Raw genomic sequence first — 72,089 nt, 5'->3', positions numbered from 1 at the left:
TTAATTGGCGTAAAATTTCTTTCTTTCTCTCTCTTTTTTTTTTTTAAAGATTTATTTATTTCAGAGAGAAATAAATGCAGTAGGGAGGGGTAGAGGGTAGAGGAGGAGGGAGAGAGAAACCCAAGCAGACTCCGTGCTCAGCATTGAGCTACTTGGGGTCGGGGGGGGCTCACCCCATGACCCTGAGATCAGAACTGAGCTGAAACCAAGAGTTGGATATTTAACTGACTGCTCTTCCCATAGGTACCTACCCATTAATCTAATCTACCCATTAGATTTTTGTAACTGGGCATGAGCTATCCTTCCTACCTTTCACGTTCCAGTTGTCTTTAGCAAATTCCTTGGTTAGTCATGGTTCCTTGCCAAGTGGGGTGGGTAAGTCAGTTCTATCAGGTCCTCGTGATTTAAACAATAACCTCCCTGCTTTCATTATTTAGCGCACAAGTTATTGCTCAGCGGTTGTCATAATACTTCTCAAAATACGCCGAGTTCAACGAATGGAATGCCCTTGCTCTCGCAAGACTCCTTCCTCTCCCATCCACTTACATACGTGAATGAATGTTCTCACTTCTTATACTGATAAAAATAAAACTGGGAAATAATTGATGATAACCTTTTCTCATTCTAGAACTAAACAATATTCATCCAGATACATGAATTAATTTTTAAAATCATATTGTTTATTTCTAAGACAAGTTTAATTTTTCTTTAGTACATGTTTATCAAAATTTATAATACATTTATATAATTTTGATTATTTTATTAGCTCCACACTAAAAAATGACTGTAATGATAACCCAATCTAAATAATGATTTTAACATTTAGGGCCTTAAGGTAATAAGAAATAAAATGAATCGTAAAACTTTTATCTACATGCATAAATTTGTTGCAGAAAATACAACAGAGCAATCAATATAAGACTTTAAAGCATAAAAATACGTTAGAATAAAAATTTGTAGGGTAAGTGGAATGGAAATACAAGTTCAAGGAGAAAAAGTAAAGAAATAAAATGTCTTGCTTTAAATATTACAGAAGAGCTTCTATAGGAAAGAGAAGCTTGTTCATGTGTTTTTAAAATAAGGATACTGAGGGGGCACCTGGATGGCTCAGTCATTAGGCGGTTGCTTTCAGCTCAAGCATGATCCCAGGGTCCTGGGATCAAGACCAGCATTGGGCTCCCAGCTCAGCAGGAAGCCTGCTTTTCCCTCTCCCACTCCCTCTGTTTGTATTCTCTCTCTTGCTGTCTCTTTTTCTGTTAAATAAAATAAGGAGACTGAGGAGACTCCTGAGTCGTTCAGTATGTTAAGCATCTGACCCTTGATTTCACCTCAGTTCACTACCTCAGGGTTGCAAGATGGAGCCTTGCTTTGGGCTCCATGCTGTGCATAGAGCCTGCTTAAGATTTTCTCTCCCTAGGGGCGCCTGGGTGGCTGAGTGGGTTAAGCATCTGCTTTCAGCTCAGGACATGATCTAAGGGTCCTGGGATTGAGCCCCGCATTGGGCTCTCTGCTCAGCAGGGAGCCTGCTCCCCCCAACCCTGCCTGCCTCTCTGCCTACTTGTGATCTGTCAAATAAATAGATAAAATCTTAAAAAAAAAGAAAAAGAAAAAGATTTTTCTCTCTCTTCCTTTCCTTCTCCCTTCCTTCTCTTCCTAAAAAAATAAAAACAAAATAAGGATAGTGGGCATCAAATCATTGTAGTATTTAGATTCCATTGGAGAGATTTAGAACATCGATATATCACTTTTAATTATAATTAATAATTACTACACACTCCAAATTCTACCCTTTGCTATTATGTAAATCTATTAATGAAAAATTTTAGATGTCAGCTTCCAAGTGTTCAATGGGTACAGATTTGTAAAGAAGTTTGCTTGGGTGTATCTAAGCAAAAAATAACAATAATATTGGCGAACACTTTCTGAGCCATTATTATTTACCAGACACTAGACTAAGCTTTCTCCTTTAATAGTCTGGTGGCAACTGTATGAAATAAGTATAATTATTCTCATTTTATAGAAGAGGAAACTAAGGCAAGAGAGGTATTGTGTCTTCTGTATTGTGCTTTAAAATAGTAGAACATACCGTGTGCTATAAATATGTGTGTTACTTTAGGCTGCACCCTTGTGACCATCATGTCCTAATCAGGAATATACACGCCAGGGGTGGTTTGCTGGCATTTAATCAAAAGGCCCCACTCCAGAGGGGGCTACTATAAGCTTCTCAGCTATTTTTATCTCTCACCAGCACTTGAAGTTTTTTCATTAGCATAATGGACGATAGCATGAGTTTCCATTAGTAAATTTAACAGTTTGCTCAACATGTATGGATAACTAAAATAAAGAATCCACTCGCGTGAGTGGCCAGCAAGAACCTTAACCCTCATCAACGACCCCTACAGCTGATTAAGTCCTGCCCCCACCTACTGATTCCAGGGAGGTCCTGGGTGCCTGACTCCCATCAAAAAAGGTTCACAGAATCCTGCCTCTAGACCAGAGCTCCATTGGTCTCAGATGCAACTCAGATCCCTCCCTTAGGAGGGATCAAGAGCTGGGATTCCATCAAGCTTGCTGAGCAGGGAGTGTATGTGATGCACCCCGACTTGCTAGAGAACGCCTACATGGAGCAACAAGTCAGCTCGAGACCTCTTTTCCTGGCAACTCAGCAGTGACGTTGCAGTGGTTCATGTCACATGGTCCCTGCCACCCCAAATATCGAAGAGGATCCCACATCTACCAAGAGTAGTTTGTGCTTTGCCCACCTGGGTTTGGTATATTGATGTGAAAAGGTGAAGTGATGCTCGTGCACCTCATAATGTCAAACTAGGATTGGAAGCTGGGGTTGCCAGCCCCTAAAACCCGTCCTGCTCACAAGGCTGCTCTGGGGCCTCCTGAGGCATTCACTCCACGGGAGGCAAGAATGAGAGTCGCGGGGGGGTAATAGGGAGTCCGGGAGTTAGCTGGGTGATCATCTTCAAATGCCTCCTTGTAGGCAAGTGTGAGGTCCTGCTGGGGTGCCCTTCAGAAAGAACGGGTGTTTAAGAAGTGTTCATTGATCACCATTAAATTGGGAATCCTTTTCTCCACTTCTGCCAGAAGTGGGCCCCAATCTCTGCAGCCACGTTGACAACCACACAGACCTGTGGGAAATGTGGGTCTGGAGGGTGGACCTGTGGGTGCCGCGATCCTGAGTCAAGCGTAGATGGTTGCTATGACTTAGTCTTCTTACCATTCTTCATTCCCTCACTGGAGTCCCAGCCCTGACGTGAAGAAACCTAACCGGGGTGCAGAGGAGCATGATCTTGCTAGTCACACAAACACGAAATGGTTGTGGGGTTTTCATCTCTGAACCCCAAATGCCAAGTGTTAACTTTTCTTTCCCCATTGGGTACCATGACATCCTGGGCAAAGCTGGCTTTCTGGTTTTCTGAAGTTACTAAAAAGCCCAGGCAACTAATACCTCCCCATCTTACATTTGAGGTCAAGCTCTTCCCTTCCAAATAACTCACCAGGCTGTGACGCCAGGGATTGGTGTGGGGAGACAGGTGGCCTGTGCTTGCTCCTGCTCCCCCACAGACATCCCTGATGGGAGATCCACATTCTTACTCACTTCATCGGATCCCTTAGCTCCCGCCTCAGGGCAGCCCAGCCCCTGACAACTCTGCACAGAGAGTCTCTTGCTTCTCAGGTCCCTCTTCCCTGGTGGGCAGCTCTCTGGACCCCCTGGGAACTGTCACATCCTCCTCTAACCACCCCCCACCCCCACCATCCCTCTCTAATTCTCTTTTGCCCTTCTTGGGTAGGCAGAGGGCAGTTCAACACGTCCAGTGCCAAAGTCGATGTCTAATCAAGGACCTCCGACAGTATGGGCTGAATAATGGCTGCCGAGATGTCCACGTCCTATTTCATGGAACCTGTGAATCTGTTACTGTACATGGTGAAAGAGACTTGGCAGATGTTAAATTAAGGATCTTGAGGTAAAGCTTATCCTGGATGATTCAGGTAAACCAATGTAATCACACTGGTTCTAATGAGAAAGTCAAAGTTAGGAAAAGGCCTTCTGAAGATGGAACCAGGGTGGACCAGGGTAGAAGAAATGTAGCCCTGCCTATGCCTTGACCTAACTCAGTGAGATTGGCTCAGACCTCCAGAGCCATACAAGAATATCCTTGTGTTGTTTTAATCTACTAAATATATAGTAATTAATTAGAGAAATATGAAAGAACTAATACAATGACCATCCTCCTTTCCTGAAGGATCCACGTCTTTATGAGAGACCCCTTTGGGATAGCCACAACCACTCCCACACACAAACTGAGGGTTCCAACAGCTTGGAACACTTGGCTTTCTCCACCATGCCCCCTCTCCTAATTCCTGCCAACTGTCCGTGGCCAATGTGGATGGAGAGGAGCAGTGTGGTGATGGCTAGGGTCAGCCAGTGACTGACCCTAATTTTTACTGGTTCCTTGGCATCTTTCTGTGCAGAATGTGGGGAATATAAGGTTCCTATGTCTTCAGCTTCAGCCCTGGCCACCAGTCAAAGACAAGACATCACTAAGACAAAGAAAAGTCCTGCACCGTACCTTGTTACTTTGGGGGTCTGCTCCTGAGGAAGTGGGAGGCCATAGCATTCTTCTCTGAGAAATCTGGTGTTCTAGGGGACTAGATCCCATTCCCCTCATTCTTGTATCCTGGTATCTTTTGTAGGAATTTAGAACCCTTGTTTATGAGAAAATATTGAAAGGTCGGTTACAGTGTAACATGCTAAGCCATTCCTTTGTGCTCAGATTCTAAAGGATCAACAATAAAGCCTGGTTTCCTTTCATGCTTCTGGTACCTTGCTTCACCTCACATCCAGCCCACAGCAATTAAATCCAGAAATTAAAATCCAGATCACTCAAAGCTATGCAGTGCTTGAGCTCAGTGAGTTTCATCCTGCCACTAAAGAGCTTTGCTAGGTCTTCTCCTTCACCCTTGCCCCCTTCTGACTGGTCTATCACTTAGGGTGAAATCAGACTACAGGTAATAATAAAATTGCCAAACAGTAGCCTCTCTCCGTTGAGGTACATCCACCACTCTGGTCTGAATGTCTCTTCTCAAATTCATATGTTGAATTCCTAGTGCCCAGTATGACAGTATGAGGTGATAGAGTCTTTAGGGTGCACTGGTGGAGCCCTCATGAATGGGATTAGTGCCCATATAAAAGAAGCTAAGAGACTTCCATTCCATTCCATTCTACCATGTGGGGATACAAGGAGAAGCCTGTGATCTGGAAGGGGCCCTCCCCTGCCCATGCCAGCACCCTGATCTCGGTGCTGAAGATGGAGCACCGATCTTCGCCTCCTGAACTGTGAGAAATAAATGTCTGCGTTTATCAGCTACTTGGTCTGTGATACCCTGTGGTCGCAGCCTGAACGAACCATGACATCCACATAATGGAAAATTACATCTCTGATAAATGGAATAAGGACGCTAAATGATGAAATGGAAACATCTCTGGAACATAATGTTAGGTGAGAAGCCAGCCGTACATAGTGTTGCCATTTGTGTAGGAAAGTGGAAATGCACATTTTTTGCTAATATTTGCCTTAAAAACTCTGAAAGACTCCCAAAGCAGCGTTTATAGTTGCCTGTCAAAGAAGAGGGGAGGATGAGGACAGTATGGTTACGGACAGGGTGAGGATGAGACTTCTCAATGTGTAATCTTAGATTATTTATATTTTGAACCTGATGAACATGCTATCAATTTTTCTTTTCTTTTAAAACATTTGGTTATTAGGGTGTTCTATTTGGAGGATCTATGTGAAGGGAATATGGGAATTTTTTGTACTATTTTTTGCAACTTTTTTTGTAAGTAAAATTATTTCAAAAGGAAGAGTTTTAAAATCTTAGAGATAGTGCTATAAGAGTAACAAAAAGACCTAAAAACGAACTTGAATAGGATCCATGCAGTTGCCAACAGAGGAAACAGTCTGAAAGAGAAGGGTATGGGGGGTGCGGTGGATAGGATGGGGTGGTAGAAAGTCAAGTGATGAGAGCGAACCAAGGAAGGGCTAATTAAGAAGAAAAGCTGGCACTCTACACTCCTTCCCAAGGGTTGCATTGCCATCTTCCTGGATGTTTACAAAGACTCCACTCCTACAGGTGAATGAGTGGTTCCTGACAGCCGCCCAGGACAACCTCCCTTCAAGCTTCGCTTTCCTGCTAGATGCTTTTCCTCTCTCTCTCTGCCCCAAAACTGGGTGTAGGGGCACTGGCTGAGAAGCAAAGGCTGGAGTGTTTGCGGCAGGATTTGATTTGGACCTTTTGGCTGGAAGCTCATCATATAGACTGCAGCAGCTGGCAGGATTCACATACTTCCCACGCAGGAAGGTCACGCAGATTAAATCCTCTCCCAAAAACAAAGGCGTCTACTGCAGGACATGTGTTTACCAACCCGGGTTCCTGGACACCAGAGGCCTGGGAGTCTGGCTACAGCAGTGCCTGGGAGAAGCCTCTCAGGGAAGCTTATTGAGGGAAGCCTGAGCACAGCTCCCCCAAGGTAGGGCTGATCCCAACATTCCCACAACTTCGGCGTGCACAGGTCCCACCCTAAGAGAGTCTAAGGGAGTCCCCAGAAGTGTGACTGTGAACACAGTGCCAGCATCCAGACAGAAGAAACCAAAAGTACAAAACGTGTTCCCTGTCCTGACACCCTGTATTCCTCTTTCTTTAGCTCTCACACTCAAAGTGATCACCTTGTTTTAGTTTGGGGTTGTTTTTTCCAAAGTAAACTTATTAAGGTTATATTTCTTTTCTTCTTTAATGATGGAGTGGCAAAGGTGGAAATCATAGGCAGGATCTTTAGAGACTATGTAAGTTCTATACCAAGTAGTAATCATTCACATTTGTAATATAATGCTATTTTGCACCACTGTTAAACACTAAGTGCTCTGCATAGTTAAGCTTATTTAATCATAACAACCATTTAAAATGCTTTTCTCCCCAAAGCAGAGGTAAAAGATGAGGTTTAAAGTATTTAAATCATTGACCAATGCCACTCAGTCACGTATGTCATCAAATCTAAGATGCCACTATTCTTTAAGTACTGATAAGAAAGAAAAAGAATGCTACCAATTAAACTATGACGTGCCATCGATTACAAGACACTTCCTGAGTCAGAGAGGTTGTGTGGAGGAGGACAGGATTCCAGATTCTGCATGCAGGAGTGAGTGGTTAGAGTCATTATTGAATTGCTTCCTCAGAACAATCCTGAAGAAAGCAGAGATAATTATCTCCATTTTCAGGTGAAGAAATAGGTTCAGAGTAGGAAAGCAACTTACCCAAAGTCACACAGCTTATAACTCAAGGAGAACGGCTCACTCCTACTTTAGGATTTCCTTTGCTATATCACACAGCTTCCATATACCCCCAAGAAATGCCCTATTAGTTAATTATCAATGGAATTTTCTGAACAAGGGTAGAGGATGTGCAGGAGAAGATCTCTTATGTTTACAACCCTGGCCACATTATCTTGCCAACTGCTTTGGTTGTGAGTGAAATGCTGCCCTTTATTCAATTTAATTCAAGCAACAATTATCGAGCACACACCATGTGCCAGTGGTCACTCTGCCAGGCAGGAGATTGGGGCTGCTTTAGGTTGCAAGCCTGACTATGAAAACTTTCAAACATAGAGAAACACTGAAAGAATCATACAGTGAACTCTCATATACCCTCCATCTACGTTGCACAATTTTTACCCTTTCACCATATTTGCTCTTTCTAATGTAGATTTTGTAAACTAAGTGAGCTAGTGAGTGTAAGTTGCACCCAGCATGATACCTCACCTTAAATATTTCAACATGCATCTTCTAAGGGCAAAGATGTTTTTCTACATAACCGTAGTACCCTCATACTTGTGATGGTGAGTTTTATGTGTCAGCTTGGCTAGGCTACAGTCCCCAGGTAATTTTATCAGATGTGGACCAGGGTGTCGCTGTGAAGATAATTTATAGCTATGACTAAAATCCATAGTCAGTTGAGATCCTTGCTAATCTGGTAGGCTCAGTTCAGTCAGTTGAAAGGCCTCAGGAACAGAGCTAGGGCTTTCTTGAAAGAAGGCTTTCCATCTGCAGATAGCTTCTCCCCACACCCAAGGGTTCCAGCCTACCCCTCCCAATGGCCTGCGGTACAGATTCTAGACTTGTGTTTGTCTGTCCGGGCTACTCAAACAAAAAGACCATAAAATGGGTGGCTTAGACAAAAGACATTTATTTCTCACCATTCCCAAAGCTGGGAATTCTGGGATCAAAGCCCCAGTGGATTTGGTGAGTTGTGAGAGCCCACTTTCTGGTTCATAGATAGCCACCATCTTGCTGCATCCTGGCATGGCAGAGAAACAAGGGGCCTTCTCTGGATACTCTGCTCCCATTCACAAGAGTGTTACCATCATGACCTCATCACCTCCCAAAGGCCTCACCTCCAAATACCATCACCTTAGGGGGTTCAACATACAAATCTTGAAGGAGACAAACACTTGGTCTAGAGCATTTGCCTCACTGGCCCCTCACCATCACATAAGCCAATTCCGTGCAACAAATGTCTTCAGACGTGTCCCTAGTCTTCTGTCTCTCTGGTCAACCCTGACTAATAAACTACCCAAGAAAATTAACATTATGCCATAGCTGTAACCTTTGTTAATTATTCTTAACCAGAGGTCACAGGTTGTGGTTCAAGGGTCAGGGAAGAGCTTGAAATGCTAGGCAGCATTTGTAATGTTCATACATTTTGGGAACTTCTCTGGGGAAAGTCTTCCATTAAACTCCTTTAAAAGAGCATCAGTCCCTAAATGACTACAAGCCACTGCATTAAACACATCTTTCTAGATTTATAAATCCGGCAACAGAGACAACAGAAGGAATGGAAGCGGGCTGGCTTTACATGAGGCTGGAGTAAGTCCCTGAGAGAGAAGTTGGATTGTGGTGGCAAGCAGCCAGCAACCCTGTGGTGCTTCTCAAGTTTCATTCTCTTTAGTTCACCATGGCCCAAGGTATTTACAGTGTGTTTCAAACTCTTTAAAAACAAAGGGAATCCCTATAAGGTTCACCGTTAGTGGGGACACGCACAGAGCATCGGAGACCCAGCTATCCTCAGGCAGGCAGATCTGAAGACCAAGAGGTACAGTGAGGTTTTGCATTTAATTTTGATCACCTCATTTTTAAAATAAATATTTGGCACAAAAAGCTGAATAGTAAGCTAGTCCTTTGGCCAACATTCCTTCTTCTTCCGACAACAAAGTAAAAGATAGCAAACATGTCAGTTATCAAGGGGGAGCAAGGGGGGACAGCTGTTGACTGACTGAGTGGGAGGGTGCCAGTGAATGTCAGTCCAGATTACGCAGAACAGACGAAAACCTTTTCAAAGTGTTTTCAACAAAAGTAGCATATTCGCAAGGAAGAATGTGTCCCCCCTGCTTTTAGTTTTCCATCCCTGTAAGAAATCAGTTTCTCACGTACAGGCATTCCTGCTATTTACCAAGTCTAACTTGCCAGCGGCCATATTACCTTCTTGTCACATACCAGGTAGCCACTGCCCATGACAAGGCAGAAAAAGCATAAAACAGAATCACCTGGAAAGGTGCTTCTTTCTGAGCAGGGAGGAGGTAAGTGTCTCAGCCTCTGCTGGCTCTTTCACCCACAAGCTAAATGGGCCCAGGTCCTGGGCCAACCCATATCTGAGTAGGACATGGCCAGGAGCTCCAGGTACACTGTCCTGTGGGGCCTGGAGTTGGTCACAGGGCTGTCAGGCGGATGTCCGATATTGCTGGAAAGTGCCCTGGGCCAGGGTATAAATACCAGCTGTTTCCTTGCCCCAGGAGCTGGCCAGTTCATAGCCCCAGTTTTTTTCCTTTTGTTTCTGTACTCATAATTGAGTTCCCACCTGGACTGCAATCTTCTTCTAAACACCTAAGTTAACTCCACATAAAGGGAGAGAAGGATGCTTGCTCCGAGAAGGAAACTCCATTCCAGAATTTGACATGCATTTCTATCAATCTTCACTATTGCAGCTGGAGAGGAATTAGTGTTTCCTGGATTCTCTGATCAAAGTCTGAATGAGGCTGATGGAGAACACGTTAAGACTGTCAGAAAAGACAAGACTGTCAGAAGGGGGCGCCTGGGTGGCTCAGTGGGTTAAAGCCTCTGCCTTCTGCTCAGGTCATGGTCCCAGAGTCCTGAAATGGAACCCCACACCGGGTTCTCTGCTCAGCGGGGAGCCTGCTTCCAACTCTCGCTCTCTGCCTGCCTCTCTGCCTATTTGTGATTTCAGTCTGTCAAATAAATAAATAAAAATCTTAAAAAAAAAAAAACCTGTCAGAAGGAATTCAATTATTATTCAGGGTCAAGATGCCTTAGGGCTACCCCTTCCTGCTTGCCACTGAGTAAGCCAAGACAGTTGAAACTTGACAATTAAAAATTCTAAAAAGTAGTAAATAAGAGAAATGTAAAAGATAGTTAAAAATCTTTAAAAAAAAAACTACAATAAAACAGAGGGGGAAAACTGAAGTAAAACAATGAGAGAAAGAGACAAAATAAATATAAGCTAAGGAAATGTCAGAGTGAGCTAAAAGAATTTCCTATAAAATAAAAAATGTATAAGGGAGGCGATGTAAATTTTTTCCTCCATCATCCTAGTTTCTCTGGCTAGACCCTTAAAATAAGTCTGACAAAAGACCGATTAACAAGAGAAAAAGAGAAGTGTATGAATGTGCCTCGTACATACACAGGGGAGTACTCAGCATTGAATAACTCAAAACAGTGATTAGAAATTGAGCTTATGTAACATCTTATAAAAACAAAGAAAAATAAATTTTTAAGGAGGTAAGAAGACAGAGGAAAAGTTTGAGTTTCTAGGGTGGCACATGCAGGAAGGTAAGGGTATAGGAGAGCAAATGGAAGATAAGGCTGCTTAGTAAGGTTGCTATGTAGGTTCGTCTGGTGTGGTTTCTAGGCAAATGGTGCAGGGCAGAGAGCTTTTCTTGTATCTGTTTCTTCTCAATTGCCTTCAGCTCAAAATAATTCTTATGCATATTTTTGGGTGGCATATTCTCGTATCCTTAAAAAGCAAGCCATGACTATTAAGACACAAATAGAATAAAAAGTCTCAAATACATAAAAGATTAACACCATAAAACAAACGGTAACCTGCATAAAATTGGGCCTCCATATCCCAGCCTTACAGCAGAATAGCATGGAGTTGCATCCGGGAGAAAACCAGGTTTACTTCAAGGTGGAATGAGAGAAAAGTGGAAGTCACGGCCATAGGTCTTGTGAAGATGCAAGGAAAGAGGAGTTCTAGTGCACGGGACAGCAGGATCGGTATCGGAAAGCCCTCTTTTGATGCATCTCCCTGCCAAAAAGCCCACCTCAAAGCAGCTGTTAGGACTACCATCACTGTCCTTCTCCACTAGGTTCCCACAACACCAAGCCTTCTCTTCTGTTTCCACCTTTTCTGAGGTACCCTTCTTTCCAAAACCATACAGCTTGATAAGTCACCACCCTGCCATGTGGCTCCTGATACTTTTTCTCAAAAGAAGAAATACTCCACCAATCTGGAATTGTAGTGAATTACAATCCCTTTATAAAATGTAAATGAAAAAAAATGTAAATGATACCACAGAACTATAAAGTATTTTTTTTAAGATTTTATTTATTTTTGAGAAAGAGAGAGAGCAAGCACGACTGTGGGATGGGCAGAGGGAGAGGGAGAAGCAGACTCCCCACTAAGCAGGGAGCCAGATGCAGGACTCTATCCCAGGACCTTGAGATCATGACCTGATGTGAAGGCAGATGCTTAACCAACTGAGCCACCCAGGCGCCCCAAAACTGTAAAGTATTTTAGTAGCAAAATTAACCCTAAAGAATATTTCAAACTGAGATGACAGAGCAGTAGAGGTTCATGTGTGAACGCTAACAGTCTAGATCCTGGTACCTCTGGCTGGCCACCAAGAGGCTGTGCCAAGCCCAGGCTTAGGGAAATGTGGAGACAGACAAGTGAGGGAGGTCTGAGAGTTGTAATTAGTCATTATCTCAATACAAACTGACAAGGCAAAGCAACTACTTAAAAAGGAAAAAAAAAAAAAGTCTTTCTAGTTACACTAATATGCCAAATTGGGTCCATCCCCTGTGCCAGTTCCAATCAGCCAGTCATGGCTGCCTGGAGTGCAGTGTTGGACATCGTGAGACCACATGTGGACTCTGCAAGGAGTGCCACGATCGATTAGCATTGCCAGCTCTGGGTGGAGGAGTGGGGAGAGGCACCGGGCAGGCAATATACATGGCTGGCCCTGGGCCCGCGAGCCAGTTCTCAGGAGGAAAGCTGTTCTTACCAGATATAGTCAGGTTTAGAATTATCAACTGAGAGGTCTGCAGGAGCCAGTCAGGTACCACAAGAGAAAAAGTGGGCAGGAGGGGCCCTGGATGTCTCCATATGGACAATACATGGCTAGTGTTCTAGGCAGCAAGTAATAGGGAAACCCAACTCACCTGGACCAAATACTACTGAACTATTGTTTCACCTAACAAGACTTTGGGAGGCAGGGTGAGCCCAGTGTGCTGCAGCGGAGTGTCTAACACTACTTCCCACTCTTCTGTTGGCTCTACCCTCTTCTCTGCATGCCTATCTCGGGCCACCTCAGCCCTGCTGCAGGCTACTGGTTTAGAAACCCAGGCTTAACCAACCCATCAATCTGACAATCCCTGGGCTGGTCTGGGGTGGGCATGTGATCTGACTGGCCTAACCAGACTGTGGGAGGTAACTTATTTTATGCCTGAGGGACAGGTTTTCTTTTCTTTTCTTTTAAAGTCCTTTCAGCTTGAGGGCTCCTTTTTCTTTCTTTCTTTCTTTCTTTTCCTTCTTTCTTTCTTTTCTTTCTTTCTTCCTTTTTAAAGATTTTCTTTATTCATAAGAGACAGATTGGGGAGGGGAGGCAGAAGGAGAAATAGATTCTCTGGGGAGCAGGGAGCCCAATGTGGGACTTGATCCCAGGACCCTGGGATCATGACCTGAGCTGAAGGCAAATGCTTAACTGACTGAGCCACCCAGGTACCCTGGGACAGGTTTTCTTTTCTGTCCTACAGATATAAACAAGGAAGCTTATTGCCCAGTGCTGCTGATTATCTTTTTGCCACCATGGAAGAAAGTCAGCATGAAGACCCTTCCACATGAAGGTGGGACCAGTCAAGAGAATGGTGGGAAATAGAGTCAGAACAGAGTCAGAGCCCTCACAGTAGCCCATGCGGTTCACCACACCACTTCAAATCTGACATGGGTCTGAAGATGTTTGGCAGAGCTGCATTTCTTCTAGAGGAGAATCTGATTCCTTTCCCAGTGTCTAGAGGCTTTCTGCGTTCCTAAGCTCGTGGCCCCTTCCTCCGTCTCCAAGTCTGGCCATGTTGCATTTCTCTGACCACTCTTTCATAGTCCCATCTCCTTCTGACTACTGCCAGGAAAGTGTTTCTGCTTTTAAAGACTCATGTGATGGGATTGGGCCTACTCCCATAAAGGATAATCTCCCCATCTCAAAGTCTTAACTGAATCACATCTGCAAAGTCCCCTTTGCCACTTTGGATAATACAGTCCCATGTTCCAGGGATTTGATAGGGACTGCTTTAGGAAGACATGATTCTGTCTCCCATAATGCCTCATTATTTCTTCAAGCTCAGATTCACACTTTGTGATTGTATATTTCCAAACTGTTGATAGAGGTCAAGAACACCGGGGAAAAAAATTATTTCTTAGGAATTTAAAAAAAAAAATTAAGTGGCTACAGCAATGTGTTCCATTTGATGGGTGAAAATCTGCTCCTGGATTAAATGATGAACTATTTCAAAAGAGATCACAGGTTAACTTTAACCAAAAGAAGCCTGAGCAAAGTCCAAATTAAACTGTGTAGGTTCCATGAAGTCTTTGGAGAGCTTGCAGTATGAAAGGGAGGTCACAGGTGAGATTATATTTCTTATAACCCCAAGGACACAATCACTTTTATGTCAGGCTGGAAATGAAATAAAGTGCCAGCTTCTGAAAAATTGTCAGATCAAGGAGAACATCTTGACTGGACAATGAGAAAATATATAACTCTTCAGACACCTCCTCAATCCTTGCAACTCTGGGAATTGCCATTCATCGCTAACCTAGTCATGAAAATTAACTTATCCAGTCAAAAGGAAAGTGTCTGCCTGAGAACAGAACATCAGAGGATCCAGCTACAAAGAAAAGCTCTCATTCTCTTAGCTTGGCTACTCAATAGAGAAGGGAGGGGAGGGGCGAAAACATCAAACAGAAGCAATAATGAGTTTTGCCAGTTATATATATATATATTTTTTTTTACTGGCAATGTGGGCAGGGGATTGAACAGAGAGAACCTGGGCTCAGCAGACCCAGACTGTAGCTCCTGTTTGGCCATTAGCCAGTTGTTAAGACTTTGGTCAATGACCTTAACTTGGTAGAGACCATGATTTCTTATCTAATTTTTTATAAAAGTATTTACATGAGGGGTGCCTGGGTGGCTCAGTCATTAAGCATCTGCCTTCAGCTCAGTTCATGATCCCAGGGTCCTAGGATCAAGCCCCACATTGAGTTCCCTGCTCGGCGGGAAGCCTGCTTCTCTCTCTCCTACTCACTCTGCTTGTGTTCCCTCTCTTGCTGTGTCTCTCTCTGTCAAATAAATAAAATATTTAAAAAAAAATATTCATATGAATCTTATTTTTTAAATTCATTGATATATAATGCATAATATTCCCACCTAATGCACGCGCACACACACACACAACCCAAAGCTCAAAAGCTTAGTAGACACCCTCCTATATCTTTCATCCTGCTGTGTATGTTTATTCCTATATAGAGAGTTTGACTTTTTGCTCTCACAAAAACTGCACCAGACTATATTCAAGACTCCACAGTTTCCTTTTTTCATTAAATTCATCATGGATAGCCTCTAGAACAATTCATATAGATCTAATTCATTTATTTACACTCACTTAAATTGAAAAATTATGAACGTACCAAAATACTTATACCAAAGTATACCCCATATAGGTGATATCTCAAGTAGGTTTTATTTCGCCACTAAAGAGTAAGCAACAAGCATCCTTGATTGTTTATTTTTATGTTCTTAGACTTCCATCTCTGAAGAATATATTCCGAACATGAGATTTGAGGCAAAAATATGTATTTTTCTTTTTAATTTTTATTTATTTATTTGACAGAGAGAGAGTGAGATAACAAGTAGGCAGAGAGGCAGGCAGAGGCGGGGGTTGGGGGGGGGAGCAGGCTCCCTGCTGAGCAGAGAGCCCTGATGGCAGGGCTCGATCTTAGTCTATTTCAAAAAGGCCTAACCCACTGAGCCACTCAGGTGCCCAAAATATGTATTTTCTATTTTAATAGAACTTGTTATAATATCATCCCCTAAATAGTAATAGTTTACATTCTCACTACAATGTGTGAGGAGGCTTGTGTTTCCACTCCCCACCAGCATGTATGTTCTTAGCCTTTTTAATTTTTGCCACCTAATGAGGAAAAAGTGGGTATCTCATGCTAATTTGCATTTCTTGGTGCTTGGTAAGGTGATTCATCTCTTCAGTAAACTTTAGTTAATAGATCTAACTTTTACTCTGTACAAACAATATACTCATGACAAAAATGGAGATACTGGTGAAGTCTCTAGAACATGACCTGTAACTTATCAGGAACTCCATCTTAGCCAGAAACCAATCAGTACCTGAAATTAATCCATGGCTTGGCCATTATGCAATAACACCTCAACCACATTTTAAGGAAGACTTTCAAAAGTTCCAGAGACATCAACACTACAAACAATGACCACCCCCTCACAGGCAAGAGAGATGAATGTCAAGTTCAACATAAACTTGTTGATACTTAGGCATTGCCCAGCCTGGAACAGAGGTGATGTTTGCAGTGACTGCCTGAAGCAGTGGGTTGAGAAGCATTCTGGGGCTGATCAGGGCTCAGTAGAAAAGAGAGTGAGTAGTTATGTCTGTCACAGGCACAAGAACCTGGAGGGGCAGTATCCCAGAAGGGGAACCCTGTTATTGTCCCCAGGTAGGAAGAGGGTGAGACTGGCACTGGGGACTCAAAGTTCCTTCGATCTGGGTAGGAGGAGAGATATCACCCTTACCACCCACCGGCTCCTCCCTCCTCCTCACTGAGGCTAGAGAAATCAGATTAATCCTACCCGTTTTCCTCTTCCCACCCACCACCCTCCCCAGACGGTCCCTTTTTCATTTTATCCAGAATTCACCTGAATAAAGATGTTGTGGGAAACAGAACCTTGAGATTTGCTACACCCTAAGTCGGTTGGGAATGGCCAGACATGGCTGGTCAGAGAGAACTATAACAGCATTTGAAAATCTGCAGACAAGAGAAATGGTAGGCAAAATGACAGATTTGTGGTTCTCTTCAGAGAATTAGCTTTCAAGACAGAAAAACAAAACAAACAAAAAGTCTTAGTGCTAAAGCTTGGAATGGCTACATTTCAGTTCGATCCAGGAATGGTGGACCCCTCTCTCTGAAAATGCAAGCTGGCCAGAGGCTTCCCCCTCACCCCTCCTTTCTCCCCAGACTCTGCCTCCTTTATCAGGACATCACCTGACCCCTAGTGGTCACACTGCCTCCAGCTGCCCACCTAATGCACACACAGATGAACTTCCTTTATTGGATGGCTTGTCAAAATCCTAATCCGGGGCAGGTAAACAACATTTCCTTTGAAACACCCACTTCGGTGAGTTGTGAAAGCAATGGGTCTTCGCCTTTAAGAGGGTCTTTAGTAAACTCAGAGAAACTACCAGAGAGGTCTAAACATCAAAGAACACAAGCAGCCTTTGTGTGTGACAGTGCTACATGGCATTTCTCCTGAATTGATTTTCTCCCATAACTGTAAACTCAGGTTCCAAACCCTTAAGGTCTGTCTTTTTCAAAAGGCGTAAATAATTGCATTCAAGATAAGGAATTGTTCACGTGTCCAGACATCCCTCCAAACCCACCTTGCTCCCGGTTCTTTGTTAAATAAGAGTGCCTAGAAACCAGAATGTTTTCACAGTCCTACAAAGCTTATGTGTGTTGTGGCTGATGCTGCCTAAATTAGTTTTACTGGTGAGGGAAAGCCATGGATATTTGTGAGATTATGAAATATTTTAGAGCCTAGTCTATTTCAAGAAGTATTTGACAGAGGTTATAAGCGAGTTGAAAAATCGAGGCAAACCGTTTCCACTGAACCTCACCTAGGACTATTCCAGAGTCTACCTCCCAACTCCACCCTGCTCTGGTCAGATCTGACCCAGAATTGGGTGGGCTGAGCCTCCAGAAGAGTATCAGAAGCCACCACTGAAGAAACCTACGGTTGGCAGGTTTTTACACACACACACACACACACACACACAAAGTCTCAAGTCCCAGATTGCTTTCAGAAGTAGAAAAGATTTGAACAGACGTCTGACCAAAGAAAATATACCCCACACAAAGGGTTGCTTATGTTCTTTGATGTTTAGACCTCTCTGGCAAATAAGTGTTTGAAAAGGTCACCTGTCATTAGAGAATTGTAACACAACAGATCAATTAATTAGGGGGAACATACAAACTTCCCATGACAAAGAATTCCAAATAATTTATGTCGACACTTGTTGATTGAAGAGGTAGAGCACAGTCTCCCGCTCCTTAAGTGTGAGCTGCCCGCAGTGAATTCCTTCCCAAGAATGTGGCATGGAAAGTGAGAAGAAAGGATCTGTAATGTTACAGCTGAGAAACCCGACAGACACTGCCTAAAGCAGGTGATTAAGGTGAGCGTCAGCAGTGACAAATTGATAGCATGTGTCCTTGATAAGATATGATGAGTATGGCACTTTTCCTCTGTGATCTTACTCCCCAAAACTCATAAACCCAGGCTCATCATGAGAAAACCTTCAGACAAATCCCAGTTGAGTGTCATTCTACAAAATACCTGACCTCCTCAAATTTGTCAAAGTCATCAAAAACGAGGAAAGTTTGAGAGACTGTCGCAGCCAAGAGGAGCCTAAGGAGGCACAACAACTCATTGCCATGGGGTATCCTGGGTAGAATCCTGGGCCAGAAAAAGGACATTAGATAAAAACCAAGAAGATCTAAATAAAAGACGGACTTCAGTTATTATGTGTTAATAGTGACAAGGGTTGCATATTCATACAAACTATTAATAGCGGGGAAACTGGTTTGGGGGTATATGGGAACTCCATTCCATCTTTGCAATTTTTCTTTAAATCCTAAAGTAGTCTATAATAAAAAGTTTATTTTTAAAAAAGTAAGATGAGCATTGCCTCCTGGTTTGCCCACAACTTACCCAGTTTCAGTCCCAAAGTTCTGATATCCCTGGAACCCCTCAGTCACGGCAAAATAAGATGGTTAGTCTCCCCATGTTGCTCCAGTCCCCTCCACAACACAGATTCCTCTGAGGCACTAAGATGGCATCAATAAGCTACCCTAGAGTTCCCTTTCTGAGGTTTTTGGTTATCTGTGGCCTGCTTCTTTTAAGCCTGGAACACTTATAATTTCCCAAAACTGACCTAAAAAAAAAAAACCAGCAAGACACAGTAAGGATTTTACTTCAGTGGAAATCTCCCTGGTGAGAAAAGACCACTTTCTCAGACCCAGTCAAGGTAACACCTCAACATTTCCGAAGTTAAACCTTCTGGGGTTTGACAAATCATGAGTAATTCATAGAAACACAGGTTACAGCAGCTCTGATGGGTTCTCACAGTATGAGAGCTGTATGACTTACGTGATTTCAGCAATGAGTCACCTATACACCCAGAACAAGTCAGGTCTATTATTTGACATACTGTGAGAAACTGAGGCATGGTATGGCCAGAGGGCTGGCCTGGGGAGCAGCTCAGCCGGACAACTGTCTAGGACATAGCTGTAGTGCTAAATATCACAAAGGCATGAAAATGTCATTGGAAATATAGCCAGGTAGAAAAAAGACAGAATCTAGAGTTCTTCCTAGGGAGGTCAGAGGACATGGTTGGAAGAAATTACAAATGCTACTCGGCTCTAAATCTTTCCTAGATAGACCAAAACAAAACTCATGTCAGAGGACAATCACCCCTGGTGTGTTGGTGGCTTGTCTAATACCTGCCTCCTTGGACCCATACATGAATGGATTTAGGAACTACCTTTTGAACCTAAGCCATCTGTAAATAAAGAAGTGTCTGCAGTTTGATAAGCTACCAGGTTGGGAAGCTGTAGAGGCCCCCCACTTTCCCCATCCTCAAAATCCACCCCCACCTCCCTACCCCCAGCCAAGCAGGCATCAAAATTCCACAAGTGACCTGGGAACTGCGTCCTCAGGAACAGCGGGTCCAGTTGACCCGAGGCCTTCTGTTGTACTCAGAGGACCTGAAGGCTGGGGACTACTGGGTTCATCTCTGCAATTCCTGCACACAGAACTTGATCCTTCCTCCAAATTAACTTGGAACAAATTGCAAACATGTATAGGTTTTAAGGGTAGGCAAATGATTAGCCCACCAAGGTACCCACTAGTTTGATCCAGCCTGGGGTGGGGAGGACATGAAATTGAGGGCACAGGCCAAGGCTTTGAGGACTCTGGGTTTAAATCCTGCTTGGGGAACGTACAAAGCATGTGACTACGGGCAGAATTTTGACTTCTAGATCCCTAATCTCTCACCTGCAGAACAGGTATAATTTCCTTTATTTATTTATTTATTTATTTATTTATTTAACAGAGAGAGAGAGAGAACACAAGCAAGGGGAGTGAGAGAGGGAGAAACAGGCCTCCCACTGAGCAGGGAGCCTGATGCGGGACTCGATTCCAGGACCCCGGGATCATGACCTGAGCCGAAGGCAGACGCTTAATGACTGAGCCACCCAGGTGCCCCAGAACAGGTATAATTTCATCCATCAGATTTTGCATGGTGTTTGTAACATACCTGGAGTGATATAGCTTGTCATGAGGTCTGCCTTCCCTCCACAGTTGGCAGAACTCACGGAGACTGTCCCCATAGTCCTCACATCTGTGTAAGAGGCCCCCTGCCCATGGCATCCCAGTACTATCTGTTGATAGCCTCTCCTTGCTCTCAGAGGAAGGAAGCCACCAGAAGACAGCTCCCTCTGCCTCCTGACTCTGCAGCTGGTCCTTGACTTCCCTCCTCCTAGATAAGGCCCAGCTTTGGACAAGGGTGGTGGAGCCCTCAGCTGTGACCTTGGAGAGTGGGCTCTACTGCTGATCCCCTCTCATTTGAACAGTGAGCCCGCCCCTTTCTCCTCAGCTCTCAGGCTTGCTCAAGTGTCTTATGTGTTTTCTTTTTGAAAAAAGATTCTTCCTCAGCCTCTCTCTAGGTTCTGCTCTTAACACGTCTTCCCATCTAGCCAAGTTTCTCGTGAGCCATGTCTGTCCCAACACCTCCAGTTTCTCAAGGGCAGCAGCCTGGCTTCCTTCCGGTCACTTCCTTGTAGGTGTTCTCCAAGCTCATGCGCTCACTTACCTCTTAGCCTCAGACACAAATATCACTCCCTTCCCTGGGCTCCTGGGGCACAAGGGATGAGGGATCGGGTCTCCTCTGCCTCTCTGACTAGTGCTTTCTCAGCATTTGGGCCCTAGTGCTCCTCTCTCCTCCGGCCACACAGTGTGGATGACCCCATCCTCTCGTAGCCCCAATGATTCTGTGTGCTGAGGACTTCCAACCCTTAACTTTAGGTCCTCTCTGCAGACCCCTGTGTCTAACTGCCTATGGATATCTTCATTTAAAAAGAGTTAATGGAAAGGGAGGGAAATAATGAACTTGGCTTTTTTTTTTTTTTTTAAGATTTTATTTATTTATTTGACTGAGGAGGGGGAAACACAAGCAGGGGCAGAAGGAGAAGCAGGCTCCCCACAGAGCAAGGAGCCCAACTTTGGGCTCAATCCCAGGACCCTGGGATCATGACCCCAGCCGAAGACAGACACTTAATGGCTGTGCCCACCCCCCCACCCTCGGTGCCCCTGAACTGATCTGATGTATTAGTCTGCTTCCACAGAAGAGATGGCTTCAACAATGCAAATTTAGTGTCTTATGGCATTGGAGGCTGGAAGTTCAACATCAAGGTGTCACCAAGATAAATATGTGTATCTCTTTCCGGGTCCAGATTTCCTCTTCTTATAAGGATACCAGTCAAACTGGAGTAGGGCCCACCCTAAAAGACTTGTTTTAATGTAATCACCTCTTTAAAGGTCCTATTTCCAAATACAGTTTTATTCTGAGTTACTAGCGGTTAGTACTTCCATATGTGAATCTGGAGAGAATGAACTCAGCCCAAAACAGGCATCATTTGGTATGTCAGTTTGAGATGTGTGTGAGTCCAAAAGGCTCTTCCACACCAACATGTCCGCCATCACCCCCATCCTTACTCCTCAGACCTCAACTTTTGTCTCTGGTGCCTTCCCAAGACATGGTGCCCACGTGGCTCACAATCTCCCATGGCCCAGCCATCATAGCCACACCTCTGAAACCTACTCACTTCTCCCTACCCTCTCTGCAACAAACTAGGTCCAAGTCATCATCCTCTCTCATCTGGATTATCACAAGGGACCCTTAATTGTTCTCTCTGCCCCTTGTCTTGCCCACCTCAAATCCATCCTCCATGTGGCAGTGAGAATAAACTTTCTCCAATGCAATTCTGGTCATTCTAAAATCCTGCTTAAACTTTCCAGCGGGTCCCACTGTCCTCAGCATGAAGTCCACATTCTTCAGTATGGCCGACAAGAGCCAGCCTGATCTAAGCCCTGTTTCTCTGAATTTTTCTCAGTTCTTCAAATGTACCACTCTCCTCTGTCTGGGCCTTTGCACATATTCTTTGTATTCTTTGCTCTTCCTGGGACACCCTCTAGTCTCCCCTAGCAAACTCCTACTAGCTCCTTAGTTTTTAGTTTAAACATCACTTCATCCAGTAATTCCTCCCTGATCTTCCTCTCCAAGGGGGTTGATGCCTTTCTTTATACTGCCCTGTATGACCAATTGGGTGTCTCCTCCACCAGAGCTTATAGAAAGGGAAACAGGTCTACACTGCTGTTCCCCCAATGCCCAACACTGTGTCTAAAATGTAATAGAAGATAAATAAATACTGAAGGAAGAAATGAATGAATGCAAACAAAGAATATGGCAAAAGTAATGTACTCAGTAAGAGAACACCTGGGTCCTGGTCTCAACTCTGCTACTAATCAGCTACGTCAGAGTAGGTCAAAATAAAAATGAGTTCGGGTCAGACATCTCTCAAAGTCTCTCCTGATTCTAAACAACTATAATTCTTCATTTCTGATTCCAGATAGAATATAATGTGCTGCATATCCAAGAAAGAGACCTTTGCCTGCTATTGATTCAGACAGAATGCCAATAGCTTGATGGAAATATAAGAGGCCCAGGAAAGGCCAGCAGAAGACAGAAGTAATAAAAAAGACCGCTCACTGACACTAAAAGTCTTCTAAATCAAGATGATTACATAAATTCTTCTTGACAAGAAGCCAAAGAGAAAACAGAGACAACGAATGCAATGACTTTTGGCCTCCCCTTCCATTTCTGTGTTTCTCTTCCTGTGTCTGTCCCTATACAAACTCAGAGACTCTCATTCTTAATGTGTGTAGGGACTGATGGGTCTCTTAGATTGAGATGATTATGATCAAAACCCCAATATTTCTCTTCTCTTGGCCTTAGCTATTTCCACCAAGGAAAACACAATCTAAACAGTAAAAGCTCCTTCTCAGTTTGCAGGAAGCAGGAATAGGGAAGAGGCTGGTGAACAAGATTAATTGAGAAGTCACGAGACACCTGGTGGCTCAGTGGGTTAAGCCTCTGCCTTCAACTCAGGTCATGGTCTCAGGGTTCTGTGATCAAGCCCTGCATCGGGCACTCTGCTCAGCAGGGAGCCTGCTTCTCTCCCTCTGCCTGCCTCTCTGCCTATTTGTGATCTCTCTGTCAAATAAATAAATAAAATCTTAAAAAAGAAGATTAATTGAGAAGTCTCATCTAGAAGATCTTCAGTCAGTCATGCAGATAGTGGGTCCATGCGCTTCAGACCTGAAGAAAACATGGTAGCCACTTTTATTTCTGTTATTTTATTTTTACTTGTCTTATTTATTTATATAAATTTGTCTATTTATATAAATTTTTTTATAAATTATTATCTTATATATTTATTTCTTTCTCTTATTTTATTTTTCCTGTTCCATTTGGTGTAGAAGCAACATTTTCTACATTATGCTACAACATTATGCTTGGTGCCTCTACCACCAAAGAATAAATCCGACTAAGGCAGAAATATGTTCAAAACAGAGGAAAACTTAAGAGGTCTGTCACTATATGTGCATCACAGAGAAAGCGGCTTTAGCCTCAGAGTCACAAAAACTATGTGGGAGATAAAATGAACCCAACATAGAGGAATTCCACTCAACATGAATGCAGTGACACAGTTTGTAATGCTTGGTGCAGAGGGCTATGGCTACAAAAAGTGAATAAGTTTGAGTTTTGTACTTGAGGAGGTCAGTCTCTTACAGGGGTTCCCAATCTTGGTTGGCTGCTGAAATCACCAGGGAGCTTTAAGAAAATACAGGGACTATATTTTTAGGAACGTAAAATGGTACAACCACTACAGAAAACCATACAGTGGTTTCTCAAAAAATTAAAAATAAAATTATCATAAAATCCAGCAGGTTTCCATCTCTGGATATATACCCAAAGTAATTGGGTATCCCATGTTCATGTTCACAGCAGCATTAGTTGCAATAGCCAAAAGGTGGAAGCAACCCAAGTGGTCATTAACAACGAATGTATAAACAAAGTACGGCATAAAACTACAAGGGAGTATTATTTGGTCTTAAAAAGGAAGGAAAGTCTGACACATGGCAAACCTTCAGGGCATGATGGAAGTGGAAAAACCTAGTCACAAAAGGACAATCGCTGCATGATTCTAACTATATAAGGTACCTGAAGTCAGATTCATCCAGGCGGAAAGCAGAATGGAGACTGCCAAGGGCTGGAGGAAGGAGGTAATGGGGAGTTACTCTTCAGTGGGTATTCAGTTCCCTTTTACAAGATGGAAAGGTTCTGTGGGTGGATGGCAGTGATGGTGGCCCGGCCACTTCAACGTGCCTTACGACACTGCATTTTATATTTAACAATGGCCAAGACAGTAAATTTTATGTTATGTGTGGTTTACCTCAATTTAAAACAAATTAAAAAATAATAATTTTTAAGAACCAGAACACGGATGCCTGGGCCCCGCCCCAGAGAGTACAGAGTACAGAGTATTTAATTGGAGTACAGCCTGGGCACAGGGATTTTTAAAACCTTCCGGCACATTCTAACATCCAACCTAGCTTGTGAACCACTGCTACGGACTGTAAAAAATACTGTAAAAAAACAAAAACAAGCAAACCAAACTGAGAAAGAAGTAAATCTGGTGTTAGAATACCTGCTCCTTCATCGTGTAAAGTCACATGAGCGCTTTAAACTCTGCTGAGCCTCAGGTTACACTTCATGTGTAAATTTACGTGACAAACCCACCCTGTGGGGACGGTGTATGGCTACAAGAAAGGACTTTCTGTTTTAACAAGCATAAGATATAATTAGGTGACAGAAGATAGCAGACACAAACAGAGAGCATCTTCTCTTCTGACAGACATCTAGATGCCTCTCTCTTCAACACCCAAAGAGGAATGAATCACTCCCTCCCTCCCTCAAAAATCTCAGAATCTTTATCTCAGCACCAACCCTATGTGCAAGTGACATGCATATACGTCTGCGGCCGCCCCCACCGATCTTGGGTCCACAGAGGCGGGCCAGGACCGACTTTGCCCCTCAGGCCTCACCGTGTCTGGCGCACAGTGGGCGTTCAATAAACATTTGCTAAACTGGGTTGAATTGCATTATTTAAAAGCACATAAACCTGAGGCATTCAGTGCATTTCAAACAATATATCCCTGTCACCAGCAGACTCATTACTCCAAGGACAAGCTTTGTTTCCATAAATAATAAGATGCATAGGCACAAAGCAAGGGTGCTCCCCCCCCCCAAAAAAAACAGCGAGATGTCATGATACATACATAGGACCACAGTCCACACAAAGACCCTGCTGTTCCTGACATCCAAATCCCTCTTCTGCTTTGGTACAAGTATTTTTGGTGCTATTATTAAAGACTTGAAGGGTGAGCCAACACCAGCCTAATAATAACATGTTTTTGAAGATGCAAAGTATTTTTCTTTTAGGAGATATTAAAGCAATGAGCTGGGTCAACCCTCCCAGCACATAAGGCCATCATTCTCTGCTGAAATGTAAGGAGAGACAAAATTCACTGTTCCTCCCTATCATTTAGCTATCTTTCTCCCTCTCGTCCTCTCTCTTTCTAAAAAGATTTTATTTATTTTGATAGAGAGAGAGAGCAGGGGGAAGGGGCAGAAGCAGAAGGAGAAAGAGAATCTTAAGCAGACTCCATGCTAAGTGCAAAGCCCCACACAGGGTTCGATCCCACAACCCTGAAATCATGACCTGAGCTTAAACCAAGAGTCAGAAGTTTAACTGACTGAGCCACCCAGGGACCCCTAGTTATTCTTCTCTTAATCAAGGCATTGGTTCAAAAATATAAGTAGCTCAGAAAGGGGTAATGTTGACCTATAATATACAAAGGTATTGTATTATTTCATCTGGCTTTTCATAAACTCCAACCAAGAAAATTAATTTAAAAAGAGATGAGGGGACGTGACAAGTTTTTGAGTGTTTGCTATATGCTATGTCCTTTATTTTCTCATTATATTCTCACAGCAACTATATCAGACAGTAATGTGTTCAATTGCAATTAAGAGAACCATTGAGTTAAGCAAATAGAATTAATTTTTCTCACATATAAAATTCTGGAAGTAGGAGCTGCTGGCACTGGCTCGGGCTCTCTGGCCTTTCCCTTTTGTCTATTGCCTCTTAGCCACAGGGTAGGAGCCATAGATCAGACATCACAACGATGCTCTGGGAAAGAAGAAATGGGAAAGGCAAGGCAGCCACTGGATATGTTCCCCTTTCCCTTTTGTTCATCAAGAAAGCAAATGCTTTTCCAGAAAGTCACTCCCACTGACTTCTGCCTAGGTCTGTCTTAGACAGGGTTCTCCAGAGTTTGAAATGAAGGTTCTTATGTGAGTGACTGATTGAGGGAGTATTTTCAGTAAAACTTAGAAGGGAGTAAAGAAAGTAGTGTAAAGCTGAAGGAAGGAGCCAGGCAAAGACGTGGATTCTGCTGAAATTTCACCTCAGCCTAGGGTACGGAGCATACCCTTCTAGTCATTGCATTTCGCAGCAAGGAGGCTACCTTTTGTTGAAGACCATTCACAGCAGCTGGGGGAGAGGCACATTGTCCCAGTAGGGAGAGCAGGACAGGCCACCAACAGCATCTTCTACAATTTCATGTTCCAAAACTAGGTCACATGGCTGTTTCTGGATACAGTGGATGTTTGAAAAGTATTTGGTTTTTCGGCCTCTATTCTAAAATAAGAATAATTCCCAGTGGTTGAAGGAAGCCAGTCAACAGCATCTTCCAAAACAACTTCTGAGATAGTTTCTTTTTGTTAAAGAGAAAAACCTTTTTTCCCTACTTGTGGTATTTCCTTCCATTTGAAAGGAATTCCACTAGAATAGCAGCTCTCATAGTTTTTGGTCTCAGGACCCCTTTAAATTCGTTAAAATTATTGAGGATTCCAAAAAGTCTTTAATTATCTGGGTTATACTAATAGCTATTTACCACAGTAACGCTGTAGGAGTTAAAACTAATAAACTTTTTAATATCTATGTATTAATTCATTTAAAATTTTAAAAAATCCATCAAATATTAACATAAATAACTTGTTTTGTCAGAAATAATTATATTTTGGGATGCCTGGGTGCCTTCATCAGTTAAGTGTCTGCCTTCAGCTCAGGTCATGATCCCTGTCCGGGTCCTGAGATGAGTCATGTGTCGGGCTTCATGCTCAGTAGGGATCCTGCTTCTCCCTCTGCCTGCAGTTCCCCCTGCTTGTGCCCACCCCCCTGACAAATAAATAAATAAAATCTTTTAAAAATAAATAATTATATTTTCTAAAATTAAAAAAAGTTAGAGTATAATTGTTATATATTTTTATAACCTTAACATCCAGCTTAATAGAAGATAGTCAGATTCTCATAGCTGCTTCTGCATTTAGCCTGTTTTGCAATAGGTTTTTCTTAAGATTTATTCATTTACTTCCAGAGACAGGGAGCAAAAGAGTGCAGGGGAAAGAGCAGAGGGAGAGAGAGAGAATCTCCAGCAGACTGTGTTGAGCACAGAGCCCAACACAGGGCTCGAACTCACAACCCCGAGATCATGACTTGAGTCAAAACCAAGAGTTGGTCACTCAGCTGACTGAGCCACCCAGGCACCCCACAATATGTTTTTTTTGTTGTTGTTTTTGTTTTTGTTTTGTTTTGGTTGAAGTATGTTGAAGTATATCAAGAGAACTCAGCCTCACAGAGATATATAGTGGGGTAAGAGAGGAGTATTTTAATATTTTCAGATAATTGTGGATATTCTGTTTTAATACTACACCAAAACTCAACAAGTAGTAGTTTCTTTAATTGCAACGTAAAATTATAATGTAATATAAAACTGCATCAGTGTACTTTTCAGACTCTTTTATATTACAATTCTCTGCAGTTTGAATGGATGTTGGTCACATCATGCATTGAATATTTAGGAAGTTTTGGTTAACTGGGTTAAGCAGACCTTCCAAATGTTGCCGGACTGCAGTACACGGTCCTCCCAAACCACATTCACTAACTCTGCACCAACATCATCAGAAAGGTCTTTAAGTATTAGAAAGCTCTCAAGCCTATGGTGGTGCATACAAGTTTTTAAAACTTCTAATTTTTTGCTTAGAAGCACAAATTGTATTACTAGCAACAAATACTATCAGTTACCTTGAAATGACGGGCACTTCCTTAGAGAAAATGTCTGCCAAATGCCCCAGTCTGAATAACCACCGCTGTTTGTCAGCAGTGGCTGGTAGGTAAAATGGTGCTTGGAGGGCAAATCTACTTCAGCTCACAGTGCAAACAACAGCCCAAGTGGACAAGACCTATGTTCCAGGATGTCATAGCAGTGCAGGCAACATCTGGTGTGATGAAATTAATTGTTCATTAAAGACATTCTTTTTTTTTTTTTTTTAAGATTTTATCTATTTATTTGGTAGAGAGATCACAAGTAGGCAGAGAGGCAGGCAGAGAGAGCGGGTGGGGAAGCAGGCTCCCCAATGAGCTGAGACCCCCCCTCCACCAACGTGGGTCTCAATCCCAGGACCCTGAGATCATGACCTGAGCTGAAAGCAAAGGCTTAACCCACTGAACCACCCAGGCACCCCCACTAAAGATATCCTTAAACTATGGACTTGGGCTTTTTTTCTGAGTATGGGTCAGGAGAGAATAGTGACCCTGCCCTGATTCATGGGAAGACACAAGCATTTTCACCCCATCAGTGCAAATGTCAACATAATAGAAAAGTCAAACAACATCTTAGCATAGTTATAAAACACTTTTGACCTTGCTGACCCCCAGAAATGATCTTGGGACCCCCCAGAGTTCTGGAGACCATACTTTAAGAACCTCTGTATGAGAATGCGTTGCTATTCATTTGGCTTCCTGAGGGCCAATAGTTTCCCTCCAGGGAGAAAGGGGAAGCTGAACTCATAACTAGCTCCTTCTCAGTCCCAGAAATCAGAATCTGTGTTTCATCCCCTCCACGAGATTGAAACAGGGTTACTGAACACCCTCTCAGTTTATTACTGGTTACCTTGCATATAGCTTTTTAAGCACTCCTTTTACCTCTCTGGGTAATAAGCTATTTCCAGCAGTGACTCTGGGCCAAGAGGGGACATCTGACCTGATCTTAGACACTGGGATGCCCTTCCCTGCACACCTGACACATGTCCAGTTGAGTCTTGTCCTCTAAGCAATAGATATTTATCTTAAAGGTGCTTAACCAATATGTCTGGGAAAACAGTTGCTCCTGGACCAAAGGGAAGGTCTGGCTCAGGGCGGATGTGTTCTTGGCATTTTTTCCCCCATCTCTGGAATCAGCATGAGAGTTTGATTTTGACTATACAGCCCCGTGGCAGGCAGTCATGGTGGGACTGCCAATCAAGATGCACTTGCTCCCAGGCAAAAGTAAGAGACATATTAGCAAATCAAATATTCTTCCCTAGAACCTGAACCTTGAGCTAAAGGACTCTGAGTTTGAAAATGAAAAATCATTCATCCTAAAAGCAGACCCAAAGAGACTGGTAGCTCTCGCCATCTGAACCGTAGTTCTATCAAAAACCACAGTTCATCCATTTTTATTCTTGTTCTCTGAGGTACGCCATATCCTCCCAATAAAACCCCTTTTGCTAAAACCAGCCGAGGTCTGCTTCTGTTGCTTGCACCAAATGACTCTGATTGATAGAGCCCTGAAGACAAATTGGCAAACTCAACCCTAGGAAGCATAAACTGCTTACAACTCCCCAAATCATAATTTTCCAGGCTGGAAAATGTTAAGATCCACCGGCTGCCCATTATATTTCAATGAGGCCCAGAATCTGGGACTTGTGCATATTTTCCTGGCTGCTGCACTCATTTCCATGCCACCTACTGTCAAGCCACAGTGGGAAATCTCTCCACAGTTATTTCCTGGGGAAGCGATGATATTTCCAGAACCCCTACGACATAACCTTTTAATTATTATTTGATAAGGAAACATTGTTTGTTGGATTTTTATATCATGCTTTTAGCACAGAAAGCACAGAATATGCTAGGGGAAAAATGAGCAGTTAAGCTTTGGTGCACGGCCAACGGAAGCCATATAAATCTACTAGGTTATTTAAATATCATAGAAAGCAGAAGCCAGAGAAGTCGGAGACGTGACCCTCCTGTTGAATTTACTGTGATCCTGATTGCACCGGCGAGCCTCTACACAGGTGATTCTGTCTCTCTTGATTCTCCACAGTCAGCATCATGAAGCTTCGTTTCACTGAACAGAGTCTGACTGATACAGCAGGGATTGCAAATCACCACACAGCCTTCAGGGTCAGGTGAATATCCTATATGCTAGGGTCACAAATTTGGATGACTAAGGAATCAGGCAAAACTGAAAGTAGCAGACTGATGGGGACAATGGCCAACTGAAGATTTCATGTCTCTTATCAAGGGAGGAGACTGACGTCCCTCTCCAGAAAACCGGAGGCCAATCTGGAAGGGAATTTGTGAACTCTGCAACCATAGGCAAGTCTCATTTCCCCACTGCCTATCACTTTTGACATCACAAAGGGGGAGAGACCTAAAGTTGCTTTGAAGTTCAAATGCACATGTACTGAACCCACTTTGTGAAACTGACTATAAACTGTCTAGTCTCACATCTACCAGTGAAGCATACATGCCCTCCATGTAGTTATTTGGTAATGCAGAAATGAAAGTTACCACGGAACTTTCTGCTCTTTTGACAGAGACCCTTGGAGTCTTTGATGGGTAACAAACGATTTAGAAGGTCAAAAGTGTTAGCCTATCTACATGGAGGCAGGGAGACAGAGGGATAAGTCTTCAAAATGCTGACATCAGGCTTAAAAAGGTCCAGTGGCAATGCCTGTTACAGTAGCTATCATAGTAGATGGCTTGTAGTGTCCTAAATGGTCTATTGTTATTAAGTTTCTTTCACACATCAAGTGGGCAGCTATAGTTACAATGAGTTGACAGCCTAGCCAGATCATAGTGAGCAAAGAAGAAAAGACTGAAGTACCTCTGGACAAGCAGTCCTGTTCATGGTCAGTATGAACAGTAAGCAGATAGGTAAAGGGCATGCCAGAACCCAGGGGAGGGACGCCCCGGTGTCTCAGGGGTTAAGCATCTGATCTCAGGGTCCTGGGATCAGGCCCTGAGTCGGGCTCCCTGCTCGGCAGGGCATTTGCTTCTCTTCCTCCTCTGCCCCTTATCTCCACTCGTGCTCTCATTCTCTCTCTCTCTTAAATAAGTGAGTAAATCTTTGGTGGGGGGAACCTCAGGGGGAAAATAAAATGCCCCACCCAAAAATTTTTTAAAGGATTTGTCCTAAAAGCAATCATCAGAAGAAAAAAAAAATTTATGTATGGGGATGGATGAACTAGACTTAATCTGTTCCTTTCACAATATATATGCATATCGAATCATTATGTTATACATCTGAAACTAATATAATGTTATGTGCCAATTATATCTCAGTTTCTTTTAAAAAAGGACTTGTGGCTGGATTTCACCTGTGGGCATCCAATTTATAAACTGTTGGTCCAAAAGGTATATCGGAAAAGAACAAACACACATATTGCATTTATTGAACTAAATGTCAGGTGACAAGGTATGCATGCCTTGTCAGATACCTTTTCTCATTCAACACACACTAACCCTACCAAACATGGATAGATACCCTCATTTGCACACATAAGAAAAATAAGCTGCAGACACTGACCCAATGTTACATAGCCATTAGGCAGTTTTGCGGTACTTTGTTCCAAGGTATGTCTACAGTCCTTGTTTTTTAATTTTTTTTGTCTCCCCCTCCCCACAAAAAATCAATGACCTAAATGTCCACCTTGCACAGAGAGATGTTTTGTTCAGACTATAAAAGGTTGTATTCATTACAAACATTCCACAATCAATAATTGTCACATAAAAATCTGGATTTCCAACTTTAGGTGAAGACCAAATATCACACTTTCTGGCCACTCCGGACACATTGCCAAAGCTGGCCACCTTGGTTGCACAGCTGCCACTGGCACGGTCCCCAGGGGCTGGTTGGTGGCTTTCCCTCATTAATGGCACCAGGGCTGCCCATCTTATCCTATGAACTCCTATCAACTGGCTTCATTTGCTGATGACTTGCCTGGTTCCTGTCGACATTGCAGTTTGTCCCATCCCCCTTCCGTCCAGCATGTGTTTCCACCCAGACCAAGGGCGGCTATTAGATTCTCCTCCGCCATCCCTGCGCAGGAAGTCTGCAAAGTACGGCGAACTATACACCCTCAGAGTCCAGCTACTTTGTCTGTGGGGTTCATTTAAATCAAGAGCCTGCGGCAGTGTTTAAAATTTGAATGCTGCTTTCATCAAGGTATATGAAATTGGGATGTTCTTCCCTTTGCTTCCTGACCAGAAAGGAATGTACCTTTTTTTTTTTTTTTTGCCTTTGTTTCAGTCTTATTTGTGGAGAGGTCATGAAAGACCAGAGGCTCAAAATCTCCCCCTTGGCTGAAAACAAATCCAAGTGCAACACAGCATGACCACCTATGGATCCCATCCATCAGTTGTTTTCCATTTCCAATCAAAACACGGCAGGTTCTGTGCAAAGATACCAACAGCTGCAGCAAGAAACAAACCAAATGAAGACCAGAGCATCTCCCTGAGTGTTGGTTCCTCCCCAAAAGCTGGCCCTTCACTGATGGAACTAAACAGGCTTCCCAGTTTCTGATGACTTAGTCTCCTAGCAGCCTTCCTCTACTTGTGCACGCAATTCAAACATGTCTAAAGAAGCCCACTTGGGCCATCTGAGACTCATGGTATCCTGAAATGTCTTCCACGGAAGTAAGCAACTGCAAGTCTAGGCTCCCCATACATTGTATGCTGTACATGTGGCCTGCAGGAGGAATGTGCATCTTTGTTTAGACTTTCATTGTGGAAATAGCCATTTTACTCCAAGTCTTCCTAGATGTCGCACAGAATTAAACTGGTGGGACACAGGATTCTTTTGAGTTTGTAGCTGGCACACAATCGGCCACTGAAGGGCTCATCAACATCAAGCAAGCAAAACCAACACTCTGCCTCACCTCCAACCACAAATTCTAAAAGCTAACAAGGTCCCCTCATATAATATCTAATATTCTAAGTAGAATCTTGGAGTACTAAGACTTTCTGATCTGTGTAGGTCAATGGGCTTATAGGTTAAAATACATACACATTGGGGTGCCTGGGTGGCTCAGTCAGTTAAGTGTCTGCCTTCAGCTCAGGTCATGACCCCAGGGTCCTGGGACTCTCTGCTCAGCAGGAAGTCTACAACTCCCTCTCCCTCTGCCCCTCCCCCTTGCTTATGCTCTTGCTCACTCAGTCTCTCTCAAATGGATAAATAAAAAAAAAAAATCTTTAAATAAAATAAATTACACACACACACACACACACACACACACTGTCAGATGAAATAACTCATTGGTAACTTGCTTTGTCTTGCCTCCCCCAGAAGTCTTCCTGAACTCATCCAATCCCACCTTCGTATCATTTCCTCTGAGCAACTATGTATTCACTCCGTATTAAACAATTTCATACTTGTTGAATTATTAGCTCTTGGAATTGAATTGTAGAATTTAAGTGCTAAAGGGAACTTAAAGGATCATTTAATCCAGGCCTTACATTTTATAGACGAAAAAACTGAAGCCTCGGACACCTAAATGTTTTGCTCAAGGTCACAAAGATAGCTGAACAAGGGCACACTTAACCCAGCTCCATGTTCTTTACACTCCAGTGTGCATCCATTTATTACGCACTCTCCCAAGCACAAGTCTGAAAATAGTGTGGCCTGGTTATGATGTCTGTAATTTACTTTTAAATACTTGAGCTCAGACAATGTGATATAACCGTGTGTGTTTGTTAGTCTCCATGTACACTCTAGGGGACAGTCAGTTGCCCTAATCAAGAATTCACAGCTAGCACTTAATCAAAATGCCACACACCAAAGAGGAGTATCACAAGGCTACAGCTACCTTCAATCAACACCAGAGGCTTCACTAATTATAATAAATGTTATTAATAGGTTTCCATTGGTGAAATTAGTGACTCATTTATTAGCATAATGGATACTATAAATGGACTGCTGCTGGTAAAACTGCTGAGGTTCAAGACGGAATGTTTTAGAGACATTCCTCACCTTGTCACCATCAAGGTGAACCCTTCACCTTTACACATCCAGAGCTAGAGACAGAAATGGTCCCTTATCCAGCCCTGATTTCAGATTCTGGTTGGCTGATACCACCATAGGGACAACCAAATCCTGCCTGTAGCTAGGGCTTCGGTCTCAGATGAATCCTTCAAACAAGATGTTAGCTTAGAGCCCCTAAAGCAAAGAGAACTGGGACTCCCTAAGACTACAGGACGGATTGTGCAGACTGTTCCTGGGCCTACTGACTGATGCATGCTTATTAAATAAATGCCCTTATGTGTGTAGAATATGGCTGAACAGTCACTTTATGTATAAACTAGTTAATAGTGAGATTGTCAGGAAGTATCCACTGCTACTTACCCCTATGATTGGCAGCTACTGACACCAGAAAGAGTCTAACAATTGCAAATGACCACTAGGCGTTGAATTGTATCCTTGAAAAATTCACATGGTGAAGTCCCAACTCCCAGTACCCACTGTGTGACCTCATTTGGAGACAGGATCTTTAGAGAGGTCATCAAATTAAAATGAAACCATTAGGATGGGCTCTAATCCAATATGACTGGTGTCGTTAAAAAAAAGGGGAAGTTTGGAGACAGATACAGGTGCAGAAAGAACCCATATGAAACGAAGGCAGAGATCAGGGTGATGTGTTTATAAACCAAGGAATACAAAGATTGCCAGCAAACCAACAGAAGCTAAGAGAAAGGCACGGTACGGATTCTGCCTCCCAGCCCTCAGAAGGAAGCAAGCCTGCCCATACCTTGATCTTGGACTTTAAGACTCTAGAATTGTGAGACAACTGTGACACTGTTGTTTAAGCCACCCTGTGTGTGGTACTTTTTTTTTATAGTAGCCCCTAGCAAATTAATACAATGACCAAACAGGCATAGGTCTGTTTGTAAAAAGACTTCAATAATTGTTTGGGTTGATAAGTCCAGTTTCACAAGGATTACAAAGAGTACGTAACTGTGGAATGCCCAAAACATGTAATTGCATTAAGCTGTACCCTGCTTAAAAATCTACCCAGCAGATCTGATAGGGGAAGGATGAGGTTGCCACTCCCTAAAACCACAGTCAATGCTCTCTAGCAAAGTCTTCCAGAAACACACCTGTAGTCAAAGTTGTCTCATTGAAGTCAATTGTCTCGTTGAAGCAAGGGAGGACACACACTGAAGAGAGCCAGGGAGGTCTCCATGAGACGGTGTTGGAAAGGACTTATGAGACTCGGGCTTGGGGGGCCCCTGGGTGGCTCAGTTGGTTTAGCGTCCAACTCTTGATTCAGGCTTAGGGTGTGATCTCAGGGCTGTGAGATCAAGCCCCACGTGAGGCTCCACACTCAGCACCAGTGCGCTTGAGAGTCTTTCCCTCTGTGCTTCCCCTCACCCCTGCACTTCCATGCTTACGCGCACACACGCTCTCTCTAAAATAAATACATAAATATTTTTTTAAAAATTGGGGCTTGGTAGTGACTTGGGGCATAGTTCAAGAAAACAGAACTTTGCCCTTAATTGGAGGCTGTCAGAAAGCAGGGTGATTCTATTATTGGATACTTTAATAATTCTCCTCTAAAAGGCAGAAGGAACAAAATGCATCTAAAGCTGTAACTGGTAACGAAGCAACAGCTAACAACGAGTCTTGGAACACTACGTCAAACACTAATGACGTACCGTATGGTCACTAACATAACGTAATTTAAAAAAAAAAAAGCAACAGCACTCATCCCATAAAGGGGGAGTTTTGTGGTTTTACAATGTTCTTCTTCTTCTTTTTTTTTTTTTAAGATTTATTTTAGAGAGACACAGAGAGAAAAGACTATGAGCAGGGGGAGGGAAGAAGAAGAGAGAATCTCAAGCAGACTCCCTGATGAGCCCAGAGCCCCAGGCAGGGCTCATTCCCACGACCCTGACATCATGACCTGAGCTGAAATCAATAGACACCTAACCCACGGAGCCACCCAGGGGCCCCAACAATGTTCTTCTTTTTCCTCAAACCTGATTATGGAGTTGTCGTGTTTTTTTCTTGCCCCTTATGGTCACAGAGTGTCTTGAGGGTCTCACATAATACCAATCTGTTAAATGGCTGATGTTCCAGAGAAGAACACAAAGTTTTAGCTGTGCGGGCCAACCAGTCCCTACTGCCAACAGAACTTGCTTTTCTCTTTCTCCCCACTGATCAGTCTCAACATCATTAAAAGTTAGGGCAGCTGGAAAGTATGTGTCGTCAGAGGTGATGGAAGAAGAGGTATACCACATTATCTCAGTCTATAGCGTTATCTTGTCAAAAAAGAAGAAAACTGAATCTAAATCTAATTAAGCTCTAAACTAGCACCATCCAGTGGAAATACAGTACAATCCACATATGTGATTTTAAATTTTCTAATAGCTACAATTGAAAAGGCAACAATAAAGAAGTGAAATTATTATCACTATTACTATTATTTTGAGAGAGACAGAGAGAGAGAGAGAGAGAGAGCACAAGAGCAGGGGTTGGGGGAAACACAAGCAGAGGGAAAGAGAAAATCTTAAGCAGGCTCCATGCTCAGCACAGAGCCTGACACAAGGCTCAATCCCACAACCCTGGAATCAGGACCTGAGTTGAAATCAGGAGTCAGATGCCTAACCAACTGAGCCACCCAGGCAGCCCAAGAGGTGAAATTAGTTTTAAAATACATTCTGTTTAGCTAATATGTCCAAAATATTATTTTAGTATGTAATGAATATAAAAACATTAATAAAATATTCTATTTTTAACAGTAAGTCTTTGAAATCTGTTATGTATTTTACACTTATGGCACGTATCAATTCAAATCACATTTAAAATGTCCAATCACCACATGTAGCTAGTAGCTGCCATATGCGCCGTTTAGCTCTAGATCTAACTTTGAGTTTCATGGAAATATGAGAAATAGAGCAATGCCTCTCTCCATCAAAGAATACAATTTGCCTAAATTGCAATTTGTGAAATTCTACACGGAGGACTCAGTTTCTTCAACAAAGAAATGCTAAGGGAAAATAAAAGGCAGGACAAAGTTGTATAGATTAAAGGATTCCTGAGAGATGTACTAACCAAATGCAATCTTTGGAGTCTGTTTGATTTTTTGAGCTGAAAAATAAAACTGTATAAAGATACTTTTGTAGTCATTTGGGGCAACTGAATACAAGAGATTCCTTTTTTTTTTTTTTTTAAGATTTTATTTATTTATTTGCCAGATAGAGAGAGCACACAAGCAGGGGGAGCAGCAGGGAGAGGGAGAAGCAAACTCCCCACTGAGCAGGGAGCCCGATGTGGGACTCTATTCCAGGATCTTGGGATCATGACCTGAGCCGATGGCAGACACTTACCCGAATGAGCCACCCAGGTGTCCCAAAACGTTGTCTTTTATATACTACGAAATTATGATTATTCTGTTGGATGTGATAATATTATTGTAGTTATATTAAAGAAAAAGTTCTTATCTTGTAAAGATGCATACTAAAGTATTTCATGTGTAAAATTGTATCATATTTAGAATTTGCTTTAAAATAGTCCAGAAAAATAGGGGCACCTGGTTGGGTCAGCTGGTACAGCATCCAACTCTCGACTGCAGAGTCATAAGTTTGAACCCCATGTAGGGTATAGAGATAGATAGATGGATAGATAGATAGATAGAAATATTCCAGAAAGTTTAAAAAAAAAAAAGTAGGAACATGTTAAACAAAAATGACAGAATGTGGACATGATGGGTGATGGGTCCCTGAGAGTTTATTGTACTCTTTCCTCTACTGTTGTGTATCTTTTAATATCTCCATAATGAAGTATAGTAGCAATAGGGACCCATGGGGGACAGTCTCTCTCAGCAAGTATTGGGTTATATAGCTGATAAATTCCTCTATAGCTGTAATTCTATAGCTTCAGGATCAAGGAGTTCACATGATGCATTTATACCTCTATCTCTGTCAGAGCTCTTTTGTGGGCTAGGTTGATGCTTTTATGTGGTACAATTACCTCCCATTGGCCAGACCTGGGTCACTCCCCTCTCCCTGATCTGTGGCCAGGGGGAAGACTGTTTTAGTTGGCCAGGATCAGAGCAACTCTGCTTCATGAGGCAAGTTATGCAGTACACAGAACACCACAAGTAAGGAGGCACCATTCCTACCAGATACCATTGTTCTGTATATGAATTACAGCACTTTACGACAGATGGAAGTAAAAATGCAAAAAAATGGTTAGTCCTGGTGGTCATGTGTCTGTCCTCAAACTGGGGGGTGAGGTCAATCCTACCCAAAGGGACAGTGAGGAGCATTTCTCAGGAGTGGGAATGGATGCCCGGCAGACAAAAACCACAGCTGCTCACTGGAAGCCAGTACCAGTCTCCCTAGTTTCTACATGAGGATACAGAGGAATCTGTCTAAATCACATAAAAGTGTAAGAAGGGACAGACTCGAAGAGGTGCCTGGTTCCAGAATACACTCAGCTTCCATTGAACCACCCCAGTTCACGGTCCTTAACAGGACAAGTATAAACCTATTTGGTGTTCAAATCCCTCCATGAATATTCCTCAGCCCCCATTCATCCAATCTGAACCCTCACCATTCAAATTTGAATCTACCCCAGGAATGAGTCTCTACTGCTCTCACGCATTCCTGCTAAGAACCAATGATCCTACTATTCTACACATTTGAAATAACCATTCTCTCCAAAGCTCAAAGCCTTATGCCTCCTTAAAGTCAAGAGCAAAACTTTCATCACAAACTCCAACTTCTTCCCACAAAAGCAAAGATTTTACATTGGTTTTAAGTAACCCCAACTCACCAAATTCCCCAATGGGAGGAAGCTAGTGGTCACAGCTTTCCTTATAACACATCGGAGATGCTTTTAGAACATCCAAACTCCACTTCTTAGAATTCTTTCTACACGCCAGCACCACCCCACCCCACCCCCCGCGCGAGCCCGCCAGCAACAAGAGTGGGCAGCCAGCAGCCATGTTTGCATTGCGGGAGGCTGTCAGTCTGGCCTTAGTGATTGGACAGGACATTTCCAGCTGGTTGAAGCTGCTCCAACAGATTTTCATCTGCAACGTGGACTTAAGAGCCAAGATCAGGCACTGCTTTATTCTTTAGGGAAAGGAGCTGGAAGAGAGAGAACCATAAACTCAAAATGTACAGGCTGGCTGCCTCTGAGCCTGTAGTCTGGAAAACAGTGAGAGCCAGTCCAGGGAAAGAGGAAGAAAAGTAAATATCCTCTTTATGAGGAATAATTAAAGAGCCCAGGTTGCTTCATCCTGGAGGCTCCCCAGTTCCTGATTCCAGTGTCAAGGCCTGCTGGCACTGCCTACCCTTTTTATCCCACGTGAGACCCCCTAAATTAGTCTGAAGTAAGTTCCATCTTCTGCCTTCAGAGGGCCCAGGCAGACCTGCCCCAAGGCAGGGCACGCAGTGGGCACTTAATTTTGCATCCGGTGAATGCAATGATAACATCAACAATTTGCACGTTATCTCTGGTTACATGGTATCCAGCTGTTCATTTACCAAGGTTATTTGCGTTTGCACTTGAGAGGTGGGGGGAGGCTGGTGGCAAGAGGCAGAGTCCCCAGCGGACTCAGGCAGAGCCTCAGGAACGGCAGGGCAACAGGGATGGACAGCACGGAGGGCCACACTGGGGAAGACGGAAGAAGCAGAACAGGAAGAAGTGAGGAAGGCTCCCCACAGCCCAGCCGGGTGTATAGAGGCAATAACAGGGCCACTCACCTGGTTCGACCATATAAAAGGGAAGGAGCATGTCCGCAGGGAAGCGAGGAGGCCTGGGGAGAAGAGAGATGCACAGACTTTTCTACCTTTTCTAAATTTCCGCAGCACAGACAGCTGGAGAAACCAATTTTTAAAAATCACCTGCTTTCCATTATGGAGTCAGATTCCCCCTTTTATTATCATCTCTTTTCTCAGACTCAATGACAGTCTGTTATTGGATTTTTAATCTGATGAAATTGATGTTGAAGGAGAGGAATGTATTATTTGAGGCCTCAAGGTTATGTCAATTTTGCTGGTTCTCAATGATCCACATTCTGTGTCGGGCCCTACATGAATGAGGCTCTCTGGGGAATCCTAAATGAGGCTGGGGAGGCGGGGGGAACGGGGAAGGTATTCGGGACTATCTCTCCCCTCTGCCTTTCTTCACTTCTCACTAAGGACGAGACCTGTTTTGTCTCACTAAGAGAGAGATCCAAGAATAAACAGTCCAGGGAGAGTGCTGACATGCAACTCTAGCTCAACAGCTAGCTCAGAAAGAGGCAGGGAGCAGGGGTCTGATTTGGGGCGGCATGTGAAGGGAAAGGGCGGAAGCCTCCCCACGGTAAATCGGAGTTTCAAAATCTCCATACCTTCATACGCACGGCTCCCTCTCCCGGGACTGCATTCTGTACCCCTTCACCCCTTCTTTGCTTGTCATACTCCTACTCCTGCTCCAAGACCCAAATGAACAAAACCACCCAATCCTGTACATTTCTAGTTATATTACATAAAGATCTATAAAGAAAAAAAAACACTCAACTGAAATAATGTCCCTTTTCTTACTACCTTCCTCATACTTCTCCAAGAAGCGCTAGTTTCATCCTCCTCTCTTTTCCTGCCTCTACTATGGCATTTATCTCACTGTTCCAGAGTTTCAAAAAGATCGCCAGCACCATAGCCAAGTGATTAACAGCACAGATACTGGAGGTAAAATCACCTGGATCCAAGTACCAGTTCTGCCATGTGCCAGCTGTGTGACCTGGCGCAAGATACTAAACCTCCAAGATCCTTACTTTCTTCACCTATAAAATGGGGGTAACAGTCCATGCATCATAGCGTTCTTGTAAGAATTAAATGTGAGGTGCTTGAAAGGGTGTCTGATATATAGTTAGCACGGTGTAAGAGGGAGCTACTACAATATCGTTCACCTTCTGAGCTGCTCACTCCCTGAGAAGCCAAGCCTGGGTCTGATTTTAGCCTTGGCCTCCAAACTAAATAAATCTTTGCATTTAGTCTGCTGACCAGTGGACACAATGACTTGGCTCACAACACCGCCCTCACCTTTGCCCCAGGACTGAATTTGGCTTATGCCAGGAAGCAAGGACAGACAGACAAGAACAACTTAAAAAAAAAAAAAAAAAAAAGACACACATGAATAAATTCTTGTTGCAAAAAAAAAAAGGAAACAAATAAAGAAAAATCAAGACAAAAGAGAAGGTGAAGTGACAGAAAGATAGAAAATACAAAGCAAAAGCTTCTCCACATCCCTTCACTCTCCCCTCCCTGGAAACCAACACTGTGATCAGTTCCCTGTCTCCCTCTAGGGCTCTCTATGCCCTTTCGGGCATGCAAAGAAATAGTTTTGTTTGGCTTGGTTCTTTCTACACAAATGGGATTCTTTGGGGGTTTCTTGATGGCGGCTTGTTTCTCTTGTCTTCAAGACCTTGTCCCAGCTGCAGAGGATTTTATAGGATGGCTTTACCTAGTCTGTTTTCCTGCTGACGGACAAACTAAATGATGATTTCATTTCAGCACATCTTCTGTCATATGAAATTATCATATAAAAATATGAATTTAAATCACAATAAGAAACAAAAACACGAGTTCTTGATTTTTTTGGTATTCTAATTTTTTTGTTTTTATAGTGGCTACAACAATAATCATAAAATTTTCATTCCTAGATTTGGTTCTAGATACTTAAGTAGCATTATAATAAAAATAATTTAAGATAAAGTTGGGTCTATACCTTGCATTTCTTTTTACAGACAAGCTTTTGGACCTTGGACAAGTATGTCAGTCATATAACGCTATGTAACAAATTACCCCCAAACTTGGTAGCTTAAAACAACACACATTTATTGTCTCACCATTTCTGTACATCAGTTTAGCTAGGTCCTCTGGCTCAGGGTCTTATAAGTACAATCCAATTGTCAGCCAGTCCTGGAATCTTCCCTGGATGTTGGTCAGAGACATCAGTTCCTTGTGTAATGAGGCTTTTCATAGGGCTCTTTGCAGTGTAGTGGCTGGCTTGCCCACAGAGCAGACTTAGAGACAGATAGATAGCTAGATGGAAGTCTTAGTCTCTTTGAAACCTCATCTCAGAAGTGACGTTCTATCACTTGGGCCATATTCTAATCGTTTAAAGCGAGTTCAGAAGTCCAGCTCTCACTCAAAGGGAGGGAATTACATAGGGTGCAGACACCAAGGGGAGGGCTCATTGGAGCCATTTTAAAGGCTACTTGGGCCACATATCTTGGCCTCCCTGTACCTGTTTTATCATCTGTAAACATACACCTTATAGGTCATGATGAAGTTTAAAAGAATTAAGCTATGTAAAGCACTTAGAACAGTGGCACAGGATACAAAACCAGTGAAAAATTCGTAACATACACTGTTCAGTACACAGTCCTAAGTCCATAATGGTTGTTCCAGAAATACCCAAATTACTCACAAGTCTGAGCATGAGAAAGTACCTCAGAAACAAAAGTACTTTATAAAAGTAAAAGTTCCTACCATAATTGCCAGGAGGCGTTACGGTCACCTCCAGAATTTCCCACAAGCTTTCCCCTTATCAGAAATTTCTGTGTAGCAAGCTTCAGTGCACTCCTGAGTCATCTTCAAATCTCAACAGAAAAGCCCAACCACACTTTGCTTTGAAAATGCACACCATTTGCCCTGAGTGCAGAAGTTGTCCAATTTGCAAAACCACACAATTTGTAAGTTACAGAAAGAAAAGCAAGAGCTTGCCTGTCTAGCTGAAGCATTTTTCATTGTGCTCAGCAGTTTAAGGGAGATTAGGGGCTCACCTGGGAATTGCTTTATTTAAAAAATAAAAATAAAAATAATAAACAAGACCCATCCTCGTATTTTAAAGAAAGAAGGCTACCCAGTACACCCCTCATCTTTAAACAGTAGCACAAAGGGGGAGAAGGGTTAAGGAGAGGTGTCCTGCTTCATACGTATCCCTTTGTGCAATCTGGACTCAGTGGGTGGGGGAAGAAGGCCAACTTGTCACCCAGCAGATGTGGAAAGTGAGTCATTAATCAGGAGATCATGAAAGGCTAGGGGACCCCCCCAACACCTCCCCAGGCCCCAAGGTCACATATAAAAACAAACGTGGCAATAACAGCAACTCCCAAGAGCAAATAAACACAACTCCATGTAGCACACATCCCCTTATGACTAAGAGTGTCCTCGCTCACAGTGGCCACTGTGCAAAGGCCACCTTCCTCTGGTTCAAAAGCCCCAAGGAAGGAACAAGGAAGAAGTAGCACCAGAAAGGCCAGTCTGGCAACCTGGAGAGAGGTCACTGATGTGGGTCAACCAGCAGGCCCATCCACTCTTGTCCCACGTACCTTCAGCAACTGCTCAGAGGAGATTTTTTTTTCCCCCTTAATTACCCTGGTCAACCTAATCAAGAGGCAATGATGTAAAGGAGGAAACAAGAAATTTCTTCCTGCCATGGGAGGCATCTGACAGGGTAAGAGAGGATGGGTTAGTTGTATTTTTAGAAAAATAAACCAATTGTCTCTGCAGAGAACTGTTTTTCTTGTTCTTTGTTTCAACGTCTCCAAAACCAAATTGCTTTTTGAACCACCACGGCCTAGCTGGCTGGAACATTGGAAGCCCATGCCATCATGGCCAGGGTGGGAACCTGCTTCTCCAGTGAAAGCCTGTATAAGTCCTGGGAATGTGGAGTATCTGCACTGAGAGGCAAGAGGTAGAGAGAAGGAAAATAAATTCTGGTAATAAATTCTACTCACTTTGGTTTTAAATTAAAAGTAGAAAATATTATATTATCTCCAATAAAAGTGAAACTGTGAGTGATCTTTTTTTGTTCTATCGTTGGCACTATTATGTTCTGTATGCTCTGAAATGGTAAAAATGAAATAAATACGATTTAATTTTTTTTCCTCGCAAGATCAGCTAAGGAAAGAATTTATGTAAAGTGTGCCCACAAAATTCGGTGCCTTATTACAGGCTCTACAACTGTTTTCTGATTGTGTTGAGTCTGCTAATCTCAACTCCTTAATTAGTATGTAAGTAGGAGTTGGGTACAAATGAAAGGGCTATAGACTAGTGGTTAGAAGGGGGCTCTGGAGCATTTTCCAACATAATCAGCTGTTTTATCTTGAGCAAATTAATCTCCCTGTGTCTCAGTCTCCTCAACTATAAAATGGAGACACAACAGTAACCTATCATGTAGCGCTGTTACAAAATCCTTAGAACCATTCATGCCTGGCACATAGTGGGCACTCGGTAAATATTAGTTTTTAGTTTGTAGTCCCCCAGAATACCCTTCCAAAAACTCAGATTCAGCCATGTTATAGTGCTACTCTTAAAAATCTGTAGTGGTCACCACTTCTCATGTAGGTAAAGACATAAAGGACTTACCAGGCCCCATGCACCATCCCAACTTGCGGGCAAGTCTCAGTAAATCCCCAAATGCATTCTCTCCCTGTCCTTTAGCTCCTGATACAATGTCTTCACTCCCATTCCACCCCACCTATTAGTTATTGGCATTGCTCGCTTACTAGAATGAAAACTGGACAAAAACCACTCTCACAGCCCAAACAATGGCTGGTACATAATAAATGTTCAGGAAACATTTACTGAATGATTGAATGACATAATGTCTATTTTTTTTTTCAAGACTTAAGATCAAATTTCACCAATTCTATGCATGTAGTCCTTCTGGATGCCTAAGATTAAAGTTTAGTTCTCCTGTTTATTTAAGTTTATTTCTCTCTAACAGGCTATTTCTTACATGATTTTATTCATTAAATATTCAATAATAATATATTTTTAAAAATACCTGACATTGAAGAAGTGCTTAGGATAGGCCAAGTTTTTGGCATGTTTCAAACTTATTTAATCCTCACTGTCCCATTTATAAGGTAGGTGCTATTTTTATTCCACTTTTACAGATGAGGAAACAGAACCGCAGAGACATTAAAGACCAAAGCCACACAGATGGCAAAGGCAGGGCACCGTTCTTCACCCAGTCCTGACTTTTGTTCCTTAGCATCGTCTGTCCAACAACGAGATATCGGATTCCCATCTAGGTAGCACCTTTCCCCAATTCCAGCGTCAGTGGTTCATCTTAGGCACAACAGCCATTAGACTGGGCGCATACAGTATACATTAAATTAACGCGTGGTTCTCTCTGGAGTACCGTGTACCATCTCTAGGGCTTCCGCCGCGCCTACACCTTGTCTTGGACTTCCACGGGATTTCAAAGACGAGGACGCACCGCGCTGTATTGGAGGGTTATCCAGCCTTCCTAAAGCCTCAAGACCCAACCCACCTTTCTGGCACTCCGCGTGACCTCGAACTCTCCTTTTAACCAACGCTTTCCATGATCTCTGTCCCTAATCTGCTATCAAGTCAGAGGCGCTCCATCGCCAGGTCCGCCGGTAAATCAAAGAGTTTACCTCCTCCCTCCCCACCACCTCCCCGCCCCCCGCACCCAGGGACCAAGACTAAGGAGTGGTCCAAGCCCACCCTTAACAGCCCAGCACTAGGTCCCGTGCCCGCTGCCGACCCAACCCGAGCCCCTCTCCCTGCTCCCGCCCAAAGCTTCGCGTCCTGACCCAGCGCTCTAGACTCTGCCCGGCCGGCCGCGGCGGCACTCCTCCCCTCGCGTGAGGGTGACTCAACCCGGGGAAAGAGAAACCTCACGGTTTTTTCCGACCTGTCCAGGGGCCCCGCGTCCCGCTCCGCCCACCACCCAAGCCCCCGCCCGCCTAAAGTTGTCCTTCTGGTTTGCGCCGGGGGAAACGCCGGCGTGGCTCCCCGGGGTGTGGCCAGAGGACTTCGGCGACGCCTTGCCAAAGGGCGGCCCCCACCTCAACCCGGAAGGCAGACCCCCGCGCGGCCGCGGCGAGCCGGGCATGCTCACTGGCGCGGGCCGGGCCCGCAGCCTGGGCAGGAGAGGCCGGCGCTAGGCAGCCCGCTGCGCTGCCAGCTGGACTCGGGCGGAGCCGGCGCCACAGCGCAGGGTGGCTCTGCCGGTCCCCGCGCGCCTGAGCGGCCGCACACGTGTCCAGGCGTCACGTCCGCGCGCGCCCCCGGGGCTTGCGTCAGCTGCCGCTCCAGAAGCTGGTGGGCCGGGGTTCTGCGCACCGCTCGGGTTCGGGGCCCGCGACGCCGCCGGGAGGAGGAGTCTGGGGGCGCGGAGGGGTGTTCGGAACGTCGGGGGCCGCGGGGATCGTCTGCGCAGCCCAGCCCCCGGCCTGCCCCGCGCCGGCCGTCTCCGCTGCTCGGTTCCGGGCTGGGCGCGGTGGCGTTGCCTCAGAGCCTGCCGCCCGCGGGGCGTGCTCCGCCTTGACCCCGGCGGCCCCGCGGCAGGCAGGCGCCCGCAGTTCCATGGTTGGTTCGGAGCGCGATGAGCCGCCCGTCCTCCACCGGCCCCAGCGCTAACAAACCCTGCAGCAAGCAGCCGCCGCCGCAGCCCCAGCACGCTCCGTCCCCGGCTGCGCCCCCGGCCGCCGCCACCATCTCGGCTGCGGGCCCCGGCTCGTCCGCGGTGCCCGCCGCGGCGGCGGTAATCTCGGGCCCCGGCGGCGGCGGAGGGGCCGGCCCGGTGTCCCCGCAGCACCACGAGCTGACCTCGCTCTTCGAGTGCCCGGTCTGCTTTGACTATGTCCTGCCCCCCATCCTGCAGTGCCAGGCCGGGCACCTGGTATGTAACCAATGCCGCCAGAAGTTGAGCTGCTGCCCGACGTGCAGGGGCGCCCTGACGCCCAGCATCAGGAACTTGGCTATGGAGAAGGTGGCCTCGGCGGTCCTGTTTCCCTGCAAGGTAAGCCCAGGTGCCACCCGCGCACCTCCTCCGGGCGAGCTCCCGGAACTCCCGTGTCCTCCAGCCCACTCACAGGAGCTGAGAGGCAGGTGGCATATCTCTCCTATTTAAAAAAAAAAAAAAAAATGTTTACACTTGTCCACCCTCCCCCATGCCCACCTGTCCACTTAGGGAGTAACTCTGAGCTGACAGTTGTCTGAGCGCTGACCCCGGACTAATTGGCACGCGATCGCTTTAGAACACATCACAGCTCTCGCCGCCGGGTGCCTGCGTACCCTGCAGAAGTGTGCTTGGTGTGCTCGGTAGGGCTAGGCTGCACCAGTCAAACTTGGACGGGGAAGCTTACTCTGGGGGATTGAGGAGGGAAGAACTGGGCCAGCTGTACGCATCCTTTACCAGCGCTCGGCTTGGAAGGATTGGTACTGGAGTCCTGCGCCCTCCGCGCGCGCCTGACACGTGGGAGCCTTCAGGAGTGTAGCTAAAAAAAAGGGCGCCTACAGCTTGTTTTCTTCCAGCAACAAGAAAACCCTGCAAGCCACGCCTTTCCCTCTCCTAGCCTTCCAAGGACTGGGGAGATATGAATTTGTACTAAGTGGGGGTGAAAACAAGAGTTGAGCAGGAATTTAACTGGAAGGACACGCGAGAACTGTTACCATTCTTCCAAGGCCACGACTTTATTTAGTTTAAAAAGTTTGTTCTTGCAAAAAAATGCAAACCACTAAGTCTTCGGGAAAGTCAAGGAAAAGACCCAAGACCTCTCGCCCCCTTTCCCACCATTGTTAGGTTTACTGTGTATCTTTATAGATTTTTTTCTAGCCATATTTAAATACATTTTCACAGCTGAATATAAAATCGTGGATTCAGTGTGCGTCAAAAAGGTTCATACACACACACAGTAGATTGAAATTCTCCAGAAATAACCTGGGCAAATTGCTGTTTTAAAGCCATATTATCACACATATTTTTCTATGTCCAAAACCTAGCTCTTCCTCAGTGTATTTTAAATGACTGCATAGTTTTTCATTGTGTGATCATATTTTAGCATCTGTTTACTTATATCTACCACTTTAAAATCTTTCGGAGTAGTTTCAGAGACATACCTTTCTATTATACCTCATTATAATTTAGCGCTGGACCCTAACGTTCATTTTCTAAACTTAGAAATGGAAATAATGTCATTAATACTTTTGAGTTGTTTTTCTTTTTTCTTTGTAAAAGAAACTGTTCTGCCTCTTGGGCCATCTGAGCTGTCTTGCATTTCTCCTTGGTGCTGCTTATTTTTATAGGGCAAGAGCTTATTTTTGAATTAAAAATAGTCCACCAGAGAATTGAAGCTCGGAACTGAAGTCAGTAAAATGAGTGATTTAATTTGGTCTGTGCCCTGCCACAAATCCAGTTTAAAATAGCATATTCAAATAAAGGTTTGAATCTGTTTGGGTTATGGGTTTTCAGTTATCCTTAATAAATTAACTCTGCTTTCAGCCACTTCTTCTGTAATGCTAACTAATTTACCCAGACCAGTAGTTGTTTCTCATGAAATCTGGATAAAATATTTCTATAAATTTTTAGGGTCATGAAGAAGGTGGCAGCCTAGTGATCAAGAGAAGATTTGGTGATAGTTGACATATCAGTTGGCATTGGATGTTTGAGATGTATCTTGAGAGTGGTCAGGGGTGCCCCACTGGATTTCTGGGGAGCTGTCTTTTCCACTCACTTTTTCCTAGACCTTCAGTGACTAATAGAAGAAATGGCTTTAGGTGAATTACGGTTCACAAATGAACATTTGGTATCAGTCGGTATTCCATAATTTATTTTTAAAAAGCAATCTCATAAAAGCGTTTTGTTGCTCCCAGGAAGAAGGGAAGGAAACAGTTATGCTATATAAAATGTGGTTTCACTTTCAGGGTCTAGGATTATGGTTCCCATTGAAGCATGTTTTCTCCTAAGGTGTCATATGCTAGTGAGACTCTTCTCAAAGAACAGTTCTCTTGGGAATCAGAGGTACTCAGTGTTTCTGACCATGTCAGTGACTCTCCGAGTCCCTATTCCATATGAATGCAGTTGGGGAAAGCCATCACTTTGCAAGCTGAAATTAAACAGGGTCAACCACTCCCCTACAGGCCAGGGGCCAAGTTTAGAAAGTGATCTTAGAGTCACTTCTGTATGTTAGATTTATGACGCTGGAGAATGCTTCCCTCAACTTTGGTTGATCAGTCATTCGAATTATTAACAGGACCACTCAGCCAGTTAGATCTGATAAACTACAGCAAGCACCAAAGATATGTCAGTTGAGGAGGGCTAAGGGAAATGGGGAATGGTAAGACCTGTGTCAGACTTCAACAAATAGGTCTGTGTAGCTAGCTAGCCCTTGGCTTGTGCTTGCTCCTGGTAATTGTAGGGACTGCCCTGTCACTATGCCTACTCTCAGAATCTCTCTCACGTGGGCTGCCTCATGTGAGAAAAACAATGTTGGATGAAGTACCAGAGCCCAGGTCTCAAGAGGAGTGTGGTGCTGCCATTGTTTGCCTGAGAGACTGCTTGTCCAGGGCCTTGATTTCCTCACCTATAAATAAAGGGACTGAACTGCTTGATGTCTAAGGACCCGTAGCTTCTAGAATACCATGGAAACAAGGGAGGCTATATGGAATGGTTACTGGGTGGCTTCTGTGTGCCATCTACTTTGCAAGGGTCTTCGTTTATTAGTTTGCCTTTCTGTTCTCTGGGTGAAGAAACAAATGCCTGTAGAGAGATTACGTGACTTGTCAAGATCAATAGGCCAGGTCATGAGCCCACGTCCCGGAGGCACGCATCCTATGTGCTACGTAGCGATTTTGCATCTGAGCTTTTATTCCAGGGCTCCACGTTGTAGTTTACGGTTGACACCACTCATGAAAGAAACCATCCAATTGGATGAATTTGCCAGCTCTGATGAGAGAATCCCAATGAGACAGCACACATGTTCGCTACAAACTTCACCGGCAGGAATTTCATAAGGCATGCATGATGGGAAGGCCAGGGGAAATAGCCTACAAACCTGATATGGGGGACATGTCATCCCAACTCTGGACTGTCCATGCTTCAGTTGGCCCAAAAATGGATTTGTTGCCAAATAGGTTCCTTGTTGAAGTATGGGGCCACTTAATTAAAGGCTAGACTGTGGCCAACATCTTTGATAGAGAGCATCACATGCATTATTAGCTCAAGTCTCCTTTTAAGAAAAGGATCTCTGATCAGAGTAGGGCTCTCTTCCACTTGTGATATTTTTAGGCCATTCTATGGCTTGCTGTACACCTGAGAAGTTTTGACATCCTGTTCCCATATCTCAAACCCACCATCTCTCAGCAGAGCGTGGGCGTAGGGGGAGAAGTGAAGGGTGACACATCTGTGCCCCCACTCAACAGTTTATTTTATTTTAATATCAGCCAAGTATTTCTCTCCACAACTGTGGGTAATGCTAAACCACTCCAGCCCACTTACACTATGATACGTTTTTCTCTCCTTTTTTTTTTTTTTTTTTTTTTTTTTTTGGTTTGTTTTCTCTAAATGTTTCCAGTAGCACATCTCCAAATAATTACGGAACTGGAAAGCCTCAGCCAGACAAGTCTTCCCTGTGTTTGGGCCATGACAGCGTTGTTTTTATTCCTTAAAATAAAAAGTCAAGTCAGATAACCCAGTGGAAAGTCCAAGCCTCCTCAGTGTGGACAAACCTAAAGGCCAGCAGGGGCAGGTGATGCGAGGGAGAGAGGTTCCTGACACATGTCCCCAGAGTTCAGGAGACCTCAAGGAGCAGCAGAGACGGGAGCCAGGGAATACACCTCTAAAGAGGACCAGGGAGGCAAAGGGAGGATGAAGCCTGCCAGACCTTTGGGTTTTTTCAAGAAAAGCCAGAAATCTGAATTTTTAAAATGTGGATCACTCCATTTTCTTAAGATTGGCCAAATTCATATTTAAAGCCAGAACTTGCAAGCCAAACCCACCACGTCTGCAAACCAAATCCTGCCTGCCAGTGTGCGACCTCTGATCCAGTTCCCTCTCTGAAAGCATTCACTGAGCCTGGAAGTTCTCATTTTACGCTTGCCATATGTGAGCTTTGGAATTCTGAGAGGTCCCAACTGTAGGTGATTTTATAGCTTATTTTCATCTGTATTTTGCCAAGAGAATATTCTAATCTGGGCCCCTGGGAAGCCTGAACTATTATCCTAGTGACTAGATTTTTGACTTTGAACAGGTGAGTTTTCGTTGGACCTGAGTGTCTTTAAGAGAAATAGCTAGACTAAATCATTATATCAAGAATGTTTTGGGGCACCTGGGTGGCTCAGTTGGTCAAGATTCTGCCTTTAGCTCAGGTCTTGATCTCAGGGTCCTGGGATCAAGGACCATGCCGGGCTCCCTGCTCAGCAGGGAGTCTGCTTCTCCCTTTCCCTCCATCCCTCCCCACCTCCCATGTGCACACTCACTTTCTCTCTGCTCGCCCTCCCACTCTCTCAAAATCTTTAAAACAAAATTTTAAAAATATTTTTGTACCCTAAAATTTCAGAATCTAGTAAACTGTTCCAGGGAAAAGAGTGCTAGGCAAGAACTGGGTCCCCATCCTTGTTTGGTTTGACCTCGGTCCAGGCACATACTTCCCTGAGCTTGTCTGTTCATCATTTAAAAAGAGTGGAGGTAATACCTAGCTGATGGGTGCTTTGAGATCAGATTAGAGCTGGGAAGTCTTTGCTTCACCATTTCAAATCGAAGGTGGGTGGTAGAGGGTGGTTGCTAGGTGATGGGTGATCAGTCACCTAGAAGTCTGAGAGGATACCAGAACCGTTTCAGAGACTTTTCCTTCATCTAAAAATTTCTCCTAGGATAAAAATCATTGACTTTGAGTATTGTCCCTGTGGTCTTCACCACTGTGTGGAGCTGGACAGGCTTATTGATGAAAGCAAGTGCTAGCAAGCACCACAGTCCACATACACTAATGGTGAGGCACAAGATTTTCAAGAACACAATTGACAGAAATTTTCAGTGTAAAATTAAGAACAGAAGCACTAGGGGCACCTGGGTGGCTCAGTGGATTAAAGCCTCTGCCTTCGGCTCAGGTCATGGTCCCAGGATCCTGGGATCAAGCCCCACATCAGGCTCTCTGCTCAATGGGGAGCCTGCTTCCTCCTCCCTCTCTCTCTCTGCCTGCCTCTCTGCCTACTTGTGATCTCTGTCAAATAAATAAATAAATAAATCTTAAAAAATATATATATAAACTTCTGAGTTAGATGTATCAGTCCATTAAAAAAAAAAAAAAAAAAAAACAGACGCACTAGAGCACTTGGGTGGCTCAGTTGGCTCAGCATCTGCCTTCAGCTCAGGTCATGATCCCAGCATCCTGAGATCGAGTCCCACATGGGGCTCTTTGCTTAACAGGGAGTCTGCTTCTCCCTCTGTGCTCTCTCTCAAATAAATAAATAAAATCTTCAAAAAAAAAAAAAAAGCAAGAATAGAAGGACTAGAATGCTATGTCAGAGCACTGACATTTAATACTAATTCTTTGTATAATTGGCAGCCACTTTTCACAGGTTGTCACCTCCTACAGCTAGGAGTCAATCATTGTTACTTGAAGTTGATACGACCAGAAAGGGGAAAACTAAGAGGTACAGCAGGCGTGGCCTATAAAATGCCCATCCTGAGATTAGATTTGATTCTGCTGTTCTGTGTTCGATCCCTTTATTGAAGCTCCATGCAAACTGCTGTCCGCATATAACCACAGTAAGTCTTCCCTATAACATGTCTGAAGAGCCAGACCCGTGCACCTGACAGAATGTGCAAACAGTGGCATTTCTCATTCAAACTCCTAAGGTCCCCACTCCTCGAGAGAGGTGCACATTTGCTAAAGCGAAAGCCCGGCCTTCGGGGGCATTGTGTATTGCTGGCAGGTTGTGCAGGACGTGATCATACATGGGGCATTAGCATGTGACAACACTCTGCACGCCCTGGAAAAGAAAATAAGAAAACTGAGAAGTTTCCCTGATTAAATGTATCTTTATATTAAACCTGAGAGTGTACTTTCAAAGGCTTAGGAGAGGTACTGAAAATTCACTAGCAGAATTTCATCAGCTTTACCCAAGATGATCCATTAGTTTTTTTAAAAATTGAGAAAAAGTTCTCCTTTTCAGTTTCTGCAGTGATTTTTAGACTGTATGGTATCTGTGAGAAAAAGGTTACCCACCCCCAGTTTTCAACCACAGACACTGTAGATGGATGAAAGATATACCTGTGTTAAATGTGTCAGCTTGGGCCCTATTTTAAGACTTTGAATCAACAAGTTAGTATCTCTGGGTCATTCCTTCACAAGGCCACCTCTTCCTCTAGCACTTTGGAGGGAGGCCCTATTTGAGCCTCCTTGTCTGGATCCCTGCTCCAGCCCTGCACCAGGAGTTTGGGGACCTTTCCAAACCTCAGTGGGTCCTTGGTAAAATGAGGTATAGATTTGGTTGCTGTGAGGATCCAGCATGGTAATAATTCATGCAAAGAGCTTAGCACAGCCCAGCACAGAAGAAACACTACATGAATGTGCACATTTAGAAGCCAGCAGAAATCGAATGGCAAATGTCTGAGGTCAGGCCCAGGCATAGACTTGAAAAAGAAAAAAAAGAATCTGTTTTCTCCCACTGATTCCCCCACTGAGCTGCTCTTCCCTCCTCCCAATCATGTAGGCTTTCATATAGCTGAATACATTGGCCCTGGCATTGGTTTTACAGGGACAAGACTCACTTTTTTCATTTCTTTAATACTTCTATGCTTTTAGAAGAGAAAGTCTGCACTATGAAGGAAAAGCAACAGTTTGCTCATGAATGAGGAAGGGATGGAAGATCCCGATGGGGTCATGTAGGGAGACTGGTGGAGCTGCTTATGCAGAATGTTGTTTACCTTGTCTGAAGTAGGTATATGATCTCGTTTGTTTCCTAATTGCTTTGTCAAGGAAACAGGATGCAGTATCCTCTTGGAGAGATATGCCTGAAGTCATGTAGTCTGTCCATGACTATACATGGAGTTTCTGGGGACAGAAACTGCAGAACTGCCCCTTCTATAAGAAAGTTCTGCAGCATGGGGTTTGTCAGGGTTCCCTGGGGCAGAAGGAGGAATTTTTTGAGCCCAAGATCTGAATTAGAATTACCTTCTCTGGATGAAAGTTAGTGAAGTTAGATGTCAGTATTTTCTTAGTCTCGCCACTTTGTGAGGGTCCTGGTACCGAGTGACACTGTCTTCTCATATTAGTATCCACGGAAGCTTTACGGCGTCACTGGCTGAGAATTCGTTGCACCACCTCATAGTGGGGGTAAGGAATCTGCCCTTTGGGTTAGTGAAGATCCGCCAAAGTTCTTAGAGGAAGGAAGCTAGACAGATGCAGGGTGAGCATCACAATTAAGGCACAGGAAGAGAGTTCACTTTCTCCTGCTGCCTAGATCTGAACTTGTAAGAGTCCAGGGATGAGCTGTTGACAGTTCTGAGGACCCAAGGACCCTGGGATCATGACCTGAGCCGAAGGCAGAGGCTTAACCCACTGAGCCACCCAGGCCTTCTGCTCTAACTGTATTCTACCAGTGGTTGTAAACTCATTTTAGGCAAGAGGAATATAGAGCCATCTGAATGACAACAGTATCATTGTTTGTCCATTTATGTGAGGTTCCAGAAAAGCTTCAAACACGCCCACCCCAAATAGTTTTTGTAAATAAAATATGTGAAAAGCATCTATCAAAACTAATGAACCCACAGTGACTGAAGTCTGAAACATTTCTCTTCCTATGATCTCAAAGTCTATTAAATTTTTAAAAATTCTAAGTTCCATAGTAAGACTTTTAATTAAAGTAAAATTAACACGTGCAGTGGAGAATAGTCATCTTCTGCAGGTAAATCTAATATTTATCCATTTACCTATGCATATCAGGTGGGTGGGAAACAGGTAACAAATCAGTAGATCAATAAACAAAATGAGTAGACCCATAAGATAATGAGAAAATAACATGGGATTATCTCCACTGATATTTTGAGGGCAGATTAATGCACTTTTAGTCACGAAGGAGCTAGTTTGAGTTGCTAGAAGTCCTTTTTAAAAGGACTTTTTAAAGTCCTTTTTAAAAGTGGTAAAGTCTAAGTTTAACCTCTGGTTAAAATGTAATTTTCATCATGATTTGGTAACCCATAACTCCCATTCAAACAAGTCTCAAGAGTGGAGGATAAGAGACCTCCACCAATAGTCCCCTAGTTATCTGCTGATCAGACATAATAAGTTATACCACCAGGATAACATCCTTCTAGCTGAACTCATACAACTCCCATTCCATCTATGGGTTCACCTCCGCTGTAGTAATAGAGGTTTTCCTGTGTGAGCAAAAGGGGACATGGGTAGCTTCATTCCTGGAGCCTCTTTCTGACACGTCTGGAGTCAAACACAGGAGTTTCCTGTGGACCACTAAGTGTGGTGGAGAATGAAACTGCAGTGGCTGGGGCGGGGGGAATACACACACACACACACATACACACACGTATATATATGTAAATATATAAATATTTAAATATACAAATATATTCACGTGTGTGCGTGTGTGTGTATTTATTTATTTCCCCCAGGCCCACAGATTTGTGAGGTGCCCATAAACTCAAAGGATCAGAGGAGCAATGGAGAAAGCTTGTCTTCCATGGGGGGCAGGGAAGTCAGGAAGTGTTGGTTATTATAACAATGATGTCTCCTTCATTGAAAAATTTTACTGGTTCACTACAATGAGTTCCAAGAGCTTCTAGTAAAAGAAGAATGATTGGTTTCCTTCTGCTGACCTGTAGATACACACTTAAAAATATATTTTCTTAAAAAAAAATAACAGCATTTCAAAACTTAATTCATTCAATGGACTCTGCCAAAAGAATCTCTATGCCATAAAGGATAAAACTTAGCCTTTGAATTCCTTTTTTTTTTTTTTTTTGACAGAGAGTTAGAGAACACAAGTAGGGAGAAGAAGAGGGAGAGGTAGAAGTGGGCTCTCCACTGAGCAGGGAGCCCAATGCAAGGCTCGATCCCAGGACCCGGGATCATAACCTGAGCCAAAGGCAGATGTTTAAATGACAGAGCCACCCAGGCACCCCATAGTCTCTGAATTCTTGAATATGTTTTTATTTTTACATGATTTCAAATTTCCACAAGTCATAATAATACAAAATTATTCTTATATACGCTTTATCCACATTGACCAGTTGTTTCCTTTTTGCCCCATTTGCTTTATCATTTTGGGTGCTCTCTATTCATACATTTATTTAGCCATTTCAGTGTAAGATGCAGGCGTCCTGCCCCTTTACCCCTAAGTACTGCACTGTTTTTTCCTAAAAACAAGGATGTCTTCTTGTATAATTACAGTCCAGTTATCAAAACCAGGAAATGTGGGGCGCCTGGGTGGCTCAGTGGGTTAAAGCCTCTGCCTTCGGCTCAGGTCATGGTCTCAGGGTCCTGGGATTGAGCCCCACATCGGGCTCTCTGCTCAGCAGGGAGCTTGCTTCCCTTCCTCTCTCTCTCTGCTTGACTCTCTGCCTACTTGTGATCTGTCTGTCAAATAAATAAATAAAATCTTAAAAAAAAAAAAAACAGGAAATGTGACATGTGGTAGATACTAGTATCGAATCCACAGTCCATATTCAGACTTCCAGTTGGTGCCCCAATAACACCCTTTGCAGCAGTTTTGGTTTCCCAGTCCGGGGTCCTGCATCACATTCAGCCGTATGTGTGCCTTTTGTGATCATTACAGCTCATGAGATGGACAGAGAAGCACAGTTTGCTTGTGGTTACCCTCAGACAAGATCATTGCTTGCATTTAATTCAAAAGTTTATGAGCATCAACAACAGAATATTGAGTGTGCTTTGTTTTTCCTGAGACACTGTCCTTTGAGGCGCCGGCAAAAACTTTGCTAATAAATTTCAGTTTCCTAGGAGGGGTGAGCAGGCGGAGGCAGGGCGGTTACCCCATGGTCCCCGAGCAGGGACTGCCTCTGCCCAGAGCTCAGGGCACCTCCATTGTAGTAGACTCTTGGTTGTTGAAGCTCCGGAAATCGTTCTTGCATTGCACAGACTCACATTTAATTAAACCAGTCACAAGATCCGTGACCTTCACTAGCGCTCCCGCTAAGCAAGGTTACTCTGTTGATCTACTCATTCCATAAACAAATACAATGTGACTGTGTTTATTCGGTAAATAACAGGTGTCTAGTGTTTGTTCTCCAATGTACCTCATCACATTCCTGTGTAAACGGGTTTCTGTGCCAAAAAAGGAAAAACCCTCCTTAAATTCAACTGAAATACAACCTTCATACCACATGCCCAGGAAAAGAATTGGTACTATTCACCGCTTTCTACAAAGACTTAAAAAGGTGGCAGCGGGTCATACATTGCCCTCTGTGGCAAAACATGTTTGCACAAGACTTTTGAGCCACTGCCACCTGAAGAGTTTCTAAAGAGAAGCCCGAACTTTTATTTCAACATTTGTTTCTCATTCTGCTGGGTCATCTTCCCCCTCCCTCCCTCCATCTTCTTGAGCTTGTGCCTGGTTTTGTCTCTGGCCCTCCTCCCCTGAAAGAGGTTTACTTAAAGTGAATTCCCTCCTCACCCCACCCTCAGGGGAAAGGAGCAGCTGTTCCCCTGTGGAGAAATCTCATTTATAGCTGTGGACATGCTCCCAGGACACACAGGCAGCCCAGGTGCCTTGTCTCAGGAAGAAAGTACAGGAAGAGCCAGGCAGCTCCAAGAAAGTGGCATCCTTTGAGCCCTCCCTGTGTAGGGGGCCAAAGGCCCCAGCCAGTGTGTGAAAAGTGAAACCTCAGCTCTTTCTTGCCAGGTACCAGGGAAGCCGGGAGGGCCTGATTACTGGTTACTTACTTGGGAGGCACTACTCCTCCTTCCTTAGGGAGAGGCGCTCTGCTCTCGGGGCTGTCTTTCTTGCAACCCAGGGAAGAAATCAGTATCAGAATCTGCTTCCAGAAGCAGTTCATCCGTGGACCCTGGGTTTTGTGTGGGGTAAGTTGAGGACTGGAGCTCAAGGCAGATGTGAATTCTTTCTTTTACTTCCAAATACTGATTCTTTGACATCTCAGCGATCATATACCACAAAAGAGCATTCGAGGAAGAGCGGGGCATGCAGGGCTCTGCCCGCAGTGTGGTGGTGAATGGCCCCTTGCCGGGATGAGTCAGTCAGTCTGTAAAACGGGTAGAACTAGCACCCTAGCCTACCTCCACAGTTTGCAAACCACCAAGTTCTAGTCTTGTATCTCAGCTGGCATCCCTGAGCCTTCCTGCGGAGCACCGCTGGGCGGGGCAGTGACCAGCTGGACCTGCTTACTGGTGTGGGCCCCTCCTCCCAGCTGTCACTGTGGCTGCCCAGCCAGGTTTTGTCATCCACCCAGGCTGCTTTGCCCTTCCCCAGACATTTGGCCATGCCTGTGACATTTCTGCTTGTCACAATGGGGGAGGGGAGGAGTGCTACTGGCCTCCAATGGATAGAGGCCAGGGATGCTGCTAAACATCCTACAGTGCAAACACAGCCCCCGCCACAAAGGATTATCTGGTCTAAAATATCAGTACAGCCATTCCCCGACTTTGAATGTTCACTTGACGTTGCTTTTACAGAGGACCTGTTTGTGTTAACCCAAAGAAATCCAAAGAGGATTTTCACTATTACCAAAAAGGAAAAAAAAAAAAAAAGGGCAGAAAGGGAAAATAGTGCTCAGCATTTCTTTTGCAGTGCACATCCTGAGCAACAGGAGTGGCCTTGCCAAGCTCCTTTCCTGGGACCTACACTCAGCATCTCAGCATCAAGATTCTGTAGCTTTGAACTGCATCTGTGAGCATCTGTGCTTTATCTCAATTGATTTTGTGCATCTGTTAGCAAGATGTATCCTAAAGTATCAGAAAAGCCCAAAAGGGGTTATTTTCTGGGACTAGGAATGCTTGAAAATTTTTCCATATAAGTTAATGGTAGTTGCTTCTTTGCCTTATGCCATTTGTCTTCCAAAGGGTTTCATGGGAGCACTATACTTTCCTATAACGGGAAAACCCTGTAGTGCTACTGTAGAGAAATCCAGAAAATAAACTGAATTGTCAAGTCCCCGAAGGAATCTGGACCTGTCTTCTCATTTAGGTTTTATCCCCACTCTTTGCTCCGCTCACCCCATGCTAGAACCAGATGGAACTGCTCCATCCACCGTCCACTTTGCCCACAGTGAAGCTTTCCTTCTCTACTCTTCATCCCAGCCCCACTTGGAGATCACCTGTCACCTTCTTTCGTCTGGTGGTCCTTCGCCCTTCATGTACCTGTCTGTACTTCCAATATTTTGGGGTTGTTTGTTGGTGCTCAGCGGTATGGCCCTTCTCAACAGGAACCACCACGAGGGCACAATCTGCAGCTGATTCCCTCTGTGTGCTCTAGGACAGAGGTTGGCAGACCTTAGGAACCCTGGGCACCTGTCAGGAAGACCCAAGCCAGGCGTCAGGGTAATCTGGGTGTGCTGCTCAGAGGCACCTAGATGGTTCTGCAGTATCAGGGAATTCACGGACCCCAAATCCTCCCTCTGATCCCTGGATGAGAGCCCCTATTCCAGAACAAGACTGAGACAGTAACAAGGATGCAGTGTGGTGTAAAAGTGTGTGTATCTAGTGCACGTGTGAGTGCATGCCTATTTAAAGTGTAGATCTTCTCGTTTTAGAGATCTTCTCTTGCCCAGTGGCAGTGCCATAAAAGTGGCACCAGTGGTCATGAAGACACACCTTCACCCATGATGGAAAAGAGAAGGAATAGATTGGCTTTAAAGTTCAGCTTGTTTAGAAAAAGCAGAGTAAGCTCCTCACACTTTAAAAATATGTTTATTTAAGTTAATAGAGGCTGGAGCAGGACCTTTTTTTGGTAAGGTCATTGTCCACACAAATGCTCAGTAATGCCTTTTCTATTTATGTCGCTTGGGGCAGATTCCCTGTTCTCTATATTTGGGTCGAAGGAAGAGTGTGTGGCTTGTAAGTCAAACCAAATAATTCAGAATATAAATAAATATTCCCACCTGAGCTCCACAAGAAAAAGTTCTAAAATAATCCTTGGACGATAAATATTTGTTGTACATCTGGGTCCGGGAAGGGGGAGCGGTTTGGGGGCTTTGGGTCAGGGAAGAGATGCGGGTGGTACTTCTCTGTACGCTCTTTGCCAGAGTCCATTGCGTTCCAGGAGTTTTCTGTGGGCAGCTGTGGTAAACAGCCCATCCTGAAACTTCAGGGGCTTATTTCACCAGAGAATGTGCCGGGCTCTGAGCTAATTCTTGCTATTTTTACTGCATGGAATATGTGTGTCTAAAGTGGGCACAGATGCCTCGCCCATCACTCACAGAAGAACATCAGAAGGTTGTGTATTTCTAGCCACACTCTAGATTTAAAACACAGGTAACAGGGATTGGGGTGTTTTAGGGCCTTCCTGTTAGGAACACCAAGGAGAAACATAAATGAATAAATAAATTTGTTTTTCCTTCTGATGGTAAAGTTTTTTATACCTGTGCTTTTAAAATCAGTCTGTGGTTCAGGTTCAGGAAGGTGAATAAGCGTTCCCTAGGGGCAAAGTCCGTGACAGAGAACTACCTCTGCCAATATCTACTACAGGTGGATATAATCCACTTGAGGTTGAGGTGCAGGGGAAGAGCCAGCTGCATTTCTTTCTGGAAGCCACCCCCTTCTTTCTTTCTTTCTTTCTTTCTTTCTTTCTTTCTTTCTTTCTTTCTCCATAAGAATGGAGCCAACCTTCTCAGCTTCCTCTCAGTGACTGTAGCTTAGGGTCCTGTATGGAGAAGATACTGGGTGCCTGCTTGTTGCTAAATAAACTCATCTGCAAAGGTCAGAATTTGACCGACTTCAAAGTTTATAAGGGGTTTATTCCCTTGGCAGGGTAGAGACAACCAAAAACAGATGTGAGGCTTTGTTTTATAGCAGATGGTCATAGCACCTTAGACACAGGACCCAGCCCTGCCCTCGTTTGCTGTCTTCCTGTCTCAGGAAGGGGTGGGAGGCACCCAGGGAGGTAACCCAGACAGTTCACCTGCCACTGTATGCTCCGACTCCTAGTTTCACCCAAAAAAGGTGATTCAGCTCTTCTAATTCTTTGTAAGACAACAGCGTGGTTTTCTGGACAAGTGTCTACTTGTGGGCCGATTCCCCATCTGGTATCTAGGAATTAACACTGTCATTCTTGTGAGGGTTGGGAGTAGGAGTCTAATTCCTTTCGGTGTGGTCCTTTCCCAAGATAGGTGTGATTTATTCATCAGGAATGTCATCTCAACAAGGGAGAAAAAGGTTTCGTCCCTACCCTATTATGGCAGCATTGAGGGACTGACTGTATCAAAATCCCTGCCTGGGAGCCTACCCTGGGACCCACTTCAGTTCTCCTGCCCCCCAGGCCTGTCATGAGGGCCGACATACGTGGTCATGAAGATGGGTGCTGGGACATGAGGAAGCGGTCTGGGCCCTTCTCATTTTAACCTCCACTGGCTGGAACCAAACTAACCAACAGGGTCCCAAGTTAGTACCCAAAAGTATGTCCAAAGCCCCTTGGGATTGGGGTATTAAAAGGTGAAGAAAGTGAAGGAATGTTTCTAGCAATGGGAAGGGGGTCCAGCCCTCTTCTACCCTGGCTGGTCACTCCAGCAGGCAAGAGCAGAGACCTGAAGGGCAGCCTTCCCACAGCCTTCCTGCCAGTCACCGATCTGAGCTAGGAAGAAGGGGCAGGGGACAACCAAGAGGAGCTATACTGCTTTCCTAATTATCTTCAGGTGAAAACCAATCTAGAGGCAGTATATCCCTTGCCCATCCATTTGCCTAAGCCATTGTAAATTGTACAAAATTCTTTAAATTCACAGAAAAAATGAGGCAGGCCAGGTTTTCTAGAGCTGGCTCAGCAGTCTTATTGGAGACGTTAATAGTAAGAGAGCTTCACGTTTCCGACGTTACGTTTGAACGTTTTCAACGATGCTGTCATGGCTTGCAGTCTGCTCCCGGTTAAGAAAATCCCCCTGATTTTATGGATTGGCGGTCCTGATGACCAATAATAACGGAGACTCTTTAGTCTTACCTGGTTAACTCCCCTCCAGCAAGCGGAGTTGGAATGCGGCTAGAGTCGAAGCCCCCGAAAGCCAGGTGGGTGACCCCCTGTCCGAGGTCATCCCCCGTAGGAGTTTGGCGCAGGCGCAGTGGCTCACGGCGTCTCTTTCCTTTCTTGCAGTACGCCACCACGGGCTGCTCCCTGACCCTGCACCACACGGAGAAGCCAGAACACGAAGACATCTGTGAATACCGTCCCTACTCCTGCCCTTGCCCCGGAGCCTCCTGCAAGTGGCAGGGGTCCCTGGAAGCCGTGATGTCCCATCTCATGCACGCCCACAAAAGCATCACCACCCTGCAGGGAGAAGACATCGTCTTCCTGGCCACGGACATTAACCTGCCGGGGGCCGTCGACTGGGTGATGATGCAGTCGTGCTTTGGCCACCACTTCATGCTGGTGCTGGAGAAGCAGGAGAAGTACGAGGGCCACCAGCAGTTCTTCGCCATCGTGCTGCTCATCGGCACCCGCAAGCAAGCCGAGAACTTTGCCTACAGACTGGAGCTGAACGGGAACCGGCGGAGACTGACCTGGGAGGCCACGCCCCGGTCCATCCACGACGGTGTGGCCGCGGCCATCATGAACAGCGACTGCCTTGTTTTTGACACAGCCATAGCACATCTGTTTGCGGATAATGGCAACCTTGGAATCAATGTGACCATTTCTACGTGTTGTCCGTGAGGCGCTGGAATTATCTGGGCACAGTGCTCTATGGGGAATAAAGGTTTTTACAGGTGTTCTATTCACTGTGTCCTCAGGGATCAAGACCCTCAGTTACCCCATGTTCTGTTTGAACAAGCAGCTTCCCATCTGGCATTAGTCCAGCAGAGTTCATTAAACAGGAATGAATGGGGTTGGCCTGTTAGTCATTTGGAGTCTGTTCTGTGATCTAAAATCAACTTTATTATTACATTTTATTTACTTCCTGAACAGCACTTGACCGGTGGCTCAGGGCTCCGGAAGACCAGGACGTTAGGAATGGGAGGCTTCTTTCTGCCTGGCTCCCTCTCTTGGTCCCTCCACGTTGACAAAAGCACAGTGACTGTCTATAGATTCCTTAACTTTTACCTTGTTTTTAGCGGGGATAGGAATTGTTTAAATGCATTTTAAGCAGTGTTTCTCAAACGGGATGGCAAACCAATAGGCACAGAATCACCTGTAGTGCTCATCTTAAACATGCAGATCTGGGGAGCCTGTGAATTTAACCATCTCATCAGGTGATTCTGTTCGACAATAAAGTTTGAGAATTACTGGGTTAAATTGTGGAAAGGGTCCAGATTTTAAAGGTGCTTTACGATTGCCCTCTACTGATACTGTTTGTCTATTTCATGCCCCCACCACCTACCATGCCCAGATTAGAACCAGAACTGCAGATCCCCAGGAACACACTCCTGAGATTTGGTCACTCTCTTGTATTTGGGGTGAATTGCCTAGGAAAGCGAATCGTATGGCCACTGATAGGTGTCACATAATTAGTTTTTGCTCATCACTAGTACAGATGACCTGTTTACATGTGGCTTGCCTCAGAGGCCGTCCTTGACTGTAGATGGTGGGAAAGACTAGATCAGTAGAGTTGGAAACGCTTTATCACCAGTGTCATATGCTTGCTATTTAAAGGTATGTGTTGGATTGTTGTTGTTTTTTGCCACATTCACTTTAGTTTTTTAATAAATATTTTCCAAAAATGAATATTGTGCTGCTTTTTCCCTATTGAATAATGTTTATTTATTGGATGCCTGTCATGTGCAGGTGTATGAAACCTTGGCCTTGGACTCTCACTATTTCCACATGAAGAAACTGTCATTTGTCTAAGGTCCTGATGCAGGTCTGTGTTAGATCTGGGGTCCACACTCACTTCCCTGAACCACGCACTGTCCTTGGTGTTACTGGTCTCTTCCTTGGAGATCTTCTTTCAAGTGCTAGCACTAATGGAAGAAGAGTATTTCCCCTGTGTTACAGAATCAGAAGGAAGAGTCATGGCTAGAGCTATTATACGGAGTCCGGGGTTTGACCCAAGGTGACCCACTCTCACCGTCCCAACCCCAAACTCTCAAAGGAATTCAGAATATAGTCCCATGTGCCTGGTGGGGATAGAAGAGTGCTTAGCTGAGGAGCCCAGTGACATAGACTAGCCCCCTAAGAAGGGATGGCTTTAGAGTTATTTTTATTTTTTAGGTGAGATGCAGTGTTGAGATTTTATCCAGGATACAGTGCAGGCAATTAAGGAAGATTCTAAAAAGTTTCACTATACACAGGCCATAGACATTTCTTTCACAAGAATTTTTGCCACAAACACTTTCATTGCATAACTAATTGGCCATAAGGCAATTTTGCCATAAAAGACAAAAACCACAAAAAATAAAAGTTGGACACTCATTAAAAAGGACATAATGAAACATAAAAAATAACAAAATTAAAAAGACTCTTGTGGAATACAAAATATTTTAAGAGAGTGTGCCAGTGGGGTGCAGGGGGACAGAGGGGCAGAAGGAGAGGTAAAGAGAGAGAGAGAATCTTTTTTTTTTTTTAAAGATTTTATTTATTTATTTGACAGAGAGAAATCACAAGTAGATGGAGAGGCAGGCAGAGAGAGAGAGAGGGAAGCAGGCTCCCTGCTGAGCAGAGAGCCCGATGCGGGCCTCGATCCCAGGACCCTGAGATCATGACCCGAGCCGAAGGCAGTGGCTTAACCCACTGAGCCACCCAGGCACCCGAGAGAGAGAATCTTAAGCAGGCTCCATGCCCAGAATGGAGCCCAACATGGGGTTTGGTCTCACAACCCTGAGATCATGAACTGAGCTGAAATCAGGAGTCAGTTGTTTGACTGACTAAGCCACCCAGGCACCCCAGAATACAAAATATTTTAATGCATTTAAAATGTGTGTACATTCCCCATAATACTGTACAGATAACCAATTTTCCTTGGTGGATTATACCTAATCACTGGTCTTCGAGTCTTTCCTTCATAGTATTATACTTCTTTTTGCTTGTTGTTCCTTGTTCAGCATCATCTTTTTTCTTTTTTTTTTTTTTTTTTTGCTAAAATTTCTTCCTTCATTAAGAAAGGTAGCAGCTTCCTGGGACGCCTGGGTGGCTCAGTTGGTTGGACGACTGCCTTCGGCTCAGGTCATGATCCCGGAGTCCCGGGATCGAGTCCCACATCGGGCTCCCAGCTCCATGGGGAGTCTGCTTCTCCCTCTGACCTTCTCCTAGCTCATGCTCTCTCTCACTGTCTCTCTCTCAAATAAATAAATAAAATCTTTAAAAAAAAAAAGAAAGAAAGAAAGGTAGCAGCTTCCCAATATTAGGGTTCATATTTGTTATGGAGCTTTGTATCATGTTGTGAAAAACTCCAGGCTCCTGTTTGTTCTTGGCATGTTCATTGCTAGACCTTCTAAAGTTGTATGGGAACGTGGAAGAAATGCTAAAAGTATAATGCACTGTAACTGAGCTTTGTTATCAATGTAACTGAAGGGCTGTCATTTTCTGGTATAGAATGTAATCTGGCTTTACACTCATTTCACACTTCCCATAAATTTTATCACCATACTTTCGGTTAAGTCAATCTATGTACTTATTTCAACCCACTATTTCAAGACCAACACATCTATGTGTCCCTGTATAGACCATTATGAGGGCTAGCTAAGATTTGTAACATACAAAAATGGGAACTCTGTCAATGGAGAAGTGAAACAGACAACTAGTTTCAATGTATTAACTCTGCCAAAGGCAATTGATTCATCAATGAAGAAATGAAACCAGTTATTTAATCTGTTACAGCAAAATTGCCTTATGGACAATTAGTTACACAGCAACAATGCTTGTGGCAAAGCTGTCTGTGGCAAAGATGTTTATGGCGAAAAGACCAGACATGGTTAAAAATTGCTAAAATAACTTCTCTTCTAAGCTATTCTTCAAATAAAGGTGAAAAATAGTGCCGTGAGCAAAAGAAAGTGCTTATAACGAGTTCGTAAATGAATGAGAACTATAGGGCGCCTGGGTGGCTCAGTGGTTTAAGCCGCTGCCTTCGGCTCAGGTCATGATCTCAGGGTCCTGGGATCGAGTCCCGCATCGGGCTCTCTGCTCAGCAGGGAGCCTGCTTCCCTCTCTCTCTGCCTGCCTCTCCATCTACTTGTGATTTCTCTCTGTCAAATAAATAAATAAAATCTTTAAAAAAAAAAAAATGAATGAGAACTATAGCTCTTGTCACCAAGGAAGTCACACGCAAGCCAGGACAAAGGGGGTACTATGGAGGTGAGACTAGGATCCAGGAACAGGTGCACTTAGATCCTCAGAGCCAGAACGGGTCCTGGTGTGCACACAGCACCCAGGCAACGTGTTTTGTGCATAAACCAGCCTAGCTTGTCATCACTACTTCACATCCGTAGCCAAGTGCTCTTGTTCTGTGTGATGGGGGAAAATCGGGTCCAGCTGGTCAACAAGGTACTGAAGGTAAAGAAAGCTGTAATCAAAAGCCCATGAAGAAGGAGATCATGAAATCAGGTTATTCCTAAAGCATAAACTCTTATCTTTTCAGCCCCAGGAAGTAATGGGCCAGCAGCCATATAGCACCTTAGTGGCAGCGCTGATTCTAGAATTCACACTCCCAGTTCAAATGTGTTTCCAGAACGCAACAAATGAAAGTAAAGTTGTAGGCAACAAAACTCTGAACTTTTACTTTCCAGAGTTATTTAGCATCCTTTAGTCTCTATCACTGGAAATCTGTAAGCTTAACTTTTACTCTCTGGCTTTTTTAAAACTAAGCATTTTCAGCCCTCAAACAAACAAAAATCCCCAGGTTATTCCCTGTTTTAAGAAGAAGTGAAAACAGCAAAACAGATTATGTAAATTAAAACACCGTTTTATGTAGTTCTGGTTGCGAAGGCAATTTAAAACACAGTGACAGGCATTTGTCAAAACTCATCATATGGCCCACTTATGTACTATATTGTTTTTTAAAAGCAAACAATTTCTTTCCCTTTCCTGTCCTAGTTCTATATTCTAATTTGATAGAAATCAGGCTGATCAAGCAAGATGGTAGATTCAACCCATGTCTTCCAATGCCTGAGCCATTCTAAAGAAAAAAGATGCTCAAAATTCTTTGGGAAAAGATGTCCACAGTTGTTCATTCTGGGACTCAGAAACCTGAGTGCATGTTATGTTTGTATTTGTCTTATTCTATATTCTATACTTTCAAAAAAAATTTTTTAACCAACTAACCTTGAGATCAGGCATTTTCAACCTTTCTGTGAGCAGGAGTAGGTCTTGGTTTCCCTGATCCCTTAACACTTAGGGGATTAAGAGGGTGATGTGCCCACAGTGAACTATCCAGTGCACATGATGACAAATTTCACAGGAGAGGTCACTGAGGGTTCAATCATCAAGTAGGACCTGGAACTACCCGCAGATTCAGACGGAAGGCTGAGTGTCTCTGTCTCAGCAGCAGAGTCATGCAACTTCCCTACAACACGGTCCAAGGAAATTTTTGCCTGTACCTAACTTCAGGTCTGGGGTCTTGCCAAGTATCAGCAATGTGACCTGAGGTTGGTCAGTTGACCTCTCTGATGCCACGTTTCCTAACTTGCAACATTTGAAGGTTTGTTTTCTAAATGCTTCTACTATAATATTAATTCCTGTGAGACAATTGAGCTATTTAAAGTTGAGGTGTGTAAATCATGCCAACCAGGTTTTATATGAGGTGATTCTGGGATAATTGTGACCCAGCATGTGTCAGTCGGTGTTAGCTGGTGACTCATGCTCCAGCTGCCTCTCAGATTCCCACGGTCTAGAGCTAGGCACGATACCTGGGAATAAAACCATTTTTGCTTTTTAGTTCTGTCTTGAGACTCTGGTGGCCTTAACCTTTCCTGACTCATGCAGCCTGTGCTTGAAGTATGATTATAATTCCACGGACCTGTGCTGGCCCGAAAGAAAGACTTCTTAAAGAATAGGAAATCTAACTCTCTGTATTGTTAAACCTGCTTCAGCTACTAAGTTGAAGCATAAAACTTTGGATTTGTAAATGCTTTTAATTTATATTGGAGTCTCCAAATGACAGAGCAAGGGAGAATGTTAGACCCTGTTGATACCAACACCTGCTCTCACCACCACTATTTTACAGGAGAAGGAAGGAAGCAAGGAAGGAAGGGGAAGAAAAGAAAGGAGGGAGGGGGAGGGGAGGGAAGGAGAAAGAGAAAGAGAAAGAGAGAGAGAGAGAGAGGGAAGGGGAGGGGAGGGGAGGGGAGGAGAGAAAAGGGAGGAAGAAGATGTACAGAAGGAAAGTCACACATTAGAATTTTTCATGATGACAACATGGTATCTTTTATATTGAGCAAAAGGGGGAAAATTATAGAACTATTGGAACTACAAGCTAACATTTTACAATAATTAATACAAATAAGGGTATTTGCTCCGAATCTTGATGCCACCCAGGCCTGGACAGTTGTAAGAGCTCCCCACTGCTTGTCCTCCGTCTTGTCCTGCTCCAATCATTCTACACATGGACACTCAGAGGCTTTTTTTAAATGAGAGTGGGTGGTGTCACAAGCCCTAGTTTCTTCCAGAGTGCCCTGTTCTTTTCCTTCATAGCACTTTCCACAGTTACAATTGTATATTTTTTTTGCTTAGTGTCTGCCTCCCCTCCACAAACTCCAGGGTGACAGAGACTGACTTTTTTTTGCCCATCCCCGTATCTCTGGGTACCTGGCCCACCACAGGTACCTGACAGAATAAATCCCTACCGATGTTAGTCTGCTGACAGCACAAAGGAAACACCTCAAGAGTTAACATTGTTTTTATAACAAAAATCACTGGGGAATTTGCCTCAGGCAGGCAGGGAACAGAGGGGGGGGGAGGCATCGAACTACCCGGTGAAGGGAGGAAATAGTCTCTCTGTCCCAGTGATTCTCTAGGCAATGGCAGAAATGCTGGCCTGAAGGGCCCATGCGCTAAAATTGCTTATGTTGGAGTGTTACCTGACCTTCATATCAAAGGCATACTCTGCTCTGTGTCTGGTGATTCTTGCAGAGGGTACTGGTGAGGGTTCCTCTGACCCTACAGGGAACTATATCCTAAGATTGGATCAGCTTGCGAAGTTCAGCAAGATAAGAGCAGTTGCCATTTACTGGGCACATGTTTGTGCCAAGTGCTTTGTCTATATTAACCCATTAAATCCTCCCCATATCCCATTGGGGATAAGGGTTTGAAGTGGAGGAAACTGAAGTTCAGGGAGATGAAGCAACTTGCCTAAGAGCACAGCCGGTAAGCTACTGAACTGGGATAGGAACAGGTGCTAGAGTCCGCGGCCCTTCAAGGTGTTACACGACGCATTGTTACTGATGTTTGGTTTTCACGCATTTTGACCACCGACAGGAATACAGCTTATTTGTAACAGAGGGGGATGAATGGGGGGTAGGGATGCAGATGTTTAGTGGATACAGTACACCTGTGCTTTCAAACTGCTTTCTCTACTGTCATAGCATGTTAGACAGGGACAGTAACCCAAGAGCATTCAGACCCTCACTACTCAAAGTGTGGTCCCTGGACCAGCAGCGTCAGCATCACCTGGAGCTTGTTAGAAATGTAAGCATCTCTGGCCACACCCCTGACCTACCAAGTCAGAATCTGTATTTTAACACAATTCTAGGTGATTTGGATGCAATTTGAGTTGGAGATGAACTGGGGAAGACCAAGGGTTCTCAACCCACTTGGGCCTATATGAGGACCAGAGTTAGAATCCCCGGCAGGAGGCCTGAGCTTCTGTGACCTTTTTAAAGCTTCCCAGAAGAGGCCAACATTCAGTTAGAGTTGAGAACCACTGATCTGGTCCAAACACCCACCTTATTTTTATTTTTCCCTTGCACACTGCAGTTAAAATAAACGAAGTGACCTGCCAAGGATAAGGAAAAGAGTAAGGACTTCAGAGACCAAGCATATTAACACTGAGATCCAGATTCTGCCATCAATGTGCAGTGGGAGGCTTTTGGCAAAACACTAGCCTCCCTGGGCCTCAGCTTCCACATTTATAAAATGGAGCTAACACCCACCTTAGAGGGTCACTATAAGAAACATCCATGCAAGGCTCAGAGGCAAGGACGTGTGTGCACAGTAGGACCCTGACCAATGGGGACTCCTCTGACTGCCCATCAGGTGGGCTGTCCGAGGAGCAAAGTGCTTCACCAGTGATATTCCTGACTCCCGAGCCATCTCCAAGTGTGGAGCCAATGTGTTAATATGACTTTTGTTAAGATTTGGATGAACATGCAGTGCCTGGGTGGCTCAGTAAGTTAAGCATCTGCCTTCGGCTCAGGTCATGATCCCAGGGTCCTAGGATAGAATCCCGAGTAGGGCTCCCTGCTCTGTGGGGAGTCAGCTTCTGCTTCTCCCTCTCCCCCTGCTCATGTACTCTCTCTCTCTCTCTCTCAAATAAATAAATAAATAAATAATCTTTAGAAACAAACAAACAAACAAAAAAGACTCTGATGAAAAGGTGTGGGAAGAAGCAGTTGAAAACCAGTCCACAGAGAAGGAAGTGAAAAGGGGTATCCTCTTCCATGTGCTCCCCACACCCCCAGCCCACATCCCTCGCCCCATCTGTTCCAGCCAGCTGGTGCCAGCGGTCAAAGATGTCTCCTCGGGACGCCTGGGTGGCTCAGTTGGTTAAGCATCTGCCTTCGGCTCAGGTCATGATCCCAGCGTCCTGGGATCGAGTCCCACATTGGGCTCCTTGCTCGGCAGGGAGCCTGCTTCTCCTTCTGCCTCTGCCTGCCATTCTGTCTGCCTGTGCTCCCTCTCTCTCTCTGACAAATAAATAAAATCTTAAAAAAAAAAAAAAACAAACAAAGATGTCTCCTCATTTAGTCAGTATTTTTCAAATATACAAATAAACCACTTTCCATGCTGCATGTTGACCTGTATTTACTACACAGGAAATGAACACAGGTAGAAATGGGCCCTCCAGAGAAATGCCTTTACCGTGATGCAAACTAAGTAAACCCAAAATGTGGCTTTGCACCTCTACCTGAGAAAGTCCAGGACTCAAAGAGTGTGGGAAAGGAAAGGTGTTCTCATTCCTGTGCTGGCAGTGCTTTGTTGTTGTTTTTTTTTCCCCTAATTTTTTTTTGTGGTAAAATATACTTAACATAAAATTACCATGTTAACCATTTTTAAGGGTGCAGGTCAGTGGTATCAGGGACATTCACATAACTTTGCATCTTTCTAACAGTTTTAATCATATACTTCCTTCCTTTCCTTCTCACACACACCTACACATATGCGTACGCACTATCTTTGTGACTTTGTGACTTTGGAACATTTCACATATATAATTAGAAATAATCTGTAGAGGGGTCCCACGGCGACATGACTTTTCTTCTCATTAGAAGGAAATTTATTTGACAAGCATGTGGCAGGTGCTTTCACATACTTTATTCATAAAAGCCTATAAGGGGAGGGAGGGGGTGTTACACTCACTTTTTACAGATTAGGTAACTGAGGCTCAAGGAGGCAGATTGGCATATATACAGCCACAGACACAAACACAGAAGGCACTATGGCCAGCATTCATACAGTATTCATACAGCATTCAGGATTCCGAAGGTCATGCTTTTTTCCTTTTTTTTAAAGAAATATTTTTTTAATTGAGTGCCTGCTTGGCTTAGTTGGTTAAGCATCTGCCTTTGGCTCAGGTCATGGTCCCACGGTCCTGGGATCGAGTCCTGCGTCAGGCTCCCTGCTCTGAGTAGAGCCTGCTTCTCCCTCTCCCTATGCCTGCTCTCCCTACTTGTGTGCACTCTCTCTCTCATTCTCTGTCAAATAAATAAATAAATAATCTTTTAAAAATTTTATTATAGATTATATGAGTTATTATTTTTTTAAAACTTTTTAATACTGAAAAATATAAAGAATAAAGTAAAAAAATCAAAAATAAACTTCTCTCCCAAAAATAATCACTGATCCATACTGAGGTCTTCCTGTCTAATTCCTTCTAGATACCAATACTTCCCTGTTGTCCCACTGAATGTGGGACAGGAGTGGCAGGGAGGGATAAGAACTTTCATGTGTTTTTTCTCTGTATATGTATATGTTGCTTGAATATTTTACAATAAGATGTACTTGCAAATTAGTTGTGCAGTAAATGAATAGAAAATAATTGGAAGTAAAATCCAGAGGGG

At 44.1% G+C, this 72,089-nt stretch overlaps 1 protein-coding gene and 1 long non-coding RNA gene across 2 annotated transcripts; one reads left to right on the top strand and one right to left on the bottom strand.

Annotated features, from left to right (window-relative positions):
• The first annotated feature begins 45,892 nt into the window (after positions 1 to 45,892).
• On the top strand, positions 45,893 to 63,606 carry SIAH2 (siah E3 ubiquitin protein ligase 2). Its single transcript, XM_004755546.3, has 2 exons — positions 45,893 to 46,777; positions 62,041 to 63,606. Exons 1-2 carry the CDS (start codon positions 46,361 to 46,363, stop codon positions 62,596 to 62,598), a joined length of 975 nt encoding a protein of 324 aa, XP_004755603.2. The 5' UTR covers positions 45,893 to 46,360; the 3' UTR covers positions 62,599 to 63,606.
• On the bottom strand, positions 52,245 to 62,042 carry LOC123394398. The gene is made up of 3 exons (XR_006609125.1): positions 61,891 to 62,042; positions 53,931 to 54,150; positions 52,245 to 52,746 (listed from the first exon to the last, which is right to left on the bottom strand). It is a non-coding gene; the product is annotated as an uncharacterized LOC123394398 (long non-coding RNA).
• Positions 63,607 to 72,089: the final 8,483 nt, after the last annotated feature.

Source organism: Mustela putorius, unplaced genomic scaffold, assembly GCF_011764305.1.
Source record: "Mustela putorius furo isolate JIRA1106 unplaced genomic scaffold, ASM1176430v1.1 tig00003834_pilon_pilon_pilon, whole genome shotgun sequence".
In the NCBI taxonomy this organism is placed as follows: Eukaryota; Metazoa; Chordata; class Mammalia; order Carnivora; family Mustelidae; genus Mustela; species Mustela putorius.
The sequence above is the reverse complement of the archived record's forward strand: the minus strand, read 5'-3'. Positions and strand labels throughout refer to the sequence as shown.

Coding starts and splice junctions, on each gene's coding strand:
- SIAH2 (XM_004755546.3), top strand. CDS start 46,361: ATGAGCCGCCCGTCCTCCACCGGCCCCAGCGCTAACAAACCCTGCAGC. Junction 46,778..62,040: donor CGGTCCTGTTTCCCTGCAAG/GTAAGCCCAGGT, acceptor CCTTTCTTGCAG/TACGCCACCACGGGCTGCTC.